The 71,695-nt window shown below is 38.8% G+C and overlaps 6 protein-coding genes and 1 long non-coding RNA gene across 26 annotated transcripts in view; 4 read left to right on the top strand and 3 right to left on the bottom strand.

Moving 5' to 3' along the window:
- LOC18779762 (acyl-coenzyme A oxidase 3, peroxisomal) overlaps positions 1–1,016 on the top strand; it is a 5,565-nt gene extending 4,549 nt beyond the window's left edge. The window contains exons 12-13 of the mRNA XM_007213729.2: positions 5–106; positions 575–1,016. Coding sequence (XP_007213791.2) covers positions 5–106; positions 575–823 — 351 coding nt within the window. The 3' untranslated portion in view covers positions 824–1,016. The remainder of the gene's footprint in view (positions 1–4; positions 107–574) is intronic.
- On the top strand, positions 3,404–5,388 carry LOC18778408 (arogenate dehydrogenase 1, chloroplastic). The gene is made up of 2 exons (XM_007212950.2): positions 3,404–3,943; positions 4,162–5,388. Exons 1-2 carry the CDS (start codon positions 3,546–3,548, stop codon positions 5,054–5,056), a joined length of 1,293 nt encoding a protein of 430 aa, XP_007213012.2. The 5' UTR covers positions 3,404–3,545; the 3' UTR covers positions 5,057–5,388.
- LOC18780963 (transcription factor VOZ1) lies at positions 5,789–10,257 on the bottom strand. Of its 3 annotated transcripts, none has more exons than XM_020559329.1 (6): positions 10,011–10,257; positions 9,853–9,923; positions 8,755–9,000; positions 8,477–8,638; positions 6,956–7,382; positions 5,789–6,734 (listed from the first exon to the last, which is right to left on the bottom strand). In XM_020559329.1, the coding sequence occupies exons 3-6, from the start codon at positions 8,977–8,979 to the stop codon at positions 6,259–6,261; spliced, it is 1,290 nt and encodes a 429-aa protein (XP_020414918.1). In that variant the 5' UTR covers positions 8,980–9,000; positions 9,853–9,923; positions 10,011–10,257; the 3' UTR covers positions 5,789–6,258. The 3 variants fall into 3 exon arrangements, with proteins under 3 accessions (XP_020414918.1, XP_020414917.1, XP_007211619.1); XM_020559328.1 differs by having other exon boundaries at positions 6,956–7,460; positions 9,853–9,917; positions 10,011–10,255; XM_007211557.2 differs by having other exon boundaries at positions 6,956–7,460; positions 10,011–10,255.
- On the top strand, positions 10,739–14,960 carry LOC18780118 (putative pentatricopeptide repeat-containing protein At5g08490). The gene has a single exon (XM_020558945.1). It carries the CDS (start codon positions 11,039–11,041, stop codon positions 13,703–13,705), a length of 2,667 nt encoding a protein of 888 aa, XP_020414534.1. The 5' UTR covers positions 10,739–11,038; the 3' UTR covers positions 13,706–14,960.
- On the bottom strand, positions 16,153–18,652 carry LOC109948024 (zinc finger MYM-type protein 1-like). The gene is made up of 2 exons (XM_020559922.1): positions 17,227–18,652; positions 16,153–17,139 (listed from the first exon to the last, which is right to left on the bottom strand). Exons 1-2 carry the CDS (start codon positions 18,650–18,652, stop codon positions 16,259–16,261), a joined length of 2,307 nt encoding a protein of 768 aa, XP_020415511.1. The 3' UTR covers positions 16,153–16,258.
- LOC18780971 (OPA3-like protein) lies at positions 30,017–35,004 on the bottom strand. The gene is made up of 4 exons (XM_007212102.2): positions 34,620–35,004; positions 33,272–33,406; positions 31,205–31,291; positions 30,017–30,572 (listed from the first exon to the last, which is right to left on the bottom strand). Exons 1-4 carry the CDS (start codon positions 34,746–34,748, stop codon positions 30,411–30,413), a joined length of 513 nt encoding a protein of 170 aa, XP_007212164.1. The 5' UTR covers positions 34,749–35,004; the 3' UTR covers positions 30,017–30,410.
- LOC109948291 lies at positions 43,794–46,904 on the top strand. 18 transcript variants are annotated; one of them, XR_002270929.1, is made up of 5 exons: positions 43,794–44,064; positions 44,202–44,261; positions 44,636–45,769; positions 45,869–46,495; positions 46,652–46,904. It is a non-coding gene; the product is annotated as an uncharacterized LOC109948291 (long non-coding RNA). The 18 variants fall into 18 exon arrangements; XR_002270924.1 differs by having other exon boundaries at positions 43,802–44,064; positions 44,147–44,261; positions 44,751–45,769; XR_002270916.1 differs by having other exon boundaries at positions 43,803–44,261; positions 44,751–45,769; positions 45,869–45,927; positions 46,006–46,495.

A 71,695-nucleotide genomic window follows, 5' to 3' on the forward strand; every position in this document is an offset into this window, starting at 1 on the left:
CCAGAGTTATCAACTTGCCCAAGATCTGGGCAGAGCTTTCTCAGATCGAACAATATTGCAAGCCCTCCTAGATGCTGAGGCAGGTGTACCTTCTGGTTCATTGAAGGTAACTCGTAGCAACTGTTTTTGACATTGTGTCTGACTTGACACTTGTTGATGATTTAGTCTGAAGATCTGAATCTCCTATGACTAAAGGAGTAGGATATGCTGTCATAAATTGGCTTTGAGTGGGAGATGGGTTGGAAAGGGGTTTAGATTCATAGATGGGAAATAGAACATATGCTCAGGTTTTTTTCTGTCTGAGTCAAAAAAAATAAAAAAATCATGCTTCATGTTCCATCAGAAATCAACAATCTGCCTTACTTCTTTTGCAGCCTGACGATTGAGTTGACAGGAGAATTAAATTAGAGTTTCTTAGTAGGCTGTCTATTTTGAAGTTACTTTCCCCATTGTAATGTTTGGAATACTTTCCTGTATGAAATGTCTGTTACTAATCAATTTCCAGAAGCTATAAAATTATTTTGAGAAGGTGAAATAAATCCAGTTATTGATTACATATTCGTTTCGGCTGCAGAATGTCTTAGCTATGTTGAGGTCCATGTATGCATTGATTTGCCTGGAAGAAGACCCGGCATTCCTCCGATTTGGGTACTTATCAACTGATAATGTTGCTGCTGTGAGGAAAGAAGTAAGCAGACTGTGTGGTGAACTGCGACCACATGCACTTGCCTTGGTCAGTTCCTTTGGCATCCCTGATGCTTTTTTGAGTCCTATAGCTTTTAACTGGATTGATGCAAATTCGTGGTCTTCAGTTCAGCACTAGCACAAGTCTCAGTTTATCCCTCCCTTATCCCTCATTTTTAATTGAAGAAAACGCATTTCATGTGCGGAACTGTTAGAATTAGTTGTGTAATTAATAAGTAATCCTGTATGTCTTTTAATTTTATAAATTATAGATGGCATCAACTCCAAAATCATTTAATAATAAATGTGTTCGTTCCTTATATTTTTCATCACATTAAGTATGATGAAGCAATTTCTGCTGTTCCAGCTACGTCAATCAAACCAAACTATCGTGACTCTGTCATATGAAGTATTTTGGATTCTGTCGAATTTATCACGCAACTTGCAGGTTTCCCCTTTAGTCAATGTGGTTCAAAAAGTTGCAAACTTGGAATCAAAATGCCATGCATGAAATTAAACTATTGTGATTAAAACCAATGGGGGTGTTAGTTGGATTGGCACAAGTCTTTGGTGTGCTCTCAAGTGGTTCTGTGTTCAAGCCCTCATGGTACTCGTGTGTGTTAGTTTTCTACCACCCTCTCTCCCCTTCCTAACTTTGACAACAAAAACTATTGTCATTAAATTGTAATAATTAATAAAGTAGATGTATTTACCTTAGTGTTTAAAATCTGCAAAGCATCTACTAGTATAGTTGTTTGGAGCTATTGCTTCCCCAGGAAAAGTCCTGGGTTCTGGGTTCGAGTTCTAATATCCGTGTAGTGTGTGAGAGTTTAGTATGTTATGCCTCCTCTCAATAAGAAAGGTCCTAAAAAAAATTGTTCAAAATCATAATTTGGTCAAATTTGTTTGGTAAGTACATGGGACATAGTAGAGAGAATGGTTGGTAAGCATTATGATTTTTCATTTTCTAAGACCAAAAGCTCTCCCACTTTTTCTTTTTCTTTTTTAGGCCAAAGTTAGGAAGGTGGAGATAGATTTTTTTATACGTATCAAAGTGTTATGATGGTTCGAATCTGAGACCACTAGTCTGCAAGTACATACTGTTTTTCACTATGCTAGACGCGTTGGCAAACCGTCTTTCCTAATATACAAATAATGAGAGATTCTCCAATAAATATTTTATGTTAAGGATTGGTTACACACTTCTAATCTTGGGCATTGGATTGCATTCATTAAATGTGTTGGTAGTCTCTTATATGCAATCTAACGGTTGAGATTAGAAGTATGTAACAAATTCTTAACTTAAATACTTATTGGAGAATGCTCCTACAAATAATATTAGATAATTATACAAGCTAATGAGAATGAGAGTTGGTGGTTATGTTGCACGGACACGGATAAGGGGACATGAAAACGCGACACAATGACATAACGAGGCGGAAAATCTCAAAAAACTAGGACACTGACACGGCTAGGACACGACAATTAAAATAATAATAAATCTTAATAAAATTATAATGGTATATACTTTATATTAAAAATAATTCATACTCAATACTTTAATGTCATAATACAACAAAACAAAACAAAGTTGACAGGACCTGATCCAAATTCCACTTTGGAATCCGAGCCAAACCCTGTGCGTGTCCGACACCTGGCGAATGTCGGGCACAAATGACCTATTTGCCCTTCTATACAAAACATGATAAAAATAACAAGGTTGACTTCTACCGAAAAACCGGCAGAGTTTCCCTTGTATCTGGCTCAATACCAAAATCTTTACACCTGTCAAAACAAGTATATATATAATGTGGAATTGTCAAATTCCTTTTCAGTCAAAAAGTCAACGTTGAGTTCATAAGTGAGTCAAAGGGCAAAATTGTCTTTCCGCATAATAAATTACTAATTACATGTGAATTTTAGGTTTGGGTCTTTATACATAATAATTAATGCACCACAAAATATGATTGAGCATGAGAGGAGGCCTCCTTTGAATTAGCATTACTCATCGTTCCCTAAACACAATAAAGCACTATATACATATTTATTAACACATAAAAAGATTTCCCACCTCATAAAATAAGAATTGGCTAAGCATAAAAAAGAAAAAAAAAACGAAACAAAGTGAATGAATTACCTACTCAAAAAGATGCTTCTTGCACGACCAAATTGTTATTAATATCTTTAGTCAACCAAAAATATCAGCTCTGCTACAAAGGAACAAAGAAAAAAAATATTAAACAAAAAATTGAAGCCAGAAATCTGATAAAACTGATAAATAAATCAGACCCTCGCCTCACCTAGAGTAGTTCGTAAGCATTTATTGATATGTCAAATAATTTAAAATAAGATGAGAAGAAAGAATATGAGGAGAGGGGGAGAGAAGAAAAGATGAGTTTTTTCATGAAAGATGCAGCTGGCTGGGAGAGAAGAAAAGCCCACTTGTAAAAATATTTCAAATATGCTCACAACTGTTTCAATAACTATGTTGTGACTCCAGTTTTTGTTTTTAAATTTCCAAAATGGTCCTTGTAGTGTCTTGACTTTTGTTGACCGTGTTCAAAATTGTCTTGATCGTTGACCCATATTCAAGCCGTGTACGAGGCGTAAAGGGTTTAGGGTGTATACACGTGTACACACGTGGAGGCTTCAGCCTGATGGAATGTCCGTGCTGCATACGTTGGCGGCTGGGACTTAAAAAAAAACGAAACACCCTCTCTCCTACTCCGTGCAACTCCTAAAGACTTAACTATTTCTCAAGCCCATAGCCCTCAAAATCAAAATCGCCGCTATTCACTTTGGGGATTTCATAATGCCACGAGATCTTAAGCACTTTTGAGAAACAGGAGTTTAGAATTAGAATGATGGAGATGAGCTGTGCTGAGCACCACAATTACGCGGCGGCTTCTCAGTTTATCACTCTCACAGTTGGGAGGGTGTTGGGGGCGTTGAAATTGGAGTCTACGCCGATAAATACAACAGGGTATGAGGCATTGTTGGGTTTGGTGGAGAATACATCTTCTGGGGATAGCTTTGATTTGTATTATGAGTTGTTTATGCACCACGAAAATGCTTTGGAGATATTGGAGAGGTTGGGCTTGGCTTTTGATGCCCTGAAGAATCAGCTTTTTGGGTATTTGCACCAGTTTGTGGGAAACCAATTGTTTGGCAATGGAAATGCAGATAAAGTAGCAGCACCTTTGCAGGAAGATCAAAATGGAACTGCATTGGTATCTTCTTCAACATCAAAAGCTATGGGGTAAAGTTCCAATGACCTTTTGTAATAAACAAAACCAAAAGAAATATCAGATCCAAAACAACAGTAATATAAAAGATCTTATAATTAGAAATTTGTTAAAGGATTAGAGATCTTATGATAATTTTCTTACTATAAAAGAAGATACATGTTGCTACTTTAAAACTTTTGTAGCTAATGTCAGTGATTTGTTAACAAATAATTTTACTTGTATTTTTCAGATGGCAGAATGCTGCTCAGCCACAGGACCACAAGGCGCAGATTTCAGATCGTTTTGTTGACAAATCAAGGCTCAAGATTGCAATTGTTGGTTTTGGAAACTTCGGTCAGTTCCTCGCTAAAACAATGGTGCGTCAAGGCCATTTAGTTCTAGCCTACTCTCGATCGGATTACCCCAATGTGGCTCAAAAATTAGGGGTTTCATACTTCTCCAATGCAGAGGATCTTTTCGAAAATCGTCCAGAAGTAGTACTGATTTGTACTTCCATTCTTTCAACTGAGAAAGTCCTTAGGTCATTGCCATTGCAAAGGTTGAAGAAGAATACTTTGTTTGTTGATGTCCTTTCGGTAAAAGAATTTCCAAGAAATCTGTTACTTCAAAATTTGCCGCTGGATTGTGATATACTCTGTACGCATCCTATGTTTGGACCAGAGAGTGGAAAAAATGGGTGGAATGGTCTTCCTTTTGTTTATGACAAGGTCAGGGTCGGAGGTGACGAATCAAGAGTGTCACGGTGCAACAAATTTCTGGACATATTTGCACGGGAAGGGTGCAAAATGGTTGAAATGTCTTGCGCAGAACATGATATGCATGCAGCAGAGTCACAGTTCATTACACACACTGTGGGCAGGGTTCTGGGAAAGTTGGGTTTGAAATCGACAGCAGTCGACACAAATGGTTACAAGACTTTGTTGAGTTTGGTGGAGACTACGGCAGGAGATAGCTTTGATCTCTACTATGGGTTGTTCCTGTACAATATGAATGCAATGGAACAGCTAAAAATGTTGGACATGGCTTTTGAATCATTAAAGAAGCAACTTTTTAGGCGTTTGCATGGTGTTATTCATAATCAAATTTTTGAGGAAACACCAGATAAGTCTCAAGTTATGCAGTAAAGAAGACATTGACCGTTATCTGAAGGCACGAGTGAGTTCAAATTGCCCCTCCATTTTGCTGCTGACTTGGAGATGTGTTGTATCGTTTGTTAGAGTAAAATAGTAATTGGAAGCTCCATTTTGCTTCCTTTAAGTGTTAGTTTTTTTTTTTGGGTCTGAAAACCTTAGTTGAGTGTATAATGCTTCAACTGGCAGTGGAATTGGGATTTAAAGCATTCCTAACGTTACAGCAGTCGAAATTTGTTTCAAAAAAAGACGCTAAATCTACTGGGTTATTAAATCCATTCTCATTCAACTGAGTTATTAAATCCAATCTCATTCAATTTTGAGTTTGAATCTAGTGAGTTATCAAGTCCAATTCAATCCACTGAAGTTTGATACCTAGAATTGGATTAAATTTGATAAGTCATTAAATCTAGTATATGTTGGAGAAAATCAATGTAGAGGTGAATGCTTTTTCATTTTGAGGGAATTATGATGTATAAATTATATGGTGTTGACAAGATATCACACCATTTCGTAAATCATTCATCTTCTACTTTTCTCTTTAGTTATTTTTTATTTTTTTGGATGAACTACCTTCGTTTTCATTTCTTCCTTTCACATGCTTTAAAAAATATAGCGAGTTATCCTAAAGATATTTTTCTTACGCTACTCATTTGTATTCAAAGTGGCTGACATAAGTTTTCGTCTCCCAGAAAATTACAGAAAAAAATAATAATAATAAACAAATAAATAAAAACTAAAAACTCGCAATACAACCAGCATTAAACACAGAAGGAAATAGCATTTATGTACATTATCACAAATTTACTGTAATTTTAGCAGGCTGTACACTATATTTAATAAATTATTGGCATCATTGTCGACCTTACCCCAATGGTTAAGATCTTCCTGAAGTGAAGTTGAGGCAGTTTGCAACCATCTAGCATAGCGCAGGAGAACTTGACAGCATCAAGACACTAGGTCCGCTCATCACCCAAAAAAGGAAGAATAGCACAAACAATACGTCAATACACAGCGGAAACTCGACAAACTAGAATGTTAGATTCTTCTTACATGCAGGCAAGTTTTCCCAACTAAGTACCATAACAGTCGGTCATATTTGTGGCGATATGATTGCATGAACCACAACACTCGAGGTTTTGGCGAATGTAGTAATTTGAATTTCAGCAAAATGTACATTTCCAAAATATCAGGGTTTAGGTAGTTGATGTTGTCTGATTATGAGAAGAAAAAATATTTCCAGCATCAGCCTTTGTGCTAGCTTTCCCCTTAACATTGCTTGCATCATCTGTAGGAACCTCTGCAGTGAGCCTTCCCATCTTCTTCTGCAGATCAGCAAGCGGATCACTTGATACTTTTCCTTTGGAACTTTTCTTTGCACTGCCAAACTTGAGCTCCAACCTATATAGTGCACAGGCATCTGAGTTGTTGACCTCATATTCAAACAAATGCCACTCTCTATCGCTTGAAGGCTGTGGGTCCATATAATAGGACCTTTTGTGCCCCCCAAATTCCTTCATAACCTGTTTTCTTGATTCATGCCAACCACGCCCATTATAGTCTGGCAATGACCTCTGCTTTCTATTTCCACTCTCAAAGGCCCTTCTAGGCTTGCCAAAAAAAAGCCACTCCCTAATCGTTTCACCATCAAGAAAGGAAAGATCAAATAGCTCTGCAATATTGAAAGCAAATCAGTCAAAAATAAGAAGATAACAAGCTACATCATAATGAACCAAAGAATGACTGCCAACAGGAAAAAGAAACCAAACAGAAATATAAATAGGTTCATTGTAGTGAGTGATGCGGTAAATGTTCATGGAGGATAACGAACAAGCTAAACCAAAAAGGAAAATAAAAAATTGAGGAAAAAAAAAAAAGAGTATGCCAGCTAACCAGGAGCATTCCATGGACATTTTAGAGTAGCAGCCCCTTCACAATTGGGGATTCCCACATCCTTCCCCTGTGTCTTAGCATTAAGTGCGGCAAAAAGTGAACTATCCTTCAAAGCAATGCCTCCAGGTCGCAAAATTGGAGGCCTTCCAAGAAGACCTTCATTTAGTGCCAAAAGAGCATGACCACTACTGCAAAAGTTCTGGCACCTATTTGATGCAGGCCTGGAACACTCCCAAAAAGCACATTTTGGCCCCAAGAAAGCAGATACTGGAGGACATATATCTGGCAGAACATTTGGCACAACATCCTCTTCAGACTGCGTGATATTGTTGCCCTCAATGAAAAGCCCTTCATCTAAGTCTTCATGAAAATCAAAGTGATGATATTTTAATTGAGTAGTTAAATCTGAGTTATCAACCATTGTATTCTGCAAATTGGAAGCAGTGTAGCATTGGTCAAATCCTTGAAATATATCTTCTTCAGGTTCCTTAGAAACAAAAAATTCCTGAAAAGTTGGTCACACAGGGAGATCGTGAATATTCAATCATGAAGCAAGTATACCTACCCTTACATTCCGAACAACAGCATACTGTCAAGACTACATTCTGCGATCATACTAAAGTAAATCATATGCTTAAGTTATTCATGGTTTTTATATTCTTTTCCACGGCCACACACTTTGGGTGAACTACCAGCATTCATAATTAATTACATGCCAAAGCAACCAATACGGGAAGTATCACATTCGACTTTAAAAAAAATATTGGAAACTTGCACCAAATATCCCGAATATTACAAATGTACTTCTTCAGTAAACTACAGGTCACTTGCATTAGAGCATTATTCACCTCTTCGAGCATATGAACATTAAAAATAAAGGATTTTTAATTATTACTAAAAAGATTTGAATAAGACAATTGCAAAGTCAATTAATGAAAAAGAAAAAGAACAAAAAAATATATCTGTAGATAGGAATCAAGCTGTACTGTATAAACTAATGGAAAGTTGAATCAAGTATCCTGACATCTAAAATATAAGGGTGTTAAATAAGCTACCACTCAGAATATGTATGAAAACAGCAAAGACCATTAGCTTTACCAAATTTAATTTATAAAATCAAATAAAATGATACTGACAAATCAATGAATAAGAGCAAAACCTTTTTATTAAAATCAAATTCTGGGTACTCCAACAATACCAAAAGCGTGTGAAGTGCAAAAGATGTTATAAAAAAGGATGACAATCAACAGTTACAATCCAAGAAAGAAGAAGGAAGAAATCTTAATCTATTTGGTTGTCGGGAGAGGTATATGACATGTAATCATTATTTTCACAAGTCAAAGAAATCTAGAGCGTCAAATTTAGCTGAAAATCTCTTTTCCTTACAATCATTCCAAAACAGAATGGGAAAACTATGTTGACCAAATGACAACACATAAAGAAGAACTTCAAATGAAAAGTTAGCTGATACAGCACAACAGTCATATACACATAACATTAACAACAGGGCAAAATATACACCTCTTTAAATGCCAACATATTACTCGAATGAAGGTTTAGAAGATCGGATTCTGGCATAGATGGTGGCAATTGCTTTAACTGACTTGTTGCATCATCTTCCTCATCTAAGTGTTTCAAGACCCGAGCTAACTCCTCCTCGCAAAATGATCCAAGGCTACCTCCCTACAGAATTCGCATATAAAATTTTATATACCTACCTAACACTAGTTCACAGAAAAGATACAGAACACAGAATACAAAGCGGAAAATTGGTGCGGCCACCAAATTAGGAAACGCACCAGTAGAGAAGATGCTGGGGACGGCTCATTGAGTTCGGCCCTCCACTCCCGAACCATCTGATTCGCTTGTTCCATCAAGATTACAATGTCATCAGTTCCACTCTCTTTCTTGGCAGCCTGAACATTGGTGAGCATCCCTTGAAGGTCTTCCAATCGAGTCTTTGTTTTTTCCTTCAAGAGCTTGTGAGATGGAGACTCACACTTGCCCTTGGAGCCCTTGAGCATTGCTACTCTCTCCTCAAATCCCTACCAAAAAAAAAAAAAATAAATAAAAAAAAACCCCAGAATGCAATGATTCATTGATTTCAACTAAGACAGTGATGGGTTGCTGAGAAACTGCATCACCCTGTTCAGTGTTTCAATCCCTTCCCAAAACCCAAACTCAACAACAGTGATTGGCTGCTTTTTCCACTAAAAAAAACCTTGTTCAACAAATTGCAATGAAGAAAAAGTGTTCTTCTTTTCCACTATTTTCCTTCTATTCTTTACGCACCCACCAAACAACAAATAAAGATGCCAAAGCTGAATTCATGACCAGAAAATAAATCGAAAAAAACAAAATAGAGGATGACGAATTGAAGATCAAAAAATCAGCGGGTGTGGTTGGCGGTGTTGTGAAATTAGATCATGAGAATGACCTAAAAACTAGAATGGAAAACCAAAAGCATAGAGAAGCACAGAAACTAACGCCAATTTTACCTGAATGTTTTGCAGACTTTTGGGTTCCGACTCGTAGTAAACATGGATTGAGTAAACAAGGTTTTACATATTTAAAGGCAATATAAGCAATATGAGGAAAAGACATGGTTTTACATTTACATCTTTAAAGATATATGCAATATGAGGAAAAGACAATAAAATAATTTCTAGGCAATAGACTATTCAAAAACACTTTACATAAGGATGAAGGCAAAAGCATTAACTCTGGATTCAAACGAACACAAAATTATGTTTTTCGAATGACGAAAGAAAAAAATTACTACAATTCGGCCCTCTCCTATCATAGAGAACTACAAGAATTAGTTAAAGAGATAACAGAAAATCGAGTTAAGAAAAAGAGATTTAAGGACATAGAAGAAGGAGAAGAAGGAGGCTTACCCGTTGGAAAGGAGAGAAGATCTGCCGCCGGAAATTGTCCCGTTGGAGAGGACTGAGACACGGCACTAAGACTGAGAAAATTTAGAAGAAAATCGAATTAAGAGAGAGAGAGAGAGAGAGAGATTTAAGGAGGTAGAAGAAGGGAGAAGGAGGCTTACCCGTTGGAGAGGAGAGGAGATGCAGCCGGAGGAAATTGTCCGCTGGAGAGGAGGAGCCGCTGTAATCGAGATGGAAGAAGGAGAGGAGCGACTCGAAATGGAGGAGAGAATGACCCAACCCTAATGGGTGTATCAATTCTGACTTTAACGACTTTTTTCAAGTGAGTAACTTGTATAGAGTACATTTTTTGTTTTTTGTTTTTTGTTATAGCAAAACGTTACTTTTGATTCTCCTAATTTGTCATTTTTATCATTTTGGTCCTATCATTTTAATTTAGTCAATTTTATTCTTATAGTCTCAATTTGAAGTAATTCAAAGATAATCTTCAATTTTTGTCATTTTTTATTAAGATCTCTTAGTTGTAGAGGGGTAATTTAGTCAACAAATTATTAAGAAGTCATTCATTTTAAAAATAAATATTAAAGACATAAAAAACAAAGTAAAATCTTAAAATTGAAAAAAACAAAAAAAGGTAATTTCACTTTACTACAGTAAAGTTTACCGACTTTTAGAGTTCGATACATCAAATTTTTTCATTTCAGTCACATACACAAAGTTGATTTTCTTATAACTTTCATACATGCCGTCAATCTTTTTATTAACAAGTCTGTTAACTAATGACATGGCAACAAAGATGTCATATAGACTCACTCATATGATGGAGGGGAGGAGGGGAAGTGGACACCTCCCCTTCAGCTTCCTTGTGGTTGGTTGTCGGCAAGGAGAGTATTTTGGTTATTATTTGTCGACCTTAGTGAAAATATGAAAGACCGATTTAGGAGTAATTCGTATTTTAGGGATTTTTTGATAATTTCCCCTTCCCTTTTCCTTTTGATTAACAAAGTGTAGTTTGGGCGATTTTCCGAAAAAGACAAATAGCACTCGTCACTGGCACAGCTGACCGCCAGCCAAACCAACCGAAGCCACCGCTAAAAACGGAAGACCTCATTTTTGTTGTTTTTTTCTGAAGACTATTTTGAATGGAGAGTCGTAAAGCTTGAAGTTAGTTTCACTCGTTTAGATTAGAATGCTGAAATTTTTTAACGTTTCCGACAAAAATCAAAGATGCACGAGAGCTGTTTGTGGATATGCTTCAACCAGATTTCACAACATAATCAGGAGCTACAGCATACATGTCAGACGTAATGAAACGTTGTATCTTCTCCTTCAAAGTTGTCAAAGTTCGTCTGGGTTTAAACCCAATTACCAAGTATTATCAGCCATTCTCAAATCCTGTGCTGCCCTCTTAGCCATCAACTTTGGGAAAGCTCTTCATGGTTATGTTGTCAAACAAGGCCATCTTTCCTGCCACTCTATCTCTAAAGCACTGCTTAACATGTATGCCAAATGTGCTGCATTGGGTGACTGCAAAACACTTTTTGGTCAAATGGGTTACTCGGATCCTGTCATTTGGAACATTGTCTTATCTGGGTTTTCTGCATCTCGAAATTATGATGCTGAGGTAATGAGATTGTTTCATGAAATGCGTGTAGATGGGAAGGCTAAACCCACTTCTGTTACCATTGCTATCTTTCTACCTGTGTGTGCTCGGTTAGGGGATTTGCATGCAGGGAAGAGCGTGCACTCTTATGTGATGAAATCTGGACTGGAAAAAGATGTCCTTGTTGGAAATGCTCTTATATCAATGTATTCAAAATGTGGGCTAGTTTCTGGTGATGCCTATGCTGTGTTTAATAGCATTACTGACAAAGATGTCGTTTCATGGAATGCAATAATTGCAGGGTTTGCAGAAAATAGTTTCATAAATGATGCATACAAGTTATTCAGTTGGATGCTCAAAGGACCAGTGGAACCAAATTATGCAACTATTGCAAATATTCTGGCCGTTTGTGCTTCTTTAGATAAAGACGTTGCCTACTGCTCTGGGAGAGAGATCCATTGTTATGTGCTGCGCCGGAATGAATTGGCAGCAGATGTTTCGGTGTGCAATGCTTTGGTAAGTTTCTATTTACAACTTGGACGAATGCAAGAAGCAGAATCCTTGTTCCACAGGATGAAATCAAGAGATTTGGTTTCATGGAATGCAATTATTGCAGGATATGCATCAAATCGTGAGTGGTCAAAAGCATTGGAGTTGTTTGGAAAATTACTCGCTCTGCAGATGATCAGGCCGGATTCTGTAAGTGTAGTCAGCATTCTTCCTGCTTGTGCACATTTACAAAACTTGGAGGTGGGGAAAAAGATCCATGGGTACATTCTTCGACATCCTAGCCTATTTGAGGCAACAGCGGTTGGAAATGCCATGGTTAGTTTTTATTCAAAATGCTACAAAATAGAAGCAGCTTTCAAGACTTTTTTGATGATTTTGAGGAGAGATTTGATATCATGGAATACCATGCTAGTTGCCTTCGCAGAGATTGGGCATAGTACAGAGTTCCTCAACCTATTAGATGATATGCTAAGGGACGGCATGAGGCCTGACCATATAACCATCTTGACCATAATACAATTTTGTGCTGCAATTTTGAGAGTAGGAAAGGTTAAAGAAATTCATAGCTACTCAATTAGGGCTGGGTTTTTGTGTGATAATATTGAGCCTACTATTGCAAATGCAATCCTGGATGCATATGCCAAATGTGGTAACATGAAGTATGCATTCAACATTTTTCAGAGTTTATTGGGTAAAAGGAATTTGGTTACTTGCAATTCAATGATTTCAGCTTATGTAAATTGTGGGTCACGCGATGATGCATATATCATATTTAACAGCATGTCTGAAACAGATCTCACCACTTGGAATCTAATGGTTCGAGCTTATGCTGAAAATGATTGTCCTGCTCAAGCTCTCAGCCTGTTCCTTGAGTTACAAGCTCAAGGAATGAAGCCTGATGCGATGACCATTATGAGCCTCCTTCCTGTATCTGCTCAAATGGCCTCAGTCCACCTGCTGAGGCAGTGTCATGGATATGTGGTGAGAGCATGTCTTGATGACTTGTGCTTGAAGGGAGCTCTGTTAGATATGTATGCAAAATGTGGTTCCATAGTATGTGCTTATAAGCTTTTTCAGTCAAGCCTGCACAAGGATCTGGTTATGTTTACAGCTATGGTTGGTGGGTTTGCCATGCATGGTAGGGGAGAAGAAGCACTGAAGGTCTTCTTTCATATGCTGGACTTGGGTGTCAAGCCAGATAATGTTATTATTACTGCTGTTTTATCAGCTTGCAGTCATGCTGGCCTGGTGAATGAAGGGTTGAAGATATTTTATTCAATAGAAGAGATTCATGGGGTCAAACCAACAATGGAACAGTATGCTTGTGTGGTGGATCTCCTTGCTAGAGGTGGACGAATTGAGGATGCATTTTCTTTTGTGTCGAGGATGCCTATTGAAGCTAATGCTAACATATGGGGAACTCTGCTGGGTGCTTGCAGGACTCATCATGAGGTGGAATTGGGCCGTGTTGTGGCAGATCATCTCTTTGAAATTGAAGCTAATAATATTGGGAACTATGTGGTTATGTCAAATCTATATGCAGCAGAAGCTAGATGGGATGGGGTCATGGAGGTAAGAAGGATGATGAGAACTAGAGACATAAAAAAGCCAGCGGGATGCAGCTGGATAGAGGTGGAGAGGAGGAAGAACCTTTTTATGGCTGGAGACTGGTCCCATCCAGAAAGAAGCATTATCTACAGTACATTAAGTGCATTGGACCAACAAATGAAAGAGCCAGTTTAAACAATACTTTGTCAATGCCTAGGTTTCTGAATGCAGAATCTTTCTGTTAGGTTGGCATTTAGATTCAGCATTCTACTTGACTGCTCCATACATGATACTTTTGTTCGGCGGTCAAACCCAATTTGTTATGCCAGTTTCATGAAAGCATATGGGGTGCTTTGCTGCTGCTTCAGAAAAATCTCAAATCTTGGATAAGCGTGACTTTCATTTGACCGACGGCCCACTTGAGCCGAGCCGATCAGCTGGCATCACTTCATATGAACTAAAAACAAGTTAACTTATGTCATGTGGATGTGAGTTCATTGGTTTGTTCCTTGGTGGTAAATCTCACTAAGAGCTTACATGCAGCTCTCACTGAGTCTGGAACATGGGTATGATTCTTACGTCTTTCACCTGCGTAGATTCTTTTCACCATTCCAATGGGAGAAGCATAGGCTGTGGCTTGTGTACTAATTCGCCAGTAATTCGCATAATGGCCACATGCTTACAGAAAGAAGACACATGTTTAAGAATTCTTAGGCACGCATTTAAGGACTATCTCTCTGTTGAACACTACGCTGAGGTCAAGTTCGTACTACAGACATGCTCCCTAGAATGGCCGGCCTATGCCTAAGAGGGGAAGGCATTTACCCAGCCAATATGTTTTTCAAGGCCCGCTGCCTGCCACCCAGAAAATACTCAACTGGCAAAGAAGACGCCAAACTTTCTTCCATGAGGAGTTTGAATTCAAATCATCTTCATGTATCTAGAAGAAAATGGATCCTCTAAGGTCAGGAATGAAAACATTCTAAGGATTCTCTATACATGATCCGTGGATCTTTCGACCTAGGAATCCTTGTAGAATATGAAGCCATCTTTTATGAGGCAAATGCTTGGTTGGAGTTTGTTTTGAATTTGTTCGAGTGGCTTCAAACTGGGAATGTCAATACAAAATATGCTTCAAACTGGGAATGTCTCAGCACGCAAGCGAGTCCCCAGAGCCATACTTCTAAGCACAAGCATTGTCCTACTTCTAATTCTGCAAGGATCATTGCCTCTTATTTGGGCAAAGGTTCCAATTGATGCCAGCAAGGCTGCAGTATAAAAACTCGAGCCTCCAACATATATTCTTTTAACTACTTGCTGGAAACCAAATATGGGAAATTTGTTATGGAAATCCTGTCTTTCTTGTATCAGGAAAAAAGAAAAAGAAAAAAAGAAGAAAGAACATTCCTTTACTTTAGTTGGAATAACAAGATATAATCAATTCAAAGAATACCCATCCAAGCAAGTGGCCCGTAGCTCAAGTGGTTACGAGCATTTATCCCTGCATCCGACGTCATAGGTTCAATTCCTCTCTCCCCCAATATCTTTAATGAATATCCATCCAAGCTCAAGCACCTCCCTAGAATATCAGATCTCTTGTTGAGGACATTTGGCGTCTACTACAATTTGTTCCTCAGGTGTTGATCAAGCATATCTTTCTGGAAGCAAATATGGTCGATACTCTTGCCAAGAAGTAACATTTGTATATTATTTCTTGTATTTGGTTTACTAATTTCCGTTTTGATGTTTTATATGGATTACTGTTTGACTTGTTTGGTTTTCAGATCCTTCGAGGATCTTTGTAATTGTATTTCGTTTTTCACCCAAAAAAAAATAAAATCTCGGATGATGTTTTGCAAATCTCTAAAGAATTTATTATATTACATAATTTACACATTTTTAATGCAAATCACATTGACATGACGTGTGATTTTTGTGTTGCACTAACATTATTATATATCATAATAAAATTTAAAGACCAATAAATCTAAAAATATACTAAAGCATACATTAGAAAATGAACAATAAAGAATTACTGCAATCTCCCAAAAAATTATGTTTATTTATAACAGTTCTGATCTCTTGGATTATATGGGGTGGTTTGGTACGGGGGATTGTCATGGACTGGATTAAGTATTGGTACTGTCTTAGATTGGCTTGGCTTGGCATAAGCTGGATAACACTTGTATAGTATTTGGTGTATGTTTGATTGGACTAGGACTATTTTTTTTTTTTTTGAATTTTAAATATTTTTTTTACTTTTCTTCTCTCTCCATCTCTTTCTTCCATCTCTTTCTTCCTCTCTGCATCTCTTTTTTCATTTTGGACAAACCTCTCTGCATCTCTTTCTTCTTCTTCCCCTCTACATCTCTTTTATCTTCTTCTTCTCCATTTTCTCTCCTCTTCTTTTGTCTACTTTTCTTTTCTTTTCAAAAAATTTCTCCCATCTTCTCTGTTTTTTTCTAAAATTTTCTCTCCTCTTATTCTCCATTTTCTTTCTTCTTCTCCTCAATTTTCTTTCTTCTTCTCTATTTTTTTCGAAAAATTTCTCTCATCTCTTCTTCTCCATTTTCTCTCCTCTTCTCTGTTTTGTTTTTAGCAAATTTTATGTTCTCTCATCTTCAGGGACGGATCCAGGAATTTTCCTTGCAGGGGTCAACGTGTAAAAGGGTAAAAACTTTCTATACAAAATAAACCCATAAAAATGAAACGATAATTTATAATTCATAATTAATAGAAAAAACCACATTACAATTGTCCACGACGAGTTTTCATATTCTGAAAACGTCCCATTATAGTTTCATTATCAATACAAACAAACACGTCTTTCTCAATATAAACAAGTAAGCTATCACTCAACCATTGATCTCCCATTCGGTTGCGAAGTGGACCTTTGATAACATTCATAGCAGAAAATGCTCTCTCCACTGAAGCAGTTGCAACTGGTAAAGTTAAGGCTAATGTCAGAAGCAAATAGACATAATTAAATGTTCTATGCAACCCTTTCTCCACCATTTTTCTTGCAAGGGCACCAATCCCTTTCAATTGAGAAAATTCGCTTCTCGTACGCATATGATGAATATAAATCCCAAGTTGATCTTCAAGTGCCAAGAGGTCTCGGGGTGTAAATTCTTGAGGATAAAATTCAGCAAAACGAAGAAGCTTTTGTTTGTCAAAAGCTATGAATGAATCATTCGGACTCAAACATGCCAAACAAATAAGCAACTCAGTATTTACCTCACTAAAGCGATGATTTAATTCTGCAAGTTGCCACTCAATGATTTGAATGAAGATGTCCACACGATAATGATGGATTTGTGTTATTCTAGGAGCTCTGCGATGTGATCTCCACTGAGCTACATATGCATCATCCATACTTGGAACCTCAATATCATGTTTGCCACAAAAGGAAAATACTTGATCAAGCAAGGCTTCAAATCCATTATCTCTCATATCTTGTAGTGTGTCCTTGCAATCTTTGACTAAAGACATTGCATTCCCAATATCTTGGTCTTTTCTTTGTAATGCTTGTGACAAATCATTTGTGGCTCCCAATAAAGATCTCATAAAAAATAGGTGAAATACAAACTCAAAAGATTGTATTTCTCTCAAAGACCTATTTGCTTCACCTATATTATCAGTGGAGCCATCCTCAATAATCAATTTAAGCACTTTCACCACAGATTTGAACATGGAAATGATACTAAGTAACGTACCATAATGTGAGTTCCAACGTGTATCACCGGCACGCTTGAGAGAAGTTTCTTGATTTAAGCCTCGCCCTGTTGGAAGATCATCATTTTCAAGAGCTTCTGTAATATTCTTCTGTAGTTGATCTCTAAGCATGTCACGTCGCCTACACGATGCTCCAACAATATTAACCAAGCTATTGCAAGATGTGAAGAAAGTTGCAACATCAGCATTTCCCTTTGCCACAGCCACAAGAGCTAATTGAAGTTGATGTGCAAAACAATGAATATAATAGGCATAAGGATTTTCTCTCAAAATCTGTGTTTTAAGACCATTGAACTCACCCTTCATATTACTAGCTCCATCATATCCTTGTCCTCTTAGCATGGAAATGCTCAATTCTTCTCTTGAAAACAATGTGTCAATAGCCTCTTTTAGTGAGTTTGATGTAGTGTCCCTAACATGTTGAATGCCCACAAACCTTTCAATTACATACCCTCTTTTGTCCACATAACGAAACACCACCGCCATTTGTTCTTTGACTGATATATCACGTGATTCATCAACTAATAAGGAGAAGAAGGCACCATACATATCCTTAATGATTTTCTTAATAGTTTCAGTTGCACAAGCATTCACAAGATCTTTTTGAATTGTTGGAGCTATGAGCTTCAGATTCCCTGGAGCATTTTCTAACACAACAGCCTTAACTTTCTCATCATGATCATCAAGAAATTGTAAGAGTTCTACATAATTCCCCTTGTTGTTTGAAGTGTCACTCTCATCATTGCCACGAAAAGGAAGACCTTGCTTCAACAAAAATCTCACACAATCAAGAGAAGCTGTCAAGCAAATACGATAATCAATGCGAGCTTGGTCTGATTGCTTTATCAAAACTGTTTGGATGTGTTGCTTTTGATTCATAAGATCCACACAATATTGTCTAGATTGATTATGAACACTCCCAACACCTCCAACATGTTGCCTAATTTTATCTTTCTTCTTCCAATTTGTAAAACCCACCTCGGTGAAGACATCGCTACAGCCTTGACCAATTTTGAAATTGGATTTGAAGAGATAACAATAAAGGCAAAATGCAGCATCTTTACTAATACTGTACTCCAACCAGTCAAACTCATCAAACCACTTGACATTAAAGCGTCGATCATACCCTGAAAGATCGGTTTGTGGAAATGTGTGATCCTTAGGTTGACATGGACCCTTCTGTAGATATGCTCTTCGAACTTCGTCTCGAATGTTAGGATCATAATCCAACATTTGAGGTCGAAGTCCAGGGTCTGCAGGAAGATTAGCCAATACATCTTGCAACTCACTTTCTTTCGAACTACCCACCACATCTCTTGAAATACCCACATCTCTTACACTTGAACTACCCACATTATCTGAACTAGAGGTAGTTGATGAAAACTTTCTCTTAAAATATCGTTCCATAACCTGTTTGGGTAGAAATAATCAATAAAGCATACAATCTAACTAACAAATACAAATAAAATCTATTTAAAAAAAATCCCTAATTTATTCAAACAACCAAAATAAAATCACAACAACCAATAAAACAAAAATATACAAGAATCTTCAGTAATTAACAAACACAAAAACTAATCCAATATACCAAGATATAATCTAACTAAAGCATATACAATCTAATTACATAAAAAAATAACCCTAATTTATTCAAATTAACTAACCAAAATAAAACCTCAACAAAATAACTAATCAAGAGAATATCAAACATATAAGAATATTTATTAATTTGTTAAAGCATAAAGAGATTAGAAATTAGGATAACATACTTTCAAATTTGAGAGACAATGAAAAATCCACCTTTGAAATCAAATTGAATTTGGGGCTGATTTTTTTGCTTTGTTGTTGCCACCACTATGAGGTTGGTATTGCCGCTGGCAGATGGAGATGGAGTGGTTGGATTGGATTAGTTGAAGTTGAAGGTTGGTTCAATATGATTTGGGGTTTGAACTTTGAGGATATAGGGTTTGGCAATTGAAAAAAAAGAAATGAAACTGATTTGGGAGAGAGGAGAGCATTGGGCTCTCTGTTAAACAGTCTGTCCCGTTTTTTTTTTTTTTTTTTTTAAAACCTGAGCCAAAACGACGTCGTTTTGGCCAGGTTTAAAAAAAAAAAAAAAAAAAAAAAACCCTTTAGTAGAACGACGTCGTTTTGACGTCGGGGGGAGAAAAAAAAAACAAAAGCGCTGCGCGCAAGCAGCTGGAGCAAGCAACCAAGTCTGGCCTCTTTGGGGACTTTTATCAAACACTTTGCAGGGGTCAATTTTCTCCTCTTTAATGGCAGATTTCAAAGGTTGCAGGGGTCAATTGACCACCCTTGCTCCTCTGTAGATCCGTCCCTGCTCATCTTCCTCTTCTATTCTGTCATCTCCTTCTTGGGTGGTTGTGGCTGGTGGCTGTGGCTGGTTGTCGTGGCTGGTGGTTGTGGAGGGTGGTCGTATCTGGTGGTTGGGGATGGTGGTAGTGGCTGCTGCTTAGTTGGTCGTTGGTTGTGGGGTGATTGGGTGTGGTTGCTAGTTGCGTGGGTCGTCGGGACTGTTAGTCCCTCCTCTCCATACGGGTTTAGCTAAGAACACCTAAGGAGGTGTTTTTGGTGGGCCCAGTATTAGTTAATAACATTTAAAATTAGAACAAGGTGAAACAAACATGGGATAAAACTTTAGTAAAGCCAGTCCAAGCTTGCATGGTGTAACAAACACGCCCTATGGGTTCAAGAGATTTATGGTCACTCACCGTTGGATGTAAATTCAATAGTTCACTCATTCTTGCACTCATTTTAAGAAACTTTTTTGAACCATTGGATTAATATCCAACGGTGGGTGACCACAATATCTTGGACTCCTGTGGTCCAAGAGATCGGAATTATTATTTATAATATGTATATTATTGTTGTACAGTCCTGATCTCTTCGACTACAGGGGTCCAAGAGATTTGTGGTCACTTACCGTTAGATGTAAATTCAACGGTTCACTCACTCTTGCACTCCTTTTAAAAAAACTTTTTTTAAACCATTGGATTAATATCTAACGGTGGGTAACCACAATCTCTTGGACTCCTGTGGTCCAAGAGATTGGGACTGTATTGTTGTATAGTAAACAATATTGAAAATCTATAAATTATGTCAAATGTTTTTTTTTCTTTCTTCTTTATGCTTAATTTATATAGAAAATTAGTTAAAACACCCATTCCTAGACATAAAACTATAAAAATACCCTATACTATTTCATGTATATAAACACACCCAAAATAAACCCAAAAATCGACAGCTGTATATTTTTTAATTTAATTATTAAGATGAAATACCTTTATTACCCTTTTAACATAAAATTGGAATTTTAATCAACACCAGATCAAAACTCATTTCACAACCTCCAGTCTCTCATCTTCATCTTCAACCCCAATTTTCAGTTTTTGTTCTTCCACCTTAGTTTTTGTTCAACCTCATCATCCTAAGCTTCGTCAGAGGGCTCGCCTAGGCTACCGATAATGATGTGTTGGAGAGGGCCTTTTCTCCGTTCGGTGAGATCATCGAATCGAAGAGCCGTTTGACGCATGTTCTTGTTTGGGCCAAAAGCAAATACACGCCGACCCACTTCTCAAAAGCCCACGAAACAAAAGGGACAGAAAAATAGGCTTCAAATATCAAAACAGGAGCAAGCCCAACCCACGTCTTTTTCAAAAAATGGCAGAAAAGTAAAAAAAAGGGGGAAGTTAAATGGCGATTATAAAACAGATTGGGCCCAGTCTACAAAAATCTACCATTTACCTCGAAAGGCCCAGGAACAAACCGACAGCTCTTTTCTAAAGAGGCCCACGTGACTAATCTAAAACAAACTTTGAAAAGTCAACAATTTCAACTAAATTGATAAAGAGTTGATATAAAGCAAGCAACTAGGAAGAGACTTCTCTGAAACTCTGCCACCAGGAGATCAAAAAAATCCCTTTTTTATACATATATATTCAGAGATATTTTCTGCTCCTAAGAAATGCACTATTTTTAAGAGATAAGCAGACTGTATCCAAGAGATGAGCAAGAAAACAGGGAGTTGTTCAAACTGGAAGATCAAACTAAACATCATAGACTGAGCTCTCACGAGGGGCAGTTAAAATTGGAAAAGAGGATTGGATTTTCTTTCAAGAAAAACAGGGAAGTGATAGCCATGAGAATTGACTACTGAGAGCTTATCTACCAGAATTGATAAAACCCCTTTTTTCTTGCATTTAAAAAATGAAAGATCTTTTTATCTGCCGCCCATTTTTTAAATCAAAAAACTCTACTCCAAAACATTTCTCATAAATATAGGAGAGGGTGAGAACAAAGAAAAACAACCAAAAATCAGCCAAAGGCAAAAACTCAAAATGATCACTTGATCACTAAGAACCTTCAAACAAACTGGAGCAATCAAAAGCTCTCTCTCTCTCTCTCTCTCTCTCTCTCTCTCTCTCTCTCTCTCTCCCCCCCCCCCCCCCCCTAGAATTTCAAAGCTCATACTTAGAGAAAAGTCATTCAAAACAAGACTTCTCTCGTTACAAATTTGGTTTAGCAAAAGCCAAAACAAACAGAGTTTGAGTTTTTCACAAATATGAAAACCTTAACAAATTTATGGAGAACCCTGACCAAGCAGAACATGTACAACAGTGCAGTTCCAGCTCATTAAACATCAAATCCAGCCATTTCTGCCTCCTTCAGCCAGAAGAGATCGCAATTCTGCCTACTCAAGAAGCCTTCCAGGGCTCGAAATAGATTAAAACTCTGCCAAACTCACACTTTGGCATCGATTTACAGCTGAAGCTTAGCAATTAAAGCTGTTGATAGTTCAGTCAAGCACAGACTTATCTAATTCAGCCCCGATCAGAAGCTTCCATCCAGCAGAAATAGAATTCCAACTTTCTTTTTATCTTTCTAGAGTTGATTTTTTCCTTCCAAAACTTGTAAAGGGTAGTTCTGCCTAAAAAACAGTCCTCTTTATTATCATTTATTCTGGCCAGAACTACCAATCTTGTACTGTGATAATTTGCGAAGTCCTCACCAGTCTGAGGTAAGAAAAGAACTTATTTGGGAGATATTTCTCACCCAAATTCACAATCACTTGTTTAGAAATCAGTAACTTGGGGCGCACATTATCCATTTTTAAGAAGTCTGTTAGGATTTTTATTACTAACAGTGGCACGCTCACACACCAAAGAAAGCTGACTTGTTGACCAGTCAATGATTTCCAAGGCAGTGGGGAACTTTACCCTTCCACCACAAGAGTAAAACAAAACGAGTGAACAATTCTCTCTCTGCTTCTTGATCTTCGGTGAGATCATTTTTGTTTATTATTGTGTATTTGTTTGATTATAATCCGGCGTTTTTGTTTTGATGGACGAATCTGATTTGATTTGGTTTCTTTTTGTGTTTCCAAATCATCAACGACCGTGAGACCGAGAGGTCCAAGGGCTTCGACTTCAGCTTCGTCACCTTCAACAAAAAGAAGGTCATGAGGGACCCAATCGAAGGCATGAACAACCAGAACCTTGACGGCCGTAACATTACCGTCAACGGGGCCCAGTTTTGTGGAAGCGGCAATGGTGGTAAAGGAGTTTACAATTGCAGAGGTGGCGGATGAGGATATGGCTGCGAGCATTCACTTCACTAACTGCTCCAGAGTCCAGTTCACCATGAATCCGATATCATTGCTCAGCTCATCAGCTCTTCTGTCTCAACCGTCAGTCAGTAGACCTCCTTCCTTTCTAGTTCATAGTCATAATTGAGATGCTATTGCATTGCCTTGTTTTGCCCTTGCTCCTTACTTTATTGATGATGATTGATGTTGTCACATTAGCTGAAGTTGAAGCCGTATATGCTGCTAGTATTAACTATTGCATTTCATGCTCTTTGCCTTCCTAATTTCTAACGAATATGCATCCTGGTTGATGATTGTCTTAGATTGCTCAATATTTATTAAAAAAAATACTGTCATTTCAATGTTTATGGTATGTGGAGTGATGAATGGTCAATTAATTATGCAAATGAAATGATGTAATTGATTTTGAGTGGTATGGAGTTATACACTTTTATCGTACCGATTATGCAAATGAAATGATGTAGTTGTTAACTTCTAGTAAGTGGTATGAACAGTATAACAACTGTTCATATCCTGCAACTAAGTTGATTTCTATGACATAGTATTAACATATTTTCAGTAACAAAGCATGCTCTATATTTTACTCTATATATAATTGTGCACTTGAAGTTTACGATATCCTGTGATTTTTACTAGGAAGATAGTTCTAAGACATGGTATTAATAGTGTACTTTTTTTTTTTTTTATATACTTGTAGAGGTATTTCCTTTTGCCTTTGCAATTGTATCTAGTGAAACTGTAGACAATTGGAGGTGGTTTCTGCAAAGTATATTGGATGTCTTGCTGGGCTTTTTTGAATTTTTTATATATATATGAAATGGTATTAACAATGATTTTTTGTACGAAATGGTATTAACAATGTTCTATTTGTATAAAATGGTATTAACAATATCTTTTTGTAAGAAATGGTATTAAAAATATATATATTTTTGGTATGAAATGGTATTAATAATGTTTTTGTATGAAATGGTATTAACAATATTTTTCTATGACATGTTATTAACAATGTACTTTTATGACATGGTTTGCAGAGGTTCGATGGAGAAGGAAGGGTCATGTGGGCATGCCCTTGATTTTCGTGTTTTTATTTATATTTTTTATACTTAAGTTTGGATTTTTTTTATAAAAAAAAAATCTGGGCTGGGCTTGTTTTGAGTGTTTTTTTTTTGTGTTTTTTGTATTGGGCTTCTTTTAAGTTAGTTAGTGGTAGTCATGTAATTTATAGAAAATTCAACACTCATTTTGTATGTATTAAATGATTTTTGAGTATGTTTCTAAAGTGCATTTCATGTATAGTTTTTTTTATAATTTCAGCCTCTATTTGGGGTATATCACTAAGGCTCCCTAATTTGTAACATAATGACATAAATAAACATTTTGGTTTATTATTTTTTTATTTTTATAATATTTTCTTTTTCAAACAATAAAAATAGTGAATTTCTGAATTAAAAGGGTATAAATGGTTTGTTATTGATCATTATTTTTAGATTTTATTTGGATGGAAAATGGACACAAATGCTCGGATGAATTTCAAAATAAAAGTTGCCAGAAGTTGACGAATGTGGTATATCAGGATGTGTATAAAGTATGAGTGGGAAGTTGTCAATTTATTTATTTAAAATTTATTGTCCCTCAAAGAAATAATTGAACATCTTTTCCTTGTCGAACAAAGGTAAAGCAGAGAGACTCAAACTTCACGTTCCTTAGAGCAACTCCACTCATTTGCCCTTAGCCATGGCAAGGGTGGAGCTAGGGCAACCACTATTCACGTGAATAGTGGTTGCCCTTGCAAATATTTATGGTATGTGGAGTGATGAATGGTCAATTAATTATGCAAATGAAATGATGTAATTGATTTTGAGTGGTATGGAGTTATACACTTTTATCGTACCGATTATGCAAATGAAATGATGTAGTTGTTAACTTCTAGTAAGTGGTATGAACAGTATAACAACTATTCATACCCTGCAACTAAGTTGATTTCTATGACATAGTATTAACATATTTTCAGTAACAAAGCATGCTCTATATTTTACTCTATATATAATTGTGCACTTGAAGTTTATGATATCCTGTGATTTTTACTAGGAAGATAGTTCTAAGACATGGTATTAATAGTGTACTTTTTTTTTTTTATATACTTGTAGAGGTATTTCCTTTTGCCTTTGCAATTGTATCTAGTGAAACTGTAGACAATTGGAGGTGGTTTCTGCAAAGTATATTGGATGTCTTGCTGGGCTTTTTTGAATTTTTTATATATATATGAAATGGTATTAACAATGGTTTTTTGTACGAAATGGTATTAACAATGTTCTATTTGTATAAAATGGTATTAACAATATCTTTTTGTAAGAAATGGTATTAAATATATATATATTTTTGGTATGAAATGGTATTAATAATGTTTTTGTATGAAATGGTATTAACAATATTTTTCTATGACATGTTATTAACAATGTACTTTTATGACATGGTTTGCAGAGGTTCGATGGAGAAGGAAGGGTCATGTGGGCATGCCCTTGATTTTCGTGTTTTTATTTATATTTTTTATACTTAAGTTTGGATTTTTTTTATAAAAAAAAAAAAATCTGGGCTGGGCTTGTTTTGAGTGTTTTTTTTTTGTGTTTTTTGTATTGGGCTTCTTTTAAGTTAGTTAGTGGTAGTCATGTAATTTATAGAAAATTCAACACTCATTTTGTATGTATTAAATGATTTTTGAGTATGTTTCTAAAGTGCATTTCATGTATAGTTTTTTTTATAATTTCAGCCTCTATTTGGGGTATATCACTAAGGCTCCTTAATTTGTAACATAATGACATAAATAAACATTTTGGTTTATTATTTTTTTTATTTTTATAATATTTTCTTTTTCAAACAATAAAAATAGTGAATTTCTGAATTAAAAGGGTATAAATGGTTTGTTATTGATCATTATTTTTAGATTTTATTTGGATGGAAAATGGACACAAATGCTCGGATGAATTTCAAAATAAAAGTTGCCAGAAGTTGACGAATGTGGTATATCAGGATGTGTATAAAGTATGAGTGGGAAGTTGTCAATTTATTTATTTAAAATTTATTGTCCCTCAAAGAAATAATTGAACATCTTTTCCTTGTCGAACAAAGGTAAAGCAGAGAGACTCAAACTTCACGTTCCTTAGAGCAATTCCACCCATTTGTCCTTAGCCATGGCAAGGGTGGAGCTAGGGCAACCACTATTCACGTGAATAGTGGTTGCCCTTGCAAATAGTATTTTGTGTTTCCACCCATTGCCATGGCTAAGGGCAATTACTATTCATTTTTTTGTTTTTCCCCCTATTTTTTAATGAAAATAATTAATTTGGGTAATATTTTCAGATAAGATTTCCGGATTCCTACGTGTCAAGACTATTCATAATCAGATAAAATTTCCGGATAAGATTTTTGGATTCAAATTTCGAATGAATTTCAAAATTCAAATTTCAGATAAATTTTTGGGTTCAAATTTTGAATGAATTTCAAAATTCAAAATTCAGATAAATTTGGGTTCAAATTTCGGATGAATTTCAAAATTCAAATTTCATACAAATTAGGGTTCAAATTTCGGATGAATTTCAAATTTCAGATAAGATTTTCATCCAATAAAATCAAGCCACGTGGCATGTCTATCTTGCCAAATTTTTCTATAAAACCAGTGGCTCAGCTCATACCTCTCACACCACATCTTTCTATATTTTCATTTCTCAGAGTTTAGATTTCATACTTCATTCATTCTCAATGGAAGAATTTAGGAGATGCTTGGAGAGGCAAGAGCGAGAAACAAATGAGAGAAACCGTAGAGCAGATGAAATCAATGAGTTGCAGAGACAAGTCGATGAGCAAGTTCTCATAGCAGTGGCTTTGCAAGATGAAGAGAACCAAGGTCGCCGCCGTGGTTCACAAGTCGGCCGCCGCCGGAATGTGGAAAGACATAGGCATTCTCGGGGTAAGAATCTTTTGGAAGATTATTTTATCCCAACTTCTTTGTACTCTGATGTTGATTTTCGAAGGCGATTTAGAATGCAACCTCATTTGTTCAATAAAGTCATGCATGATATTTGCAATTATGATGCATACTTTGTTCAAAAGTGTGATGCTACTGGGATTTTGGGGCTTCTTTCGGAGCAAAAGCTTACAGCTGTTATACGAATATTGGCGTATGGAGCATCTGCTGATCAGGTGGATGAGATTGCCCGGATGGGGAAGTCCACTACGTTGGAGGCTTTGGTAAGATTTTGTCAAGCAGTTGAAACTCTGTATACTAGGGACTACTTGCGTAGACCTACTCCCAGGGACCTCCAACGGCTTCTACAAAAAGCCGAAGCTCGAGGATTTCCAGGAATGATTGGTAGCATCGACTGCATGCACTGGCAATGGAAGAATTGCCCAACTGCCTGGCAAGGTGATTACGGAAATAGAAAAGGCCAAAAAAGTATCATCCTTGAAGCCGTTGCTGGCTTCGACACATGGGTTTGACATGCCTTCTTTGGAGTTGCAGGATCCCAAAATGATCTCAACATGCTGGGTCAATCCCCGGTCTTCAACGATGTATTGAGAGGCCAGGGCCCCAATATCACCTATCAAGTCAATAATACAGTGTACCAGTCGGGGTATTATCTAGCTGACGGCATCTACCCGAGGTGGACCACTTTTGTCAAATCTATTCCGAATCCCCGATCCCAGAAGCAAAAATTATTTGCTACCTATCAAGAGGGATACAGGAAAGATGTCGAAAGGTGTTTTGGTATCCTTCAAGCTCGGTGGTTGATTATTCGAGGTGCGGCCCGTATGTTTGATGAGGAGATCCTCAGAAGCATTATGATGACTTGCATCATCCTCCATAATATGATTGTGGAGGATGAGTATGATTATGATGCTTTAGAGGTGTATGAACCGGATCCAATGAACACGGTTTTGACACGGATTTATGAAAGGCCCATGGGGCCAAGTGGAGAACCATTTGAGCCGGAACCGTTGGTGAGGGATGGTCATTTGATGACCCGAATGATAGATCGATATACAAAGATGCAATCTTCGTATATTCATGAAATGCGTCAAGTTCACTTGATGGAGCATCTATGGGCGGTGAAAGGCAATGAAGAAGAATGATGGAGCATAGATGCTTTGGTTATGTTTTATTTAGTTATGGTTTTGTTGTGTTGTATTTTTATTTATTATGCTTTGGTTTATGGTTTGGTTGTGTTGTATTTTTATTTATTATGCTTTGGTTTATGGTTTGGTTGTGTTGTATTTTTATTTATTATGCTTTGGTTGTGGTTTGTTATTATTATTGTGCCTTGTTTGTAGTTTTTTTTTAATTTTTATTTTGTTTTGTTTGAAGTATGGAATATATTGAATAAAAAGGTAATTTATTGAATACTTTGTTTATTAAATAACGAAATCTAATACAAGTCATTACGAATTACTACTACTAAAATAAAATACATGAATTACAACAACTTTAAAAGAAAACATGAAAAATACAAATACATAAAAGGTAGGCTAACAAATTTAATGGTTTCCATCATTTAACCAATCCGTGTTGCTAGGCCCATCATCCCGGAAAAGTCTTCTTCTCATAACATCCCTTCGTTCTAGCTTCCAAAATTGTTTTGTTTCAGGGGACATATGACTTGTATCCATGGCCATGGTTTCCCGATCCGTCTTGTCTATATCTTTTTTACGCACATACTCCCTTTCTCGTGCATACTCAGCTTGAAGGGTCAACTCGTTATCATGGCATTTTTGCTCCATTTCAATTCTTAGGCCATTTTGCCTTGCAATTTCCTCCAAAAACTTTGAATTATGATTGCTTGAATTACCCACTTTCTTTGCCTTCGCGGCCTTTCGGCCAATGGGCCTCGACTCCTTTTCCATGGGTGAGTCTTGACTCATAGGAGAATCAAGAGGTGAATCCGATGCCATTGAATCACGGAGTGGCGTCTCGTTTAATACAACGTCGGGACCCGTTGGAATAATTATGAAGCGTTTGCAATATTTGACCACCTCCCAACATTCATGATGGGTGAAATTTTTTTTGCCACCCCCAGTTGCACCGAACCACATTTGTGCTTGTATAATCTATTTAACAAAAAAAATGAAAATGCAATAAATATTTAAAATATATTGGATATGCAAGTAACAAAAAAAATAATAATGAAAATGCAAGAAATATGAACAAAATATTGAAAATGCAAGCAATATTAACAAAATATATATATTAGGAGATTAAACTTAATAAAACAAAAATTATAAAATACTTACCTCGTTAGTACGATTTTCCCCGCTTCTATAGTTGTCCATCGCTTTTGCTAGGGCAGCTCTCCATTTTCCCAACTCTTTATTCAGGATTTTCCACCTACTGGATAATGCCATCTCCGTACGAGTAGACCCCGGAATTTTTTCACAAAATTCGGCATGAATTTTTTTCCACATATGAAAAAATTTCATCTCATTGCCGGACACGGGACAATGACAAATTTGGAGCCAAGCCTCACACAAGGAAACATCTTCCATGGTGCTCCAAGCCCCTCCGGTTTCGATAGAAGAAGCCATAAAAATATAAAATCAAAATGCTAAATGAAAAAGAAGAAAATGTTGAGTAAAAAGAGTGAATAATAGTAGAAGTATAATGAAATGTAAGAGTATTGGTGTTGAAAGTGAAGGGTATTGATAGGTATTTATAGAAAAAAAAATATCAGAATTTTTTAGAATTTTTTAAAAAAATTTACGATTTTTTTTCATATTTTTATTGCCCAAAAAGCCTCAGCCGTTGGATTAATTTGGAGAAGCAGATCGGAAGGCTGGGGAGGCGACACGTGGCAGCGTACCGTTGGAGCTGGCGTCGCGCTGACGTCAGCGCGCGCTGGTTCAAATTTTTTTACCGTTGGCTGACGTCAGCGTGACGCGAGTGCTAACGTCAGCAAACGCGAGTTGGACCTGGGGCTGGTCTCGCCTTCGGGCTGGCCCGAGTTGGTGGGTCCCACACCAAACCCGGGCCTGGGCTGCGCGGTGGAACGAAAATTTTTTTTTTTCTGCCCTCGCCTCGGGCTGGGCTGCAACGGTGGAATAGCTCTTACATGGCTTGTGTTTCAAAACAGCAAATCGACCAATTGGATGAATAATGCTTTAAAGCCCAAAAAGAGTGACTGAAGGTTTTTAATTGTATGGCTCGTAGTCGTATCAAAGTCACAAGTACTTTACTAGTCTCAGATGAGTCCACAAATAATATCACTAAATCCTGAAATGCTATCTTTGCAGTGTGAGATATAAATCAGATTTGTGTGAGCTTGCCTTGTAAGTATCATTGCCCTTAGTTGAAGGACTTCAGTCTTGTGGATCTTGCTGATTTTCTGCAAAAATTGTCCTCAAAGGTTTGCGAAATACATGCAAATACAACCGGCCAAGCCATTCCGGAAGAGAATGAGTAAGTATAAATCAGGCTGGGTTGGTTCTTACAGTAATACTACGTGCTGTACTTCATTTTTGCTGTGATCAAACTGGGATTCATTTTTGCTGTGATCAAACTGGGATTTTAGCCTTTTCATTCTCAGGGCCTTGAGCATTCCTGAAGTTGAAATATCCGGCAATTCCTCGTCCTTTGGCAAGTTGTTCCAGCTCTTCAAGTTTTTTCTTCAGCAGCTCAACTTCTCTTGCTAAATCTTCATCTCTTTGTCTCATTGCCTAGAACAATAAACAACAGTTGTAAGTGAAATGTGGGGCATGGTGTTATTATCTTCAAAGAAATACATATATTCACAAACAATTGATTGTGATGTTTTAAAAAATAATTTATTTATTTCATTGAGCAAATATTTATGTATATAATTGTCATGATGTTTATTTTTTTTTTCTCTTTTATGAATTTGCAAACCTGACAGGGTTACATGAAAATACAGATAGACCTCAGGGGTGTGTGCAATTTAATCTTTGAGGTTAAATTTGTTGTTTGGAGAAATTTTTTTATGACATCAACAATTTTTGGATGGAAACTTAACAGAAGGATGTGAAAACAATTTGAAACCTTAGGGGATGTTAGTGTAATTTTTGAAACCTTGGAGGTTTTGTGAAAACACCAAAAACCTCAAGAAGTTCTAGCGTAAATATGAAGAGATAACACAACGATTTAGAATGTCAAATAGATTGTTTATAGTTCAGTTTTTTATGTAGTGTGATGCAAAACTTACTCAATGTAAGGCAGCATGAACATAGAGAAAGAGTAGTGAAAATTTTGAAAGGTAAACTAAGCAACAAAGATACTACAACTAGATGCAACCATGGCTGTTTCCTTATGCTACAATAGTATGAGTGCTTACCTCTAATTCCTGTCTACGTAGCTCCTCCTTTCTTGCTTCTGATCTTGAGCTTCTTTGCACTTCAAAAATAACTGCAGCGCCTCCAACCTAAAGAGATACAATAATGATTCATAACTTATATAATTAAAAATCTCCTAAACCCAACTTTGTGCAAGGATATCTTCAAAGTTCCTTTCTCTTAAATTGAAAGGGAAGAATAAGAAACAGCTGGATGAACAACGAAACGTATGGTGTGGTCTATCAGCCGGAGAGAAAGTATTAATCGCATATCATAGTATTAATTCCACAGCAATCCCATGACAAGAACTTGTACATAATGTGGCTTTACAGTGAACAAAGGTAATCTGAGGTTACTCATCGACTTGTAATACTCTAATGAGCAACATTAGTCTGGTTTTCTGACGAATTATGCTGCTTTAGCATTTGCCACAAGCAATGGAATTTCAAAATGTAACCCACAAGAGGTTTGGCATTTCACCATGTAATAGGGCTCCGTGAACTATGGAATAGTGTACAACTGAAGCAACTAGTGGGTCACATAGGTGGAGGACAATTGTAACTTTATAAAGACATATTTGGGACTGCTTCTGATGAAGCACTTTTTCTTGGTCGCCTTTTTTCTAGAAGCAGAGTAATCTTTTATTAAAAATCCAATTACTTCCTGAAAATGCACTTGAAAGTGCTTCATTAAGGAAGCACCTATCAGGTGCACTTTTAACTATTCTTCTAAAAACGAAGCACTTTTAACTATTTCTCCGAACACTGTCAAAAGGGCTTTTGAGAATCTGAAACTCTTTTAGCACTTCTAAAAGCAATCCCCAATAGGTCGTAAATATTGCAGTGTAGTACCAGTGCATACAATTCATGCACTACTGGCAAGTATTTAGTAAAAAAATTATGCACATGAAGCACACCAGATTGAATTTTATGGGGAAGATTCTTACTTTCTTGAATTGATCTGCATGCATTATGACCCCAGAAAATTAAACAGTGACCAAGTTCAAAATTATTTGGTCAAAGACCATCTAGCCGAATCTTCAAAATTATTTGGTCAAAGACCATCTAGCCAAATCTAAGGCACTTATAGGCAAAGAAACATGTCCATGCCCATAATACGCGTGAGTACAGCTGGCTCCCTTGTTATGAGCTATTTGGGCTTGCCTTCAGGTCTCCTTTAAGACTTTCTCTGTTTAAATTGTGTATTATTCAGCAGTTTGAACAGACATTCACTGGTTGGCAAAGACTATTTGTCAAAGTGTAAATTGGTAACACTAATTACAAGTGTCAATTTTAAACAAATTTACCATACCAAGTTCATTTGCAAAGGATTCTAGAGGAATTTCTTATGGGGTGCATTTGATGTTCTGCGCTAAGTTTTCAGAGCATGTGTCATTTAAGATTGCGGAAGATACTGGACTAAAAAAGTTCTAAAAAAAACTCAATTTTTCGTGATCTTTGCAGAAAAAATTATTTTTTTGACTCATTTTAATGATGTTGAGTTGCACGAGGTTGTGCATTTCATGTCCTAAAGTTGATTTTTAAAAAAATGAAAGGAGGGATGTAACGGTACATAGGTTCAATTGGAGAGGAGTGTTTGATGCCAAATCCTATTATATGGCATTGGTGGGAACCTTGGATCTGAACTGCAGCTTTTGGTTGTTCGGCAGCTTGGTGCACAAAGGCCCTGTGTGGTTTTCTTTGTTTTGGACCACAGCTTTGGGGTGAATTCTAACCTTGGACAACTTAATGAAAAAGGAATAGTCTTCGGTCAAACAGCAGGCAGACTACTAATAGATGTGTCTTTTGGGGAGAAGAAAGTTCGATTTTGGAGATTAAAGATCTGTTTGTGAGGCTTTGTTCTCTTAGGTTACCAGCACTTCAGATTTGTTGTTTGATTACATAATTGAGTTTATTTTAAGTTTACGTTCATTGATTGTAAACTACTGGTATGCCTATGTTTTACCTGTAAGAAATGCAAAACAATATACTTATCATTTGTAATTCAGTAAGCCGGTTACATCTTTATAACATTCTTAGACTAGGGATAAAAATGAGAGTTCATAGTACCGTGAACACAAAGAGCTCCCCGAGAAGATCTGCAGCAGCTTGGACAGCTTTCTCCTCGTTCAGTGGGCGTATTGCAACATCAGTTGCATGACCATAAATCCGTCTTTGCACATTTGTTGTAAATCGATGATTTGCCTGATTCAATATCAAAATGGGAAAAAAACATATATAATTATGTAAAATATAAGTGCATATAACTAGAGAGGAATTATGTATTAAAAAAAAACAAGTGTTAACCAAATCAAGAAACTGCTGAACACTAGATAATTTCTATACAAACTGGACATTTATAACTTTTATTTATTTGTGGTTGATTATAGGTTGACCGGTGGGGTTGGAGCTAAACACAAACTGCATAACCTAAATGAAGAACATAAGAATCAAAGTATGACATGTATCCATCAAAAAGCAGACATTGGATAGGAAGGTGGATGAAACATGAACTAGCGGATAATAACATGAATCAATTAAAACATGAACACCACAGGACATGTGGTACACATGGCCCAAGAAAGTAGCAGCCAGAAACCATAAATTAAAAGCAACTGTGGACTTGTTATGGAAATAGAACTCAATGGAGAAAATAAACAAAGATGGCAACTACTAAAATAATTTAAAGGGGAAACTATCTGGGAGTGCAATTTCCCACTGGCAGTGAAAGAAAAAGTAGAACTTCCACCAGCTATGGAAGAAAAAGCTCAAGAATATAGTCAATATACATACAGAAATTAGAAATGGCTACAGATTGCATGTGAGAAATTCAACAAGTATATGAACCAAATATGATCTATTGAAAATGCAGCATCCAAATTCCGAGGGTAACAAACCGTTTACGAATGGGAATGGCATACTGCAGCATAATCATGATCATTTCTTTTACCCATACAGATCACAAACGACTTTAAATACTTAAAAAGTTTATCCATTAGTAATAGTAATCAAGAACTTATTGCAGCTTAATGTCATCTAAAATGCCCCACTCCCCATAATTTACTAGACATGCATAATTTATGCAAAATGTCATACTATGGCAAAGCTAGAACCAAGCAACGACACCCAAAACGCCAAAACAAAAACAAACAAAAAATATCAATTTTTAATATACAATTTGAAAATATCAAAGAACTCGCCCCAAAAGTGACCATGGAGATGGCACAAAATGAAAAATTAATGTTTGCAGTCCCAAATGAGCACAAAAGATGAAAGGCCCAACACCAAGCGAATACGAGAGAAAACAGGGAGAACCCACGCAGGAAAATCAGGTTTAAGGCAAACCCATTTAATAAAATAGCTTAAAAATAAAGCGAACGAAAACAGAAAATGCTGGTAAAAGAGAAAAATAGAGAACCTGGGCAATGTTAACGATGAACTGCCTAAATCGCGGGTGCAAGCCAGCCTCTCGCTTGAGCCGATTAGCAATGGGTTTGGAGATGGTTTTGAGGGCAAGGGTTGCTAACTTTACCGCTGGAAGGACCATAACTCTCTGCCTATTTCTGTTTTGGAGTGGTGAATTTGTGTGCTTCGAAGGCTATGGGACTAAGAACTGAAGCTTTTGAGTCATGGACTTGTGCGGAATGATGGAATTCTAATTTGGAGAGAAAAAGGAAAAATGTCGACGCTGCTTAGTGGGTGACAATTCGTCAGTGGAGCGTCATCACTTCCATTTCTGGCAGAGCTGCGAAAGAGTTTTGCGGGTCAATTTGTAATTTCGACAAGGGTTGTGGTATTTCGGGCTAATCAGGGAAGGACACGATATACAAATGCGAAAAAGTACACTGCCGTTTTCCCCTGGTGAACTCTCACCCGGTTGAGAATTGACCCCCAAATTATTTTATCGGAAAATAAAGACATGAACTACATAATAGCAATCTACCCCTTACCATCAAGTCTTTCAAAGTTCAACCAAATTTCCGTCAATATTGAAGACAAATTCATAATTTAAGGAAAATAAGAATTATACCCTATTAAATTACTACATAATAGTGTTGGTCCCTTTTTCGACACTCTTTCTCCTCCGGGTTGAGTTGCTTTAGAGAGTGTAAATATTGTTGGATAAACACCAATGTCCCGATTGGATTTCTGGCTCGCGAGAGGATTCTTTCAACTTTTGGACAAAATTGAAAGTTGGTTCAGGTTGACAAGAATGGGCGAGCTCGAGTTGGGCCCTGATGACTTGCTTGTCTTGAGTTGACCGCGGATTGCGTAGGCGTGGCACTATTGGGTATGAGACCAGTTCAATAGACCTAGTATATGTGATGTAGGGTGTCTGTTTGGTGGATTCGCGCTTGTTTTGGACTTTCGATCAAGCCATTGTACTCCAACGGAGGTATTGGCTTGGATGAGTTCTTTTCTATGCCTCAATCAAGAGGGCTTCAATATTCTTTCACTCGTGCGTTGCTAGTTTAATAGATACGAACAGTACCTAATCAAACAATAAGGAAACTAAAGTTGTGGTTAATGCTCCCTCGTTTGGGTTAAAAAACCTAGCTTGGGCCCGAGATGACCCTAGACTAGGTCAAGATTCAACCAATTCGGGGCAAACAATGTAGTTCAAGCCCGGACATGCACTTACTTTAGGACTAATAAAGCCCTATTCGGGCCTAAACCCTTATCTTGGGTCTGAATAATGATAAGCTTAAATATGCAAAGGCGGGAAAATAAATTAATCTACAAGAGTATATAAAACAACCAAATGACATATATTTAAGAGGTAGCTAGAGTAAATTTCAGAAAGTGAAGTGGTTTCAAATGTCGGAGATCCCTCTATCCAACTCTAGTATGATGACATATCAAAATGAAAGCCAAAGATTTCTCCATTTAGCTAACTTTATGACAGGACCCGCCCCGAATTCCTCGAAACCTGAGACGAATCCTGTGGAAATTCCGACATCACACAGATTGTCGGATCCACTTACTAAAGACCGAGACGTTCTACCAAAATTTTGGCAAAGTCTCCCCTATAAATTGAACATTCCCCAAATTTCAACCTGTACAAAGTTCACAATTTAATATCCCAACAGGCAGTACACGCAATATAACAACATGCAATTCACATAGATGGCCTTCGGCCTTCAAATAATCGGGAATAAAACTTCCAACAAAGCTCTTAAGTCAAATAATACAATAAACAAGGCAACTAATAAACTCAAACATACTTATGAATGCCAAATGCAATTTACATCTTTAACTTTCCCAAATATCCAACATGCGAGATTCGAACCTCCTAACCTAATCGCAAATAGTTTAAGGCCTCAGCCTAAATCGTACAACATTCCAAAACGAGTTTTATACCTGTTTGACCCGAACACATTTGCACAACCCTCTCTTAGCCAAATGGGAGTAGAAACAACTATTCAATCACACCTCGGTTTCAACCAAGTTTCAAGACCAACGACAAGGTCGGAACCAATCTCAATAAAACCACCCAAGTAAATTTTAGCCTGCGGCTGCACCTAGGCACTACCCTAGGCTGCCTACATACCCTTTCTAAGGGATCAAGCCGCACGTAGTTATTTCAACAAAAATCCCGATTCCAACCACATACAATCCATTACAGCAATACAAAAAGAAGGACTCTAGAATTTATCCCTTTCCGTTTTCTTTAAATCACAACCTACCAAACCTAATCTTTTTCAAACCTCTTTCTTTCCCAACATAGTATAACAATCCTTAATTCATCTCCCTGTTATTTTATAATTCATCTCCCTAATAATCACATAATCTCCCCATACGTTGAAAAATCCAACGCCACGTATGGGGTCTGTCTCACACGCCGGAAAATCCAATGCTACCTATGAGGTTTGTCTTATGCCAGAAAATCCAACGCCATGTATGGGTCTGTCTCATGCTGGAAAATCTAACGCCACGTGAGACCTAATAATCATATAATCTCCCCATACACAGGAAACTTCAACGCCATGTATGGGGTCTGTCTCATGCATGAAAATCCAACGTCATGTGAGACCTAATAATCACATAATCTCCCTATACGCCGGAAAATCCAACGCCACATATAGGGTCTGTCTCACGCCAGAAAATCCAACGCCCTGTGAGACCTAATGACCACATAATTTCCCCATACGCCAGAAAATTCAACGCCACGTATGGGGTCTGTCTCGCATCGGAAAATCCAACGCCATATGAGACCTAATAACCACATAATCTCCTCATACGCCAGAAAATCCAACGCCACATATGGGGTCTGTCTCACGCCGAAAAATCTAACGCCACGTGAGATCTAATAACCACATAATCTCTCCATACGCAGAAAAATCCAACACCACGTATGGGAAGTATGTACTTTTTACATAATATAATCAAATAACTTCCCATATAAACCCAAAATACTCAACTCCCATTTCCCCCAGTTTCAAGCGATAAATTAATCTCATAATCCCATTTAATCAACTTATCTCAACTAACAGTCAAGACTCGTCAATAAGGTCACTTTAATCTTCCTAGAAAGGTGAAACTACCACGGAAGACTCACGGTCAACCAAGGGTTAAACTACCCAAGCTTGGTCAAACGGGCCCACGTGGCCCCCGACCTTCGTTTTCCGATCCGAAATTTCCTATGGGTTCCACAAGGTTTAGGAGACACACCTTGCAAGTTTGGTCGCGATCAAATGGCCGGATCGCTCGCGATCGCACCATTGGATGGTTATTGTAAAACACAACTTCAAGTTATTAAATCGGAACATCCGGGGCTCCAATTCGCAATCCGTGCATTCCTACATGATTCTAGGAGTGCCTAGATCAACATATATTAAATTCAAGACTATCCAACGGTTCAAACCTATCGAACCCGAAAAAGTGCAATAGGAGAAATCCGATTGACGATCAAACGATAACCAAATTGGAATCCGAGCACACCTACGCGCTCGTGACATCAAGGGGATCGCATCTAGACAAAATGCCCTTTTTCTATAATGCTTCGCCGGAAAATCTCAAAATTAAGGGCCAAACTTCCTACCCTAGGTGTAAAACCTCATTTGGAGACACTTTTGTTCTTGTGCCTACCTCGAAAAATGACTGAAAGTGGCCGGAATCTCATCCCGAAATTCGGCCAAATTTTGGGTTACAAATCGAGTTGCCTACGCTATAAATTGATCAAATCCTACCCAACCATCAACTAGAACACATTGAAAGATATAAAAGCATACCAAATTCAAAGAAAATGGTGGCCGGAGGTGTCCGAACGAAATTCCATCAAAACTGTCCAAACCGCCCTGTTTCCTGTCTATTTTCGGCTATCACGACAGTGGATCGAGGCTGAGATAGGCTGAGACTGGAAGAGGGAAGTGTGGTGGTTCTAACGGGACCGGCCTTGCTTGAATTGGTGGCCGGAGTTGGGAGAAATCACCATTTGAAGTTGGCTCGTCCCAACTGCCCAAAGAGAAGAAATATGAGTTTTAAAAAAACTGAACTTAGAAATATTTACGGTTATGCCACTGAATTTCTTTTGATTGCCATTTATTCCTTACAACTCCGATTTGAGTCTACTACGTGTCTACGGACTCGTTTCGACGTGCTCTACACAACGGCACAATTGAATTATCTAATATATATATATATATATATATCAAATACAAAGTAGCGGAAGCAAGAATAAAAACTAGAAATTCATACACACTTATTAGTCCCAAATCTTTTTAGGTTTACAAAAAATTGCACCTTTGACTCTCTAAAATTACTTTTAAAGAAAGAGATAAAGAAGTAGTTACCCTTGGAGCGAATCTTGAACCCTAACAAGGTATTCAAGTAATGTGCTTGGTCTCTCTCTTATTAATTCTCCACTACGCCTCTTCAATTGGTACAATAGTGCGCATCTCTCCAAAGCTCTTCACTAAGGTTGGATGAGATGAGAGAATGATAACTTGAAAGAGCAAAAGAGTGCTAGCCCTTACCAAAGTGGCTTGCCAAGAGGGTGTTGAGAGAAAGGGGTGATATTTCTTCTCTTCCAAATTTCCAACATGAAACCCTTATATGAAATGTTGCCATGACTTCTAATATATAGACCCCACTTATGTAACACATGTGAACTCACTTCCACATGTGTGCTGCATCTTGCTTATTGTAGCCTACTTTTGGGCCATCTTGGTCCTTCACATTTATTCTTTAATGTGTCACATGTGTCTAAAGTCCTATGGTCTAATAATTTATTCCGTAAGTTATGTGGGTCCCAATTAATGTTCTATAACTTTAATTGATTAAATTAAACTATTCTAATTAGTTTAATTTACTTAATAATTTAATTAATTAAGTCATTAATTTGTCTCACAAGTATTGATCCTAGTCAACTTTTGTTGACCATATCAAGTGTCCGATCAACGATTGACCTTTGACTTTCACCTTGATTTGAAATTGACTTTTACCAAGCCAACAAAATCTCTTTCTCTCTACCAATTCTCAATCCACTCCTTTTCGATTTGTGATCTTATATGTTCTAATTAGCGAGGTAGTGGGTAAGTTTGATTTCTTCTAAATGGAGTATGAATTATATTCCTCTACACAATTCTCCATATTGGTGAAGGCTAATTATAATCAGGCCTTACAGGGCTTCCACAAACCATGATTGACACTTAGCAGTATGTCATGGGTCCCAAGGTAAATAGAATTCATTGGAGAACCGAGTCAGTTTGTGATTGCAATGCAATTCGGTCTTTCTCTAATACAATACTCTATGTCACTTTGTTGGGATACGGTTAACACGTGTCAAATCCCTAATATGACATTTCTAGGTTTTATGATTCACTTGGATGTGATTCCAAACATTCTTGTTTCAATTCTCATCCTATACTTTGGCCAAAGATTCAACGAATCCTATCTCTAGAGTATTCTCTCTTCTTATTAAGAGTAGAGATTCCTTGTTGTATATTCACATGCCTCTGTGAACTTGCCGGATATCTCGACGAGCACCTTTAAGTCATATGTTTTGATGTGACTGTATGGTGTTCTCAAAGACAAACAACTCATCCATAAGAGAACTGTGATGTCTTAGGTGTGAGGACTAATTTGCATTATCGCAACATAGAATTACTTGTTTGACCTTTGTGAGTTAATATAACATACAAAGAATTCTTAGTTTGATCGCGTTCAGTGAACTCTATCTTTATTGAGCACCTACACACTTGTCTCAGTGTGTCTACACAAATGACTTCAGACTAGCCATCCTCTCAATTAAGCATACATAGTGTGTACCAGTCTTTGTGGATCACCATTGTCTAATTGGTGATCCTATAACTATGAACTTTTTAGGATATGATATATCATGATGGAAAGATCTCGTGTGTAACACCCTGACCCAGCAAATTATTTTTATTTAATTATTTAATTGAGCAATTACATTTTTGCCCTTGGGAGGTAGGGGCACTTTAGTCACTTTTTGTTTCTGAAGGATTTTTGGGATTTGAGTAGTACCATTGTGTAGAGCTCGTCAATACAAGTTCGTAGACAGGCGACATGCTCAATTTCAATTTAAAACGAATAAGTTATGATCTCCGGAAGTGTAGTGGCACAACCATAATTTTTGTGAAGTCAGATTTTAAAAAGAAATGGGACAACCTTTTCTCTCATTCTCTCATTCTCTCTCTCTCTCTCTCTCTCTCTCTCTCTCTCTCTCTCTCTCTCTCTCTCTCTCTCTCTCTCTCTCTCCAAGCGACTCTAGACTGTGACCGGTGATTTCGTCGCCATCCGGCAACCGTTTTTTATGAGACTAGTCCTAAAAGTTTTGTATCAACGTACTCTATCTATCTAACCCACCCTTTTTCCCAGCACAAAAAACCAAGAATTTGGCTAGAACGTCTGGAAGTGTCGGCGATTTTCGAAGGTTCCGACGCCATTTCCAAAGACTCTAGCCACCATTTTCATCGAGTGAGGTATGGTTCTTCATCCTTTTTCCGTGCTCAAGCTGTTTTTGTAAGTGGTTTGGACCAATTTTGGAGTTTTAGAAGTCAATCACAATAACCATTTTAGGCTGACAGTTTGGCCGTGTTTCGAGTCACTTCAGTTACTTTTTTGGCTAAGGTCCAAGAACACAACTTATCCCCTTGTTAGTATGAACACGTTGATATAGGGCTTGACAAGAGATTTGGAGATTTTCTGTCGTCGGAAATTTCTCAAGACACCCACTGCTGCCCGTATGGGGTAGCGGCCCGTGAGCGACTTTATGACTGCCCATTTCCTCTTCAAATGTTCCCCACGTCGTCCTGAGCACGACGGTATGCTCGAATTTGAATTTGGTTACTGTTTGACTATCGAAAGGATATTGCCCCTACTATGCGATATCCGGGTTCAATTGATTCCATTTTCAAATATGTTGTTTCCTGTACCTCTAGGATCGTTTAGAAACTTTTGGATTGGAAATCGGAAGTTGTGGGCTGGTTGACTAATATGGAAAGTTTGACTGCTCAGTTGACCATGAGTCTTCCGAGACCGTCTCATCCTTCAGGAAGTACTAGAATAACCCTATACACCTTCTTAAAATTCGTGCACACACTTAGAGTCTCTGGAATTAGGATTTTGAATTAAAGATTGTGGTTGGACACTTTTATTAATTAAGTACGTTTATTCTCTCGATCTAGGTACCCATACTTCGCAAACTCTAGAGGAAGGGACCCTCTCAAGGTTGAGTTGCATTGGACTTGTTCTGAGTGGACATTTGTTTTTAAATGATAATTGTTTTTCAAATATGGAATTGCTTGCATAAATTTATTTTCGATTAATGAGGTTATGCGATTGGTTTATTTGGCTTTGGAATTTCAAATATGTTGTATTGGATTTTATTATTGTTGTCTTATGGGATTTTTGGAGGTTGTTATATCTCCTAACTATATGAATATAATGTTTTGAATATTATTAAAATCGAATGGGTGTTATTTTATTATATATATATTTATGTTATTTGGAAACATATTTTTGGAAATTGGAATTCTGGACTGCACCATTACATGTACCTCCCTTTGGATACAATGGATACTTGGACACATTCGACACACGGTAACTCTTTGGAGGTGTGTCAAGACTCGGGCACCCTTGACGAGGTGTACTTTAGAGCCCTTGACATGGCTATCTGAATGTGTTAGACTTATTTTCAGCCGCACGTGTATTGAGGATTCTGCCGTGCGTGTTTAGGGAGCAATAGTCCCCCAGTTAGACTGCTCGTCCCTAGTCACATGTCTATTGAGGATTCTGCATGTAGTCTAGTCAAACAATCCCAGTGTTGGATTGTTTCCCCGGTACTTGTTGATGGTGCAGTGATTACATATATATATATATGGATATATGTGTGGATTGATTTCTAGGTTGAGGTTTCTTGAGCATGTGCATTCATAGTACTCTACACAAGTATGAAAGTTTGAAATGAACTTCGGAATTGAGATTGGGTATTTGGAAATTACTTGGCATATTGTATTTTTGCAAGGGTATGGTTGCGGGGAAAAGGATTTTGGGTTTTGATGATTATATTTCATATTAAAGGGATTACTTTGGAGGTTTCGATTATACGGTTTTATAATAAGGATTAAATGTTTGAATTGAATATATTGAATTGAATTATTTTCAAGTATCAAACATTATATATGTATGTATACAAAAGGATTTTGTTGCATAGTGTTTTAGCATTATTTTCTAAACGGAGGGGCTGATTTATGTTGAATATCATTTATGTTTAACGCTTTGTTTTCATCCACTCACGTTTTCTGTGTTGCACCCCCAAGTTCTAGATATCCGAGGTCGAGACCACAACGTTGAGGCATCGCCACCGTCCGTCCGCATTGTAGGAATTTCTCCTATCTTTCTCTACTTTCCTTTTTCTCGGGCTGTAAACTTAATCTTTAGTTTTTCTACTTGCTCATTTTGACTTTGGGTGGAGCGCATGAAGCCCACTTGAATAGTCTTAATTGTTGTGCATGCCTCAGGTTGTTCTGGCACTTGTTTGCAGGTACTGCAAATTGGGAAGCGTCCCACTTACAGGGTAGGTTATGCTGAAATTTCTATAGAAGTCGAGTCTTTATAAGTTTAAATTAGGGCTAAAGGGCTTTTTAGTAAAGTGGGTCCGGCATTGGTTAGATGCCAGACGGGAAGCAGGGCTCGTCGTGGATTCTGAGGGGGAATTTAGGGCGGATCTTGTCATCGTGAATCTAACATCCTTAGATTGTTTTCTATTTGATTGTTTTCTATTTATATCATTATGTATGGACTTGTCACTTTATTGTTTGCATATACGTTTCCTAAAGTAACATTCAAGCCCTATTAATTATAGTTTTGCAATGTTTTATTTAGTCTTAGGCAGACTATCCATTTGGTTGGGGTTTTGGGGCTGGTAGCACTTTTAAGATTTGCTCATACTTTTTTGGGGGAGAAAAAAAAAACCTATTCATTAATAATTTTGATTCAAGTGCCTTATATGGCTCGTGGCCCGTTACATCATGACGTCAAAATTACAAAACTTGGCAGGACTAATGGGGGCCCAATAAAAAACAACCACCTCATCCATAACATGGAAAATTCTACGGTGCACTTGGCGCATGGATGCGCCACTTCTTATGATCGTTGGATGAGTAGTTTGGGCATGTGAAGTAATCCACACCGTTGCTTGTTGGTTACCGGTTAACTTGTTGCTATAGGTAAAATAAATAAAATAAAAACAATTGCTCTCTCCTTCAGTCAAAGACATTTCAGAGCCGCTCCTCTCATTTTTCTCTTCCTCTGATTTCGATTCTTTCTACAGCTGCTCCTTTCCTCCTTCTGTGACAATGACACAGCACCAACAACCACATCTCCTCTCCTCTCAAGTAAGTCAGTGTCCTTATTCTCATTCTTCTATCTCCTTACATCTCTCTATGAACAGAGCCGCACTGCCTCCTCTTTTCTCAGTCTCTGTCTAATTTTGAATCCTTCCACGGGCTCTCCTCCTTCTGTGACGACGTAGACGAGACAGGGTCGGCGGCGTCATATTCTTTCCTCAATTCCTCTCTCATATCAGTTTAAGGTAAGCATCCTCTTCCTTTGAATTTAGGGTTTTTTTCTTTTAAATTAGGCTTGTTGACTTAGGGCTTCGAAATTGAATTGGAGGTTGAGGTAGATTATTTTTTCTATTAAATTAAGGCTGTCAAGGTGGTTGAGACATTGATGGATTGATAGTTTTTGATTTTTTGGATATTTGGTGAGTCTAATTTATTTGATTTGTTAATATTTGAATATTGATAAGTTTGGAGCTCATTTATTGGAATGTATTGCTCTTCAAAGCTTTTTTTTCACTTGTGCTTTAACTACCCTGACAAGTTAATTACGGTGTTTGTTCTTTCCTCATTTATTGGAATGTATTGCTCTTAATTTTCTTTTATATCTATATATTGGGTTCAGTTCCTTAGTGTGTTTGGCTCCTCTCCCTCCGTAGTAGCAGAAGTTTTCAAGCTGAGAAGCTTTTGTTCTGTATCATCCTACTGTGGTGTCTTACTTGTGCATCCTTCGTCTATAGACAGTGCATAAACATTGTTGGAGTAGTGATCAATAACTACAAGATTATCAGCAAAGAAAAAGCAAGCATCTGGAGTCCCGGATTTGTGGCGATTAGATAATGCTCCACATTCAACTTTAAGGCTATATCTGCATTACATGAAATCAGTGAATGCTCAGCTAACTTAAGACACATATAAGAAGAAGAACTATTGTTGGCTAGTGACAGACATTCAATCCAAGCATATAGATATGAAAAAGCAGGAACCAAAGGGAGAGAGATGATAACTTCGTATGATGGAACATCAATCAGGAATCAGGATAGATAAAAAGTAAAGAGATGTCTACTATTCAACCGATTATCTTCAGAGTCAATCAATCCGTATTGGGATGACAGTCGGGTCAAGCATCCCATATTGTTTTGTCTTGTGCAGATAAGACTACTTTTTCTCTCTATTGGTTGTGTTTGAAAAAACAAAAGGAAATTGGGTTCAATTCCTTAGTATGTTTTGTTTTTTTAGTTTCTGGTTTAATTTGTTGGTGGGTAGGCATTATGATTCTGCGTTGGGTTGATTTTTTTTTTTAAATTTATGTTTCTCTGCTAGCCATTAGTTGATGTGTAGATTTACAGAAGCTGCTTCTTCCTGGGTAATCTTCATCGTACATCCCTCAAAATTTATAACTGCTGCTAGTTCTTGGTTTTTTTATTTATATATTTCATTTTTATGCTTTTAGTTGGCATGTTACTAAATTTTCAAAAAACTTTAATTATGGTTATGATTGAAAATGCTTCTAAGCTGCTTCAAGCCATGGAGTTATGATCTAAACTAGTATTTGCCAAATTGAAAGTTTGACAATGATTGCAGTGCTATTTTATCATATTTGCTTTTGTATTGTAGGCAATTTTGATTCATCAATTCTTTCCACTGAAATACCATTAATCTTTCCCCTGTATTGTAGGGAATTTTGTTTCCTCCGGCCTCAAAGCAAAGACTAGGTAATTTGGATTTGAAATGTGTGTACTTTGATTTCTGTTCTTAGGTAAATATTCTTGCTTTAAGTGTTGTTTCTGTTGCATTTAATTTTGTTTATGTAACGGAAAGCTCAACAACTGATATAAACTTTTAATCATGGTCATAGTAGAAAAAATATAGTGGAGGTTGTTGTGGTCTCTGAGATAGTTGCAGGCCTTTACAAAGGTAGTTCTAACTTCTATTCTATTGATGTGGTCTTTGTGATGGTTTTCATAATGTAGTTGCTTTTTGTTGCTTGTGTAGGGTTGATCTAGAAAAGAGACGTGCAGAGAAGGAACGGGCAGAAAAGGGGCACGTGCCTTCTGGTTATTTTCTTTCTCTTACTTTCAGAGTTTTAGTAGGTAGTTTCTTTCCTTTTTATGAATGATTTTCTTAATGCCTTGTCTTTGCAATATGCGACATTTGACTTTAGACAACACCCAATAATTGACCTGTGGGTAGTTATCTATAACTATTGTTTTATTTGGCTTGTATGTTTTCCTGTTTACTGGACTTCCCAACCCACTGAACATGAAACTTCACTGCAGTCAAGGGTACCATGCATATGAAGAGTCCTAATTTACATGACTTCAAAATCTTCTTCATGGGAAAGTGACTCACTCTTCTTCATGGGCTTCTTAATTTGAAATTGGTTTTGATTATGTTTTCCAGTTAGGTATTGTTTTGATTTTGATTTTGGATTTGCAGGTATTCCAACTAGCAGCCTATCCACCTTTCCCAGCATCTGATATGGGTAAAATTTTGCTTTTTGTTTTTTGTTTTTTCTTCAGATTTATCTCTCTGTCTTTGTCTTTCATTTTGGTGAATGGTTGGAGATTTTATTTATTTATTTTAGTGATGCATGAGGATATATATATATATATATTATATTTGGTGAATTGTTTTTCAGGTTGGGGTAAAGAATTAGGCCAAGTACAAGACTAATATACTATTTTGGAGTCTATTTATTTGGCTACTTGCATTTGTAATATTTTCATTGTATCTGGAGATTCTTTTTATTTATTTATTTTTTATTTTTATTTTTATTTTTATACATAATGACTTTAGATTTTAGATTTATAATTATTGGTTATGTAAAGTGAATGTATTGAACAATACTTTCAATTACATGAATGAAGTTTATGTTAGCTTTGATGTAGTACCATTGAGAATAAGCTTTTAAAGTAAATTTGACTATTATATCATAGTTTATGTGCCAATTGAAAAAATCATCCCATTAGCATTGTGAATGGGCATTATACCATGAAGTTGTATTTTCAGATTACTGTATGCATATTGCCATGTTATTGACAGTCATTTCAATTTTGAGAAAGTATGTACAATATGTGATTTGTCAATGCAATTGACAAACAGGTAGTGCCATTTGCATTCTAGTCGTGCAATTGACAAATAAAGTAGTACTATTTGCATTCAAGTCGAGCAATTGCCATTATCTATGCACAATTAATTGAAAATGTAAATATAATGTGTTTTGTCAATGTAATTGACAAACAGGTAGTGTAATTTGCATTCCAGTAATGCAATTGACAATCAAAGTAGTCCTATTTGCATTTTGGTCATGCAATAATAATTATCTTTGCACAATTATGGAACATAGAATCTCTCACTAATGATAAATCCTTCATAATTAATTGTATGTTCAAAAGGTTCTAATCCATGTGCAAAAAAACTTAGTAGAATGCATAAAAACATTGCTTAATAGTGAGTGACCGGTTAAATAGATTGCTCCAAGTTAAAAAAAGAAAAAAAGAAAAGAGAAATTTGAAAAGAAAGAAGGTTTTCTTGCGATTTCTATCTCTTCCTCTTCTTGGCACTTCTATCTCTTTTTCTTCGTACGACTCGTGTCTCTTTTTCTTGATACGATCAGTCTTTTTTTCCATGGTTGCTCTCTCTTCTTTAGTTGGGCTTGTTAAAATGAAGGTCTGATTATTCAAGAATAGAAGAAAGGAAGGAAAGAGAGAGAGAGAGAGAACAGAGAGAGCAATAGAAGAAAGAAATCAAAGCTTCTGTATATTTCTCAATCATTTGAGCAGTACAATTGTAAGCTTATATATTCTTAGCTTTTGCTTACTGATTAAACACTATTGTTGACTAGCTTTTCTGAATTTTTAACCACTTCACATGATAGCACAGACCTTCTTGGTTATATTGTTGTCTTTCTTTGTGGTAGATGTTAAGTGTTAGCTTATGTAATTTGTTTGATGCTACAGACTTATTATATAATGATGTCAATATGATCTTGTATTGTTCTATTTCGATGGGTTCAATGAGTTAATTCCAAAGGAAATGACCATAAGATGGAAAAGGCACTGATAGATTGGCTCACCTAAGATGAAAAGGTAATAATGTAATTGATCAACAGTTAGTTGGAAATTGCAAACAAATAATGCAATTGACAAACAATTCGTTGTAAATTGTAAACGTGCAGTTATCAAGTGTGTCTATGTTCTTCACTTTTGACTTGGTTTTCCACATGGTTTCACTTCCTATTCCAAATAGTTTTGTAACCCGAAAGTGAATTTTTTTTTTTGGGTCAAAAAACTCAATATTGTATATTGTAAATGCGATTTTGTCATCTGTAAATATGTTGTAAACATGTATTTAAAAAATATTTAAATTTAAATTTCTTTTATAAAGTTAAGGTGGGACATTAGAGAAGTAAATTAGGTCCTTACATTGTAAACAAAAAGGTTTACAATAATAAGGACTCGTATTACTCTGTTGGACATTTGTGTTCCATTATTTTGTAAAATCAATCCTTATTCGTGTAATATCGTAATTTACAAACATAAGGACATTTAGAACAGTATAAAGGTAAAGTGGAACATTCGGAAGGTAAATTGGATCATTATACTTGTAAACACAGGTGTTTACAATATTAAGGTCTCATATTACTTTATATTGGATAGTTATATTTCATAAGATTGTAAAACCCATCCTTAATCTTGTAATATCGTAATTTACAAAGATAAAGGCATGTAGTATAATATTAAGGTAACTTAGGACATTAGGAAAGTAAATTGGGTCCTTATACTTATAAACACGGATGTTTACAATATTAAGGTCTCATATTACTCTATGTTGGGCAGCTGTGTTCTATAAGATTGTAAAATTCATCCTTAATTTTGTAATATCGTAATTTACAAAGACAAAGACATCTAGTACAATATTAAGGTCACTTGGGACATTAGGAAAGTAAATTGGGTCCTTATACTTGTAAATTATGATATTACAAGAGTAAGGATAACTTTTACAATCTTGTGGAACATGACTGTCCTAAACAGAGTAATCTAAGACCTTAAAATTGTAAACATTTGTGTTTACACTTATAAGGACCCAATTTACTTTTCTAATGTCCCTAGTTACCTTAATATTGTACTAGAAGTCATTCCCTTTGTAAATTACAATATTACAACATTAAGGATGTGTTTTACAATCTTGTGGAACATAACTATCCATAAAAGAGTAATACGAGACCTTAATATTGTAAACATCCGAGTTTACAAGTATAAGGACCTAGTTTACCTTTCGAAGGTTCCCCTTTACCCTAAAATTGTACTACATGCCTTTATCTTTGTAAATTATGATATTACAAGAGTAAGGATAACTTTTACAATCTTGTGGAACATGACTCTCCTAAACAGAGTAATCTAAGACCTTCAAATTGTAAACATTTGTGTTTACACTTATAAGGACCCAATTTACTTTCCTAATGTCCCTAGTTACCTGAATATTGTACTAGAAGTCATTCTCTTTGTAAATGACAATATTACAACATTAAGGATGTGTTTTACAATCTTGTGGAACATAACTATCCATAAAAGAGTAATACGAGACCTTAATATTGTAAACATCCGAGTTTACAAGTAGAAGGACCTAGTTTACCTTTCGAAGGTTCCCCTTTACCCTATAATTGTACTACATGCCTTTATCTTTGTAAATTATGATATTACAAGAGTAAGGATAACTTTTACAATCTTGTGGAACATGACTCTCCTAAACAGAGTAATCTAAGACCTTAAAATTGTAAACATTTGTGTTTACACTTATAAGGACCCAATTTACTTTTCTAATGTCCCTAGTTACCTTAATATTGTACTAGACTTCATTCTCTTTGTAAATGACAATATTACAACATTAAGGATGTGTTTTACAATCTTGTGGAACATAACTATCCATAAAAGAGTAATACGAGACCTTAATATTGTAAACATGCTACTGTAAATCACTATCCAATTATATGCCAATTGCCAAACAGGAAGGGCATAATTGCATGACCCTTATGCAATTGCATTTTTAAAAAAGTGAAAACTTGATAACTTCATTTACAACATTATGGATTAGGTGAACCCTAATGTTGTAATCCTTGTTCAAAAACTTGTAAATCGCTACTCAAATCTTGTAACTTATAAGTTTTATGATCCTTTTACAATGTTATGGTACTCTCATATCCAAACTACTGTAAATCACTATCCAATTATATGCCAATTGCCAAACAGGAAAAGCTTAATTGTATGACCCTTATGCAATTGCATTTTTAAAAAGTGAAAACTTGATAACTTCATTTACAACATTATGGATTAGGTGAACCCTAATGTTGTAATCCTTGTTCAAAAACTTGTAAATCGCTACCCAAATCTTGTAACTTATAAGTTTTAGGATCCTTTTACAATGTTATGGTACTCTCATATCCAAACTACTGTAAATCACTATCTAATCATATGCCAATTGCCAAACAGAAAAGGCATAATCGCATGACCCTTACGCAATTGCATTTTTAAAAAGTGAAAACTTGATAACTTGTATAACCGGTAACCAATTTTTTAAAAAATTTGAAAATATCATAAAGGACAAATGGTGCATGGGTGCACCTGGTGCACTATAGAAGGTGCCTCCATAACATATGCGAAGTGTTCAATATTTGACAACGGATCTTGTACCGCTCATCTTTTGAGGGTATCTAGATAAGGGGAATATGTTGTCGTTTTCTTTATGGCAATTAGCTCACAGTCTTCATGTGAGTGTCTTAGTTCCATCGTTCTACCATGCACCAACCCGTCTGCGTAAGAATTGTTGTAGTTGCCCTAGACATTTGGTAGGTCCATACCTCCAGAGTTGATGGAATGGTCCGGTCGCGACAGGGATGGGTATGGTGAGGAAGTTTTCATCAAATCATGTGGTGGAGAGGGGAATGATGATGATGATTATGTTGAAATCTTGCACAGTTTTCCATCATAGACAAGGGAGAAAGCTTCACATCTACTCCTTTTGCTGCACCAAAATGAGAACATGCTCGAGTGGTAAAGCGGATATCTCGTGCATCTGGAAAGATAGTGCACGAGCATAGGGCACCTGAGATTAAAATCAAATTTCCCTTGTGATGACGAGCTTAGACACTAGCACCCTATGCCGCTTGAGAGATGGCATGCGCTACCAGTGAGCATCGAAGACATGCTCTTATTCTCTTTGTACCATGGCTGGGAAATGGATTGACCAAAAGACCTGCTCGCTTCAGTTGAATACTTAGGCTTTTGAAGTATGAATATTTTCCATAAAGGACACTAAATGTTGATACGTGAAATTCGCACAACCAATTAGATCACAGTCAACTTCAATCAACCCTCCCTTGAGGATGTTCTTCAGCCAACAAGGGTGTTTAGCGATGTACTTCTGCGTTACATGAAATGGCCAAGTAAGGGTAAACTCTAGTTGTCAATCCCAACAAGAGGAGAAGGAGTGCTCATTGAGTAACCGTGGTGGGAGATGATAAGTCCATAAGTTTACTCATTTATGTACTCTTTATACTTAAGTTTTGTAGGAGAATTGGTTTTTAAAAAGGGCTTATTACTTTACTTTCCTGATTTTCAGTTTTTTTGCACTCCTAGAAGATTTTTAAGGAAAATCAACTTTTCGGAGGAATTTTAGCACAAGGTCAATTGGATATGAAAGCTAACATATTGAAGTTCAATATGTGGCTTTTGTAGATTTTTCTACCCACGTGTAGTATTACAAGTAAAGTTAGCTCACGTGCAGATAGGATAGTTTCGTACATGTTGCTTGAATTTGACGAAACGGAAGCCTTCCCAAATTTTACAAGCTACGTGCCATATATAGTTGGAAAGATAAGACATAAGTCTTTCTAAATTATATTGTTACAGATTTTTCTAGAAGGTGGAACATTCCCAAATCGTGTAACAATAGGGCTGAGTTGTATTTTGCCTCGAGTTATTTCTTTTACTTTCTTCTTTTAATTTTCAGTTCTTATGTATTTATTTTTAATTTGATGCAAGAACTTGAGTAACTAATTTCTTATTAGTTTGGGCTTAATCTTGAAGCCCTAAACATGACTTCAATTGTATAAATAAGTTTGAATGGATTTTCAATTTCTACAAGCGTGATGATTTCTGTTTCTTTATGTTGTGTGAATTATGATATTTTGTTTCTTTGAGTAGCTAACTTTGAAGCATGTATTTGAATTAAATTGTTGTAGAATATAGGTCAATTGCCATATTGGATGTTTTCTTATTTGCAAAGAATAATTGGGTTAAGAACATTATATGAGAAATCGATTCTTGAATTCCTAATAACAAATGCCATATTTTAGGTTTTTTGTGACACTCATATTCTCTTTGCTCTTAATGGATTCTTGATTGTTAATTTGAGTAAATGTCATATTGGATTTCAATTAAGGATATACGTATTGATGTAAATGCCAAACACTTTACATACACTTAAGAAAGAATCATACAATTCGAGTCAAATACCATGATCTTGTTATGAATGTCGTCATCATATGCTTGCTGGAAATTGATTATCTATTGTTGTTTATGGATTGATTGATTGTTTGGAGGTGGATACTGAGTCCTAGCTATTGCTCTTGACTGATTTAAAACTGTTCTTCTTAAACTCTAATTTAAATTATGTTTTCTTTTCTTTTCCTTGCTTTGTTTTATTTACAAAATGAAATCAAAAGCCACTTTGGTGTTGGCGTGTGTGTGGAAGTCCTTGTAGCTTCAACTTTCTTTTGTTTTCGTGTTTAGTTCTATTTCAGCTTCCGTTGTGTGACATTGATAAACATCTCTTTAGATTACAATCTTTATGGGAACGACTCTTGCTTGCTTACTATACTATCATTTGATTTGTGCACTTGCAATGTTTTAATATTGTTGTTGAAAATTACCAATAGGAGAGCCACCAACCACCCTCTGATGCCTAAGTCAGTTCTTTCCTCAAAGGAGGTGTAAAAAATATTGTACTTAAGAGTGGAGTAAGTTTAGATTACCTCTTTTGGTGAAAAAGTATGCCTTTTTTATATTGGGAAATTTGGCTTCCCTTCTTGTGTTGTTTCGATGTGGGATTGAAGGCTCGTTGATGACGTGGCGCCTTCTGGGTTGTTCAGTTGCAAACTAATGTGTGTCTCTCCTTTTTGGGCAATCATGCGTTAGTTGAAAATTCACGGGTTTAATAAGCTTTTAAGGAAGCAACGCGAGCTTCTAGGTGAAGCACCTAGGTGCTTGACGCACCATGGGCGATATCGTCCACACGTTGTCCCTAAAGGCCGATCACATGAGTGTAAATGTGCCTGTTCAGCCTTTTTGAAGGCCCCCTTAGGCTCATTAGAAGGGGTTTTTGGGCCTCATTCTTGGCCTTTTGGGCCCGGTCTCTTCCTTAAGTGACCGGGGTGCCTACTTATTTGGAACTATTTGGCATGCCCCATTCATATTTGATATCAACACTTCCTTTTTAATCATATTCATTACTTTGTAAAGATTTCCTAAATCATATTTTTGGAGCATTCTCTCTCCTTTACTAAGAGTAGAGATCTCTTTTTGAACAGTCGCCTCTATGAATCAATCGAGGATCCTAACAAATACCTTTAGTCACATTTCTCAACATGACTATATAGTATTATCAAAGACCAGCAACGTATTCATAAGACAACTATATATATATACATATATATATATATATTAATAACCACTTTATTACCACATAAAGATGGACGACTTTTACATGATTCATATTTTGTATTAATTTCAAAATTTTGTTGCCCTTCTTCTGTTTTTGGTTAATTATTGTATGGAAGAAAGAATATTGTTTGGCTGAGTTCCTAACCCCAGCAATATTAGCCTGTTTTAAATCAATATCCTCATGGAAGCCAAATAATAGGTTCATAGACATCTAGTTGTGACCAACAAAATAGGTAGAGCGTCTTTAAAAAGAAACCAAAATGACAACTATTTAATTGAGTAGTCAAGTAATTGAAATACAATGAGGAGTGGCTAATATATAGGAGCACTCAAGCGCTAATTGCTCATTAGGGCATACTTACATTGTCACCTTTGCAAAAATATTAGCCAAATTAAACGAAATTTAATAGTCATCTAACTAAATAATGAAAACTTCACAATAATAATCAAAGAGTTAAATAATTTCGATTTTGGCTAATATTTTGCACAAGTGTTCCCTGAATAATTAACAACCTAAAAAATGAACGATTAAATCATGAAAAAATTGATACTATATTTTCTGGGAATGTTCACAATAATTATAAAATAATTAAATGAAAATGTTCATAATAATTATCAAACAGTTAAATGAAATCTGTCTTGGGCTAATTTTTAATATTCAATTCAATTCATACACAACATTAAATTATTTCACAGAGAGAGAGAGAGAGAGAGAGAGAGAGAGAGAGAGAGAGAGAGAGAGAGAGAGAGAGAGAGAGAGAGAGAGAGAGAGAAAAGAGAGAGAGTGTGTGAAAAAAATAGAGAGTTGAGAAGGGGCATGGAATCCCTCTAGTCCCTACGTGGCAATGGTGTGCAAGTCAAACCCTTTTTTTAGTGGGCTAGACCGCGTCAACAACCCAAAAAACAAACTCGATTTGTATCGAGCAGGACTCCCTAGGTATGAACTTAGTTTATAATATGTTTATATGTTTTTGTTAGATTTTGGAGAGAGAGAGAGAGAGAGAGCTTGAGGAAGGAGCAAAAATGAATTCTATTCTTTCACTCACGCACACACTGTGCACATATAGCCATTGGGAACAGGATATTCCCAAGTTACATCATCCAAATCTAACCATCCATTCTTCTATTCTAAGATTACATCCTAGCTGTCCACTTGGACTGTGATCCAAGGGCTCACATTTAAAACTGTAACTCTAAACTAATTTCAAACTAATATCAGCTAAATCACTTATACTTCAACACTCCCTTCTAAGTGTTTAGCTGAGATTACTCCAACCTTTCTCCTCAGATATTCAAAATGATCCTTGGCCAAGGCCTTGGTAAAAATATCTGCGGTTTGCTCCTCAGTCTTGCAGTATAACAGATCAATCTCTCCATTTTGCAAAGCATCTCGAATGAAATAAAATCTCCTGTTTATGTGCCTTGTCTTGTGATGATGCACAAGATTCTTAGTTATGGCTATAGCTGAAGTATTGTCGCATAGAATTTGAGTAGCACCAACCTGTTCTTCACCAAAATTTGTGGGAACAAATCTTAACCAAATTGCCTATGCAGTGGCTTCTGCTGCACTAGCATATTCAGCTTCTACAGTGGATAGTGCAACACTGCTCTGCTTGATGGATGCCCAAGAAAATACACCTGAACCAAGACTAAATACATATCCAGATGTGCTTTCCATGTCATCCTCACTCCCTGACCAATCACTATCATAGTAGCTAATGGGCATTGCTTCTTTCCCTTTCTCATATGCTATGCCATAATCAAGTGTGCCTTGGATGTGCCTAAGTACTTTCTTGGCAGTTCCCATATGTTTTCTAGTAGGATCATGCATAAATCTAGCCAAAAGACTTGCTGCAAACATGATATCTGGTCTTGTTGCAGTCAAGTATAGCAGACCTTCAACTATCTGCCTATACACACTTTCATCAGCTTGTTCACTCTCATCCACCTTAGATAATTTTTCATTCACTGCAAGAGGAGTAGCGACTGATTTGCAATCTTTGAACCCAAACTTGTCCAGCAATGACTTTGCATATTTCTTCTGATGCAAGAAGATGTAGGACTCTGTTTGTATCACACCTAAACCCAAGAAATGATGCAATAACCCAAGGTCAGTCATCTCATATTGTTTCATCATTTCAGTTTTGAACTCCATCATCAATTCTCCTGAGCTTCCAGTGCTAATAATGTCATCCACATATAGAGAAACAATGAGTATTCCACTGTCTGCAGTCTTCACATACAATGTTGCCTCACTAGGACTTCTTTGAAAACTAGCCTTGGTGAAGTAGGAGTTGATTTCTTCATACCAAGCTCTTGGAGCTTGCTTAAGGCCATATAATGCCTTCTTGAGTCTGTAAACTCTATCCTCTTTGTTCTTAATCATGAATCCAGGGGGTTGATCTGCATACACCTCTTCATGTAATACTTCATTCAAAAATGCTGACTTCACATCTGGCTGAAACAACTTCCATCCTTTCTGTGCAGCCAAAGCAATCAATGTCCTGATTGTATCAAGCCTAGCAACAAGTACAAAGATCTCATTAAAGTCTATCCCAGGATTTTGAGAGTAATCCTTTGCAACAAGCCTTGCTTTATTTTTCTGAATAGAGCCATCGAGGTTTAGCTTGGTTTTATAAACCCATTTGACACCGATTACTGGCTTATCAGTTGGTCTATTAACTAACTCCCAAGTGTTGTTCTTTCACATCATTGCAATCTCATTCTCCATTGCTTTCTGCCATGACTCATCTTTGACAGGTTCTTCAAAAGTTTCTGGCTCAACGATGCATAGATTGCATCTTTCATATATTTCTGCAATGCTTTTATATCTCATAGGAGTGTGACCAATCTCTTGTGATCCTGAACCAATTTCAACATGTTCTTCTTCTTACTTGAGTTAGGCTAGCTTCACCAGTTTTCTTTTCTTTCTCAGTAAGCATATCAGTGATTGGAACTGAAACACTGCATTCCTTTTGTGTATTCCAATCCCAGCCTGCTTCCTCATTGAATACCACATCTCTGGAAATAACCACTTTTTCAGATGCAATGTTATAAACCTTGTAGCCCTTTTCACAGCTTCCATACCCTAGAAACACACATCTTGTGCTAGTTAGATCAAGCTTTTGTCTATGCTGATTTGGGACATGTGCATAGCACAAAGAACCAAACACCCTTAAGTGTTTAATTCCTGGCTTTTTGCCACTATAGGCATCAAATGGAGTCTTCTTATTCAAAGCCTTAGTTGGACACCTATTTAGGATATATACGATAGTGTTGACAGCTTCAGCATGTATACTCTCCTCCCCTGTCACTTTTCAATTTCCTCAACTTATATCCACTTTGCAGTTCAACAGTGGCCTTAAATCTCTTAAACACATTGAATACTTCAGACTTGTATCTCAAAAAGTAAATCTGGCACATCCAAGTACAACCATCTATAAAGGTAAGAAAGTACCTATTACCTGTCTTTGTGACAGTCTGCATTGGACCACAGATATCACTATGTATAAGTTCTAAAGGAGTGGATGCTCTAGTAGTAGCAGCCCTTGGAAATGTCTCCCTGCATTGTTTACTTGGAAACACAACCCTCACATACTTCTTTAAATGGTTCGATTTCTGGTAAACCTTCCACCATTTCTTGTTCCTGCGACAGCTTCAAACTTCTCATGTTCAAATGTCCCAACCTCCTATGCCACATAGTTGTAGAGTGACACACACTTACCTTGTAGGCAGTATGTATTCAAGACTGCAATCTCATTGGAAAGCTTCGATTTCCTCTCATTTGTACCTTTGCAACCATGTTCGAGTGTGAACCGTCATCATAAATTTCCACCTTGTGATCTCCAAACACCAAGTAGTAACCATGCTCCATTATTTGACCCATGTTGAGTAAGTTTTCCTTCAGTCTAGGCACCAGCATAACCTCCTTGATGTATCTCTCGCCTATTTTGGTTTCAACCACCAGATTTCCTTTCCCAGTCACTTCAACAAGCTGTCCAGTACCCATTTCAACCTTTGCAGTCACATTCTTGTCAATATCAACAAGCAGATTCTCCTTACCTGTCATATGGTTACTACATCCACTATCTATATACCATACATCCTTATATCCTTTTATACTAGTATTGGAGTTGTTACTAGCATAAAACATGGTTGGATTATATTCTACCTGAGTGGCATACTTGAGCTGTTGCACTGGTTTCTTAGATTTTTCTGGTTTCTTACTATAGCAGTCCCTTGCAAGATGACCAAACTTGTCATAGTTGTAGCACTTTGGCTTGCCCTTAAATCGACACTCACCAAAATGTAATTTGCCACAGTGCTTGCAAGTATTTCTAGGACCATTAGTGGATTTGTTATCCCATTTGTTACCTTTTGCCTTCCAATTCTTCTGATCCTTAGTACTTTGACTTCCAGTGGGCTTATCTGATTTGTGATTCACACTCAGACTAGCAAATGCTCTCTCAGTTTTGTTTTCAAAATGCCTATCTAGCCTTAACTCAAAGCTCTTCAAAGAGGCTACCACTTCTTGTACCTCAATCACATCCAAATCCTTCGAGTGTTCAATAACAGAGCAAATAGAATCATAGGCTGATGGCAGACTAATTAACACCTTTTGAACAACTCGTTGTCTAGATAATTCCTCTCCATTGCTCCTCATTTGATTTATTATATCAAATAATCTTGTAAGATAAACAGATAGTGATTCATCATCTCTCATTTTTGTATACTCAAACTCCCTATGAAGACCTTGTAATTTAACACTTCTGACCTGTTTATCACCATGGAATTCTTGCATCAAGATATCCCAAGCTCCCTTAGAGGTATCTTCGTGAGAGATTCGAGGAAAAATCGCATCAGAAACTGCTCCTTCAATCAGACCCAGAGCTTTAGCATTCTTCATGAGCACCTCTGTGAGAGTCACCTTCCCAGCATCGCTTGATTCTTCTTTTTCTTTCTTCTTTGCATCAGCTCCCTTCGAATCTGAGCATTCTACTCCCTTCTCAACAAATTCCCAGAACCCATGAGATTTGAAGATGGTTTTCATTCGTATGCTCCAGAATTCATAGTTCTCACCGTTGAAAATCGGCGCTCTTAGCTCACCTTCTCCAGACCTAACCATGTTAGACACAGATCTCGCAAGCAATTTCTTCAATCTCAGCTTGTTTCTCTCACAGATTCAAACGCCTAGAGTTAAGCAATCGAACCTAGCTCTGAGGCCATGTTAAATTTGAGAGAGAGAGAGAGAGAGAGAGAGAGAGCTTGAGGAATGAGCAAAAATGAATTCTATTCTTTCACTCAAGCACACACTATGCACATATAACCGTTGCGAACAGGATATTCCCAAGTTATATCATCCAAATCTAACCATCCATTCTTCTATTCTAAGATTTCATCTTAACTGTCCACTTGGACTGTGATCCAAGGGCTCACGTTTAAAACTGTAACTTTTGTTTACACCATAATCAACAGAGCATATCCATCATCAAAATGACTAGCACCAAGGCAGACACGCCTTCTTCCCTGCTGAAGGAAGACACCCTTCTCAACAAATTCCCAGAACCCATGAGATTTGAAGATGGTTTTCATTCGTATGCTCCAGAATTCATAGTTCTCACCGTTGAAAATCGGCGCTCTTAGCTCACCTTCTCCAGACCTAACCATGTTAGACACAGATCTCGCAAGCAATTTCTTCAATCTCAGCTTGTTTCTCTCACAGATTCAAACGCCCAGAGTTAAGCAATCGAACCTAGCTCTGAGGCCATGTTAAATTTTAGAAAGAGAGAGAGAGAGAGAGAGAGAGAGAGAGAGAGAGAGAGAGAGAGAGAGAGAGAGAGAGAGAGAGCTTGAGGAATGAGCAAAAATGAATTCTATTCTTTCACTCAAGCACACACTATGCACATATAACCGTTGGGAACAGGATATTCCCAAGTTATATCATCCAAATCTAACCATCCAATTCTTCTATTCTAAGATTTCATCTTAACTGTCCACTTGGACTGTGATCCAAGGGCTCACGTTTAAAACTATAACTTTTGTTTACACCATAATCAACAGAGCATATCCAGCATCAAAATGACTAGCACCAAGGCAGACACGCCTTCTTCCCTGCTGAAGGAAGACACCCTTCCGAAGTGCCAGACACCTGCCGAAACTTCCGACTGCCGAAGCTCTCGGCTGTCGAACCTAATCTCCAAGACATGTGTCACCACCATAGCGACTTGCACAAAGTCCCACATCGAAACTTTGTGCAAACTTCACACTTTCACTTCCCTATAAATAGGGAACAGTACCCGAGTAAAAATGGTAACTACTTTTCTCACCTTTACTGTTACTCTACAAAAGTTACAACTTATAGCTGACTTAAGCATTGGAGAGTCTTCGGCAGGCACCACACCGGTATCCGAAGCTTGACGACTGCTTCTCCCACTTTGTCTTCTGCAAGTTCTTCCCTTTCTGAAGGTCCTCACCTTCTCCCCTGCTGAAGACTCACCACATTTCTCTAAGTTGACCCTCTTTGAAAAAGAGCATCAATAGTTTAGCGTCGTCTGTGGAAATTGACTTTTAAATCCCATTTTTCTCTACCAGCCAAGCTAGCTCCTTCTCTCATCAGGCCTCGTCGCCTCTTCTTCACCCCACACTCTGCTATGCCGACCGAGGATAGCCACAATACTCAGCATCATACCCCCCGCGGGGATACCTCCCGAAGGAAACCTTCAGCAGATGTCAACCTCCAGGTGGAGGTAAAGTGCCTACACTCTAGTGTTGCCAAGATGTTGGAGAAATACAAACATCTTCATACCAAGAATATCGAGTTGGAGCATGATTACCGCACCCTAAAGCATAACTGGGAGAAGACTCATTCCTAGGGTGTCCAACAAGACCTCACCTAGGATGTTGAGCCACCCAGCCGAACCAGTAGGTGAACTCTCGCCACAGTGCCCTGGTCCAGTCTAGGCTCGACAAAGGTAAATGCCCTATTTATCCGGAGCCAACTAAGTCTCGGCTTCTTCACATCTCCCTACCGAGGGACTGTCCCCATGAACCGATGAAGGTCTACAGGGATTGCAGGGACAGTCTCTTGGACCGTCAGCCAGACCCTATCCCTATCCCTGTTAATCCCAAAGACCCATGAGTGGCACACCTAGGCCTCCCACTGAAGCCTACCCACCTACCCACCGAAGAGGGTGTAGGAGACTAGGAGTCCTACCATACCGAAGCATTCGAAGAATGGGAACCTTACCCAACCCCTGCCCACTTACACCCCAGGCCTTTAGTACCCGGCATTCTCTCTCATGTCTACCCGGCAATGAGGCTTTTCTTCCAAAAAGTCCGGCATCTGGAGAGTGAGCAGCACCGCGGTCACCAGCCCTTCTGGGTGAAGCCACGCCCTTCGCCCTTTACCGAACGTATCCTCAACTACCACCAGGAGAAAGATATTCAGCTGCTCCTTATTGCCTTCTACAGTGGCATGGAGGATCCTCTCACCTATATTCACTCCTTCCAATCTGCCCTCGGATGCAAGGGCCTCACTAACGAAGGCATGTGCCTCCTCTTCCCTTCCATCCTCAGTGGTGCAGCTTTGAATTTGTTCTACCGGTTGAACTCCCACACAATCAACTCATTCGACAGTCTGAAGTAGACTTTCCTGGACCATTTCATGATCTAGATTGATTGCCTGTACTCTGCAGACGACTTGTACATGCTTCGGCAGGGAGAGGACGAACCCTTTCGGGAGTATGTAGCCTGCTTCAGCCACGAGTACTCCTATTGCCCAGAGATTGAGAAATAGTTAATATATTCAAGATAATTACGTATTTACAAAATACCGTCTCAATTCATCCTATTTATCGCGTTGTCTTCGGTGGTTTCAAGAGTGGCATCTACGAGTCCAACTTCCGCTACCTGGTCCACAGCAACCCTTGGAACACATATGCAGAGCTAATGAAACAGGCAGTAGTTCAAGCCAAGGTGATCCTCGACACATAGCACTTTTGGTGATCCTCCACCAACTTCGGTACCCACCCCAGCCCCACCTCAGCATTCTACTCCCGTCCCAGATAACCAGAGTTCCCAGCACCCCAAAAGGAAGGATGACTACCAGCATTCCTTCAGCAGTAGCAAGCATGGCAGACATGACAACTGTCACCAGCCCAGCCAAAGCAACTCTCCAAGGACAAGTGATCGTGCCCCACTCCCCTTCATACCCAAGCCTAGGTTCGAGGTATTCACCACCCTCAACACCACCTATGAGAATGTTCTTGTGCATGAGGCACCCATCATACCCAAGCCTCCCCCTAGGAGATCGACCAATAAGCCTATGCCAAACACATGCGTCTTCTGCCGCTTTCATTAGTACAGTGGTCATGATACCGAATCTTGTGTTGCCTTGCGCAACATCATTGAAGGCCTCATCCGTGAAAGGAGGCTGGACAAATATGTGCACAACCTCCCACCCCCAACTAACCTTCACCAACGACAGATCAACATGATCTCCACCATTAGTGGTGGTCCCACATTGGCCGGAACCTCCAACAACTCCATCAAGTATTATGTCCGCTCTTCCTATGCGCACCAAGTCTTTAGCACTGAGTAGGGACGCCTGCCAAAGATGCAAAGGTCAGGCTAGGCCCCCATCACCTTCAGCGAGGAGGTGAAGCATGGTGTCATTCTCCCCTATAACGACCAACTCATTATCCAGGTGGACATTTCTAACTTCGACGTTAGGCGTATCCTGGTGGACACTGGCAGCTCGGTCAGTGTGATGTTTGCTGGTGCTTTCAATGAGCTCTAAGTCCCTACTCACTTGCTCGACCGAAGCATCACACCCTTGTGAGCTTCTCTAGCGATGTTGTCCAGCCCATTGGCAGCATCCACCTTCCTATCTCTTTTAGTTCAGCACCCGAGCGGGTGACAGTCACCACTCATTTTCTCATCGTTGACTGCCCCACATCTTACAATGTCATCCTCGGACGCCCTGCCTTAGCGCAAATGAAGGTTTTCATTTCCACACATATGCTACTGCTGAAGTTCCCTACCCTCCATGGCACGACCACGGTGCGTGGCGACCAACTTGGAGCCCGAAGATGCTATGCTTCAGCAATCAAATCCGCCAGTCGCCAGCATAAGGGTGAGGCGCTTACAATAACCAAGGCCCCGGCCCCTCCTCGAGTCGGCACTGAGTGACTTGAGGACCCTAGGGAGGAATCTGTCACCCAACAGGCCGAACCTGTGAAAGACCTTGAGCTTGTCTGCCTCTATGATGATATATCAGATAGGCAGGTCTGGATCAGCACCTCCATCTCCCAGGAGCTTCACTCTAACCTCGTGGCCTTCCTTCGCCTCAACTCCGAGGTCTTCGCCTAGTCTTACAACGATATGCCTGGCATATCACCTGATATCATTTCTCACAGGCTAAGCATTAATCCTGCCGTCCGACCTGTCAGGCAGAAGCGTCGGGCCTATGACCTAGAGAGGTACGAGGCTATGAAGGCAGAGGTGGAAAAGTTGAGCAGCATTGGGTTCATCAAGGAGGTGGACTACCCCACATGGCTGGCTAATGTGGTGATGGTCCGTAAACCAAGGAAGGGTTGGCCCATGTGCGTATACTACGCTAACCTCAATCGACCCTGCCCGAAGGATAGTACCCCGAATTGACCAGTGTGTTGACGCCACAGCTGGCCATGCGCTTCTTAGCTTCATGGATGCTTACTCTAGGTACAACCAGATCTTCATGCACCCTGAAGACCAGACCCACACCTCCTTCATTACTGATCATGGCCTCTACTGCTATAAGGTGATGCCCTTCGGCCTCAAGAATGCCAGGGCTACTTATCAACGTCTAGTGAACAGCCTCTTTGCCTCGCTAATTGGCAACACTATGGAGGTTTATATTGACAACATGCTAGTCAAAAGCCGCACTGCTGACCAGCACATCTCTAACCTCTCCGCCATGTTCACCATCCTGAAACAGTATAAAATGAGGCTTAACCCCATGAAGTGTGCCTTCGGGGATGGCTTCAGGCAAATTCCTTGGCTTCATGATTAGCCAGCGGGGTATTGAGGCTGATCCAGAAAAAATCCAGGCCATTTTGGACATGAAGGTACCCAAGATGGTCATGGACATCCAGAGCCTTACAGGGCGCGTTGCAGCCCTGACTCGATTTATCTCCAAGGCTACTGATTGCTGCGCCCCCTTCTTCAAGACACTCAAGGGCAGCAAGCGAAACATCACCTGGACTGCTGAATATCACTTATACTTCAACAATTTTCTCTTTCTTTTTCAGACATTTAATTCGCTAATATACGACCTCTTTAAGTAATTAATAATTAATATGCCAAGAGATAGGCTGTTTTTTTTTCCTGATTAATTGTTGTCTGAAGATTGCGCAGAAGAAAGACCGAGAAAGCGAATTAAGCCTGCAACTCAACAGTTAAGAAAGAAAAGGCACCAAGAGAAAAAAGAAATGAAAAGGCATACAACTGATAAGGATCAAAAGGCCTACAACTCAGCAGTTGATAATTCTCACAAGAACAAGGCCGAAGCTTCTATAGAGGCGTTCATTATTCATAAACAGTTAAAGCAGCTAGCGGAAATAATACAGATCACCCTTCAGGGTGCTTGCCCTAGCATAGCTGGTTCAGTGAACGTATTGGACCTCTTTATTTCTTCAAAAAATCACATTGAAGATGTGCGTAAAAAGGCTGGTAGAGGAGTGATGCTGTTGAAAGAGGGACTTATCGTACTCAATGAAGCCCAAAAATTATTGAACGCCATCGAATCAAAGTCCCCCAGAGTGTATTTGGACACCTGCAGTTCAATTACTTTGTCTACAGAGAAAGTAGAATACAATGATGCCTGAAATGCCTCTTTTGGAGTTCACCTTAATAAGTTGTCATATTGTCCAAACTTTAGTTTCAATAAGAAGTCAGCGAAACCCCTGTGGTTTGCTTCCTAATAATTTTAATTAAGCTTGCTCCAACTTTAATTATGTGAAGACCGTATTTTAAAAATATATGTTTGGGAAATTCAATATTTTGCTATCTATTTAGTTTATAATTTATACATATTTAAACTGATTATATATAGTTGTCTTGTTACATGTTATACTTTCATAAATATTATCATTAATAAGTATAAGCTTTAAATAAATATCCGAATATGTTTTGTTAGCCATATCTCGTTGCACCTCCTGCATGTTAATACTTGGTGGCTAAGTTTAAAGGATTGTAGTGTTCAACTTTGATCATATTAGTGATAGACACGTCCACTTTATTATAGCCAACCTAGGAGCATTGTCACCTTGTGAGTAGTCATTTTTTTATCTTTATGAATTTGCTGAGCTTGAAACGCCTTGAAATTACCTATAGGATGACTAAGAATGCCTAGAGGAGGTGGATAGGCCAATTTAAAATTATAATTAATAAATAAAAATAAACTTCAGTAGCAGGATTGATATGGCTTATCAATCCTGGAAACGTGCAGAGCATAAAATAAAGGAACACAAACAGAATTATTTTACGTGGTAGAACCCCACCTCTGAGGAAAATCCACAGGACTCCTCAGTCCAAAACAAATCCGCTATAAAACGATGATTACAAGAAGTACTCACACACTTATCCTGGACACATTCCAGATAATGTTTACCGACTTCTTCATAACTCAACTTCTGTCATAGGATGATCTTTTGACACTCCTTATGTTGAACACAATATTGATCACGATTACTTCAAGCTCGCTGGAGTTCTTCTAACTCTCCTTATGTTGAATCAGATACTGGTCACGATCGATTCAAGATCATCGGAGAAAAACCGCCATAACTGTCTTGGTGCTGTCAATTTTATGAGTCACCGAACATGCAAATGAATGCAATATGATTCCTTCGACGGTTGGAGCCGGAAATGGTAGATTCCTTCGACGAGCTGAAGCAAATTTTCCTCAATCACTTCATGATCCAAACGGACCGTCTTTACTCTGCCGATGATCTGTACACGATTCGGCAAAGAGAGGACGAACCGTGGAGAGAATACGCGGCGCGCTTCAGTCACGAATACTCAAGGTGTCCGAAAACAGACGATAGGGCAGCCTACGGCGCCTTCAAGAGTGGCCTTCGGTCCTCGCATTTCCGATACCTAGTACACAGCAGCAACTGGCGCACGTACGACGAGCTGATGAAGCAGGCGGCAATCCACGCCAAAGCCGAATACTTCAACTCGAAACCCGGGGTTTCGGCACGGCAAGGAGATGCCGAATCAAGCGTTTATCTGGCAAAGGCGCCATCCTACGAGAGGGTCGACCCATACCCGGCAGGTCATAAGAGGAAAGGCGACTGTGCCGATCGAAGAGAACACCCGAAGAAGGGAAAAGGGAGGTATGGACGCAACGACAACCGAGCGCCCCTGTCGAATCGTGACCACGGCAACGAGGTCTTTACCCTACTGAACACTACCTACGAGACCGTTCTGATGAACGAACAAGAAATAATACGAAAGCCGAATCAACGAAGACCCAATCGGCAAGACAACCGGGATACCGGTAAATTCTGCCGATACCATCAGCACAACAGCCATAATACGGAAGACGGTATAAGCCTAAGAAAAATTGTCGAACGGTTGATCAGAGAGGGGAACCTAGATCAGTACATCGCCCGGCAGCCATCGGCGCCGGTACCGAATCCAATTCGGCAGATAAACATGATAAGCACTATCAGCGGTGGCCCCACAATCGCAGGAATGAGCAACCGTTCAATGAAACAATACGTGCATGCCGCACAATTTCCTCAGGTATTCGGCATAGAGGTGAATCGGCACCATGAAACACCGAAAGTTCATTGGGAACCAATCACATTTTGCGAAGAGGAGGAAGAGGGCATCCTCTATCCCCACGACGACCCAATGATCGTTCGAGCATAAATTGCCGACTAAGATGTAGGGCAGGTGCTGATCGATACCGGGAGCTCGGTAAACGTAATTTTTGCCGAAGCTTTCCGAGAGATGGGAATAAAGGACAGCCAGGTCAACCAGCAGTTGACACCTTTGTTAAGTTTCTCTGGGGACCTGGTCCAACCGGTCGGTAGTGTTAGCCTGCCAATTACCTTCGGCACCGCGCCAAAGAAAACGACGGTATACGATCAGTTCCTCATCGTTGACTGCCCGACAGCGTACAACGTCATAGTTGGACGAACGGCACTTACCAGGATCAAGGCACATCTTTCCCCCCACATGCTATTGATGAAGTTCCCGACCCCCAACGGCACAGGGGTTGTCCGAGGAAATCAGTTAAGCGCGTGGACTTGCTACGCCATGGCCCTCAAGTCAACCTCTTTCAAAATCCCCGATGAGACCATGTCTGTACAGGGGATACCGAACGGTACGGGACCAGTTGACGACCCAAGAGATGAGTCCCCGACTCCTCACACACAACCTGCCGAAGAACTGGAGACGATAACCTTGAGCGAGGAGCAGCCCGATCGTCAGGTTAGAATCGGCACCAGACTCACCCTTGCCCTCCGAACGCAGTTCATAGACTTCTTGCGGCACCATTCGAAGTGTTCGCGTGGTCCTACGAAGATATGCCCGGCATAGACCCTGAGATCATCAGCCATAAACTCAGCATTTCCCCCGCTTATAAGCCTGTAAGGCAGAAGCGCCGTTCGTATGATGCCGAACAATACGAAGCCATGCGCACAGAGGTTGACAAACTTCAAACTATCGGCTTCATCAGGGAGGCTACATATCCAGTATGGTTGGCAAATTCGGTAATGGTCCGAAAAGCCACAGGCGGATGGCGAATGTGCCAAGACTATACCGACCTGAACAAGCCTTGCCCGAAGGACAGCTTTCCTTTGCCAAGGATAGACCAGCTCGTGGACGCCACCGCCGGACACGAACTGCTCAGCTTCATTGACGCCTATTCGGGATACAATCAGATATTCATGCACCCTTCCGATAGCGAACACACCGCCTTCATAACGGACAGAGGGTTGTACTGTTACAATGTCATGCCGTTCGGCCTGAAGAACGCGGGGGCAACATATCAAAGGCTTGTCAATAGAATTTTCGCCAAATACATCGGCAGCATCATGGAGGTTTACGTTGACGACATGTTAGTAAAAAGCAGAACTGCCGAAGAACACCTGCACAATTTGTCAATCATGTTCGGCATACTGAAAGACTACCAGATGAGGCTGAACCCGATGAAATGCACCTTCGGTGTATCTTCCGGGAAATTCCTCGGATTCATGATTAGTCACAGGGGTATCGAAGCGAATCCCGAAAAAATAAAGGCAATCATCGACATGAAGAGGCCGAAGACGACGAAGGACATTCAAAGCCTTACCAGACGCGTGGCGGCCTTGACTCGCTTCATATCCAAGGCTACCGACAAATGTGTACCGTTCTTTAAAGCCTTGAAAGGGGGCAAATGGAATATCATATGGACTACCGAGTGTGATAAAGCATTTCAAGACTTAAAGGACTATATGGGCAAAGCACCCCTTTTATCAAAACCACTACCTGGGGAGATTCTCTCCCTATACCTTTCGGTATCCAGCACTGCCGTCAGTTCGGTACTGATTCGAAAACCAGAGAAAGCAGAGCTACCGATTTTCTATGTCAGTAAGGCACTCCAGAGTGCTGAACTTCGGTATCCCCCATTAGAGCAGCTTGCACTAGCCCTGGTGGTCTCGGCACGAAGACTTCGGCCATACTTCCAAGCACACGGGATCAAAGTTTTGACTAACCAACCGCTCCGGCAAGTGCTCCAAAAACCAGAGACTTCTGGCCGATTGATCAAATGGGCGATCAAACTCGGAGAATTCGACATACAGTTTATTCCAAGGCCCGCCGAAAAGGGTCAGGCTGTTGCCGATTTCATCTCCGAACTCACCCCATCAACAGCACAACTGACACCTGAGCCGGTAACCGAGACCGAATTACCAGAGGAACTAGACACCGAACGCTTCGACGTCTTAACTCTCGTATGAATTCTGCACGTCGACGGCTCGGCAAACCAACAAGGGTGCGGAGCAGGCTTGGTACTGACAACACCGGAGGGACTCAAGATCGAGTACGCCCTCAGATTCGACTTCCGAACCTCCAACAATGAAGCGGAGTATGAAGCTCTCTTGGCCGGCCTTCGGTTAGCCAAGAGCATGAATGCAAAACAAATCAGAATTCACAGCGACTCCCAGCTCATTGTGAACCAGGTAACGACAGACTTCGTGGCCAGAGACGCCTCTATGCACGCCTACCTTTCGTCTACCCATCAGCTGCTCCAAAGCTTCCGAGCCTACAAGATCAAGCAGATCCCCAGATTCGAAAATAGCCATGCTGATACATTGGCACGTCTGGCTTCGGCAATTAACGACAAAATCGGAAGAAAGGTGCTAGTAGAGATTCTTGCCCAACCGAGCACGGTAGCCTCCGAAACGTATACCGTACGGTACGAAGATACATGGATGTCTCCTATCTACTCGTACCTGACCAACGGCACCCTTCTAGAAGACAAGGCCCAGGCCCGAAAGCTTAGGTACCGATCGGCAAGGTACACCGTCATCAACGACGTCCTGTACAAGCGTGGCTACACAACTCCATATCTCAAATGCCTTACGGCAGAACAGGGGGACTACGTCCTTCGGGAGATCCATAATGGTGTGTGCGGCGACCATTCCGGGTCCCGGTCACTCGCCCACAAAGCCTTTCGGCAGGGATACTTTTGGCCGACCATGCACCAGGACGCTAATTCGCTAGTGAAAAAGTGTGATAAATGCCAGCGTTTCGGTAGCATACCGTACATCCCTACCGAACCTCTGACACCGATCGTGAGTCCTTGGCCTTTCGCACAATGGGGACTGGACCTGATCGGTCCGATGTAGCAGGGCAAAGGCCAGGTGAAATACGCAGTGGTTGCCGTCGACTACTTCACCAAATGGGTAGAAGCCGAACCTTTAGCAACCATAACGGCAGCAAGAGTGGAAGACTTCGTCTGGACTCACATTTGTTGCAGGTTCGGTATCCCGTATGCAATCATTACCGACAACGGCAGGCAGTTCGATTCGGAACTCTTCAGGCAATTCTGCACCCGCCTGAAAATCAACTTGTTTTTCGCATCACCAGCTCATCCCCAATCGAACGGTCAGGTCGAAGCAATAAACAAAATCATCAAGAAACTACTGAAACGGCAGTTGGACAAGGCCAAAGGAGCCTGGCCAGAAAAGCTTCCCGAAGCACTCTGGGCCATTCGGACATCTTACCGAACGTCCACTGGAGAAACTCCTTTTTCCCTGGCTTTCGGTTCGGAGGCTGTGGTGCCTGTGGAAATTGGCGAACCTTCCTACCGAACGGAAACCTTCGCACCGAAGCCGAATAAAGAAGCACTTTCTCTAAGCCTCGATCTTCTTGAAGAGCACCGGGCACATGCCAACCTTCGGAATGAAGCCTACAAGCAACGTGTCTCTCGGTACTACGACTCTAGGGTCAAGCACCGCTCCTTCTGAATCGGAGACTGGGTTATGCGGAAGGTATCCCTAGCAACCAAGGATGCCACGGAAGGGACTCTCGGACCTTCCTGGGAAGGACCCTATGAGATCATCGGTATCCTTCGATCGGGAACCTACCGACTGAGAGACTCCAACGGCAAGACCCTCGGTCATCCTTGGAACGTGGAACATCTCAAATACTATTTCAAGTAACTTAGCCTATGGTAGGACAAAGTTGTAACCTAGCCTACGATAGGGCAAAGTTGTAACCGATTGGAATGTATTTGCCCTTCAGCAGAGATTAATAGAAAGCCTTCGGCACTATTACTTCAGAACCTCTTTTTAAAATTACTCTACTAGCCCACGGTAGCCAATAGTGGCAAGTTAACGTTCTGCGGTATCTTTATTAGCCTACGGCAATAAATGTTTTTCGAAATTGTTACCCTACAGATTCCATCGGAACTTGTCAATTTCGAAGTGTCCCTTTAACGTTATAAATCCTATACGGAGCCTTTCAGCGATAAGTACGATCGGCAATTGAAACAAACTCAGATTGTTCAAACGGTAGATAAAAACATGCATTTGAATTAAAGATGCCCTCGGCATCAATGTGTTCGGTACATAAAATAAAAATAGAAAAAAAATAATAATAATTCTGCTATTACAAATAAACGGCAAGAGGTCCTTAGGCTTCGTCGCCGTCAGCAGCCTCGGCAAAACCAGAACCTTCGGCGACGTCCTCCCCCTCATACTCCTCGATCATTTCCTCGGTTATTCGTTCCGGTAAGGGGGGAGGGCCGGCGATGAAGTTCAGGTTCAGCTTTTGCCCAGGGTTGTACCGTTTGAACCGGTACAACAGGTCCGCCATCTCCGAGCCCACTTCCTTATCCAGAAGGACAATGAACTCTTCAGGCGAGCGGTACCCCGGATAGCTGACCGAACGGCAGCCTCGATCTCCGCAGCCTTGGCCCGCTCCGACTCCTCTAAGGCCACCTGCACCGCCTCTTTGGCAGCCTTGGCATCCCTCGCTGTTGCCAGCGCTGCCTCCAGGAGACCATTCATCTCCTCCACCTTCTCCTCCGAAGCTAGAACCTGCCGTTCGGCAGACTCTTTCTCCTTCAGCAAGTGGGCATGCTCCTGGAACGCTTTGCCAGCCTCGGCAACCTTGGCCCTGCCGTCCTCGTACGCCTTCTTGGCGCGCTCGGCAGCAGCGATGGCCCGTTTGACGCAGAGCCACATGTCCGTGGACGCCTGCACAAAACAAACAAAGTCAAAAGCATGCCCCACCTACAAAAATAAAGGGACGAAGGAAGAAAGAAAACCTTACCGAGGCCTGAAGCCGAAAGGCGCGTCCAGCTTCCTCCTGAAGAAACTTCTTCGGTAGTTCGTCGACCTCCGGCAGCTCCATCTGAGAGCCGAGGATCATATGGTTGACGAACTGGACCGTCTTCGCTGGGCAGGCAATGGTGACGGCTTCGGAAG

Source organism: Prunus persica, chromosome G3, assembly GCF_000346465.2.
Source record: "Prunus persica cultivar Lovell chromosome G3, Prunus_persica_NCBIv2, whole genome shotgun sequence".
Classification (NCBI taxonomy): domain Eukaryota; kingdom Viridiplantae; phylum Streptophyta; class Magnoliopsida; order Rosales; family Rosaceae; genus Prunus; species Prunus persica.

Coding starts and splice junctions, on each gene's coding strand:
- LOC18778408 (XM_007212950.2), top strand. CDS start 3,546: ATGATGGAGATGAGCTGTGCTGAGCACCACAATTACGCGGCGGCTTCT. Junction 3,944..4,161: donor TCAACATCAAAAGCTATGGG/GTAAAGTTCCAA, acceptor TGTATTTTTCAG/ATGGCAGAATGCTGCTCAGC.
- LOC18780118 (XM_020558945.1), top strand. CDS start 11,039: ATGCTGAAATTTTTTAACGTTTCCGACAAAAATCAAAGATGCACGAGA.
- LOC109948024 (XM_020559922.1), bottom strand. CDS start 18,652: ATGGAACGATATTTTAAGAGAAAGTTTTCATCAACTACCTCTAGTTCA. Junction 17,140..17,226: donor ACGTTGGAACTCACATTATG/GTACGTTACTTA, acceptor CTGATAATATAG/GTGAAGCAAATAGGTCTTTG.
- LOC18780971 (XM_007212102.2), bottom strand. CDS start 34,748: ATGGTCCTTCCAGCGGTAAAGTTAGCAACCCTTGCCCTCAAAACCATC. Junction 33,407..34,619: donor TCATCGTTAACATTGCCCAG/GTTCTCTATTTT, acceptor ATATTGAATCAG/GCAAATCATCGATTTACAAC. Junction 30,573..31,204: donor TACGTAGACAGGAATTAGAG/GTAAGCACTCAT, acceptor TTATTGTTCTAG/GCAATGAGACAAAGAGATGA.
- LOC18780963 (XM_020559328.1), bottom strand. CDS start 8,979: ATGCTCAAGGGCTCCAAGGGCAAGTGTGAGTCTCCATCTCACAAGCTC. Junction 8,639..8,754: donor CCCCAGCATCTTCTCTACTG/GTGCGTTTCCTA, acceptor CGAATTCTGTAG/GGAGGTAGCCTTGGATCATT. Junction 6,735..6,955: donor ATGTCCATGGAATGCTCCTG/GTTAGCTGGCAT, acceptor TCAATATTGCAG/AGCTATTTGATCTTTCCTTT.